At 36.1% G+C, this 57,500-nt stretch overlaps 2 protein-coding genes and 1 long non-coding RNA gene across 5 annotated transcripts; 1 reads left to right on the top strand and 2 right to left on the bottom strand.

Moving 5' to 3' along the window:
- Positions 1-3,944: 3,944 nt before the first annotated feature.
- LOC136842045 (uncharacterized) lies at positions 3,945-13,489 on the top strand. Of its 2 annotated transcripts, XR_010854153.1 has the most exons (4): positions 3,945-4,120; positions 9,346-9,460; positions 9,719-9,862; positions 12,877-13,489. It is a non-coding gene; the product is annotated as an uncharacterized lncRNA (long non-coding RNA). The 2 variants fall into 2 exon arrangements; XR_010854152.1 differs by lacking the exon at positions 12,877-13,489 and having other exon boundaries at positions 3,949-4,120; positions 9,719-11,003.
- Positions 13,490-26,913: 13,424 nt separating this feature from the next.
- On the bottom strand, positions 26,914-35,272 carry LOC136841460 (uncharacterized Golgi apparatus membrane protein-like protein CG5021). Of its 2 annotated transcripts, none has more exons than XM_067108407.1 (7): positions 35,066-35,272; positions 33,220-33,284; positions 32,065-32,219; positions 28,952-29,031; positions 28,635-28,760; positions 27,646-27,786; positions 26,914-27,143 (listed from the first exon to the last, which is right to left on the bottom strand). In XM_067108407.1, exons 1-7 carry the CDS (start codon positions 35,075-35,077, stop codon positions 27,087-27,089), a joined length of 636 nt encoding a protein of 211 aa, XP_066964508.1. In that variant the 5' UTR covers positions 35,078-35,272; the 3' UTR covers positions 26,914-27,086. The 2 variants fall into 2 exon arrangements, with proteins under 2 accessions (XP_066964508.1, XP_066964510.1); XM_067108409.1 differs by having other exon boundaries at positions 28,635-28,748; positions 35,066-35,255.
- Positions 35,273-37,211: 1,939 nt separating this feature from the next.
- LOC136841459 (helicase SRCAP-like) lies at positions 37,212-43,142 on the bottom strand. Its single transcript, XM_067108406.1, has 5 exons — positions 42,836-43,142; positions 41,364-41,684; positions 40,289-40,411; positions 38,410-38,505; positions 37,212-37,887 (listed from the first exon to the last, which is right to left on the bottom strand). The coding sequence occupies exons 1-5, from the start codon at positions 42,906-42,908 to the stop codon at positions 37,865-37,867; spliced, it is 636 nt and encodes a 211-aa protein (XP_066964507.1). The 5' UTR covers positions 42,909-43,142; the 3' UTR covers positions 37,212-37,864.
- Between the last annotated feature and the right edge of the window lie 14,358 nt (positions 43,143-57,500).

Genomic DNA, 57,500 nt, shown 5'->3' with positions numbered 1-57,500 from the left:
ATGGAAAAAAGTTAGAAATATATTGATAGAGATTTGGAAAGATACGAACAGTCAGTTGTATATAAACGTATCCTCTGTTTTTGTGAGCACTTAGATAAATACCCTTTGTTATTTTAACAAAATCCTTAATTTATTTTCTTTGCTAGCAGGAGGAGATTTGTATTTTTGCAAAATAAACAGTCGAATTGAACACGTCCGGCTCGTACTTTGCTACATTCAGCTACGGCGATTCCTTTGTATGATTTTAATCTCTCTCTCTCTCTCTCTCTCTCTCTCTCTCTCTCTCTCTCTCTCTCTCTCTCTCTCTCTCTCTCTCATTTTGCACTGCATTTCTGACCTCTCATTTCTTTCTGGTCATGATACGACAGAATTGGGTAAGCCCTTATATAACTGAGGCCATTCTTTTTGATTCATTAAACAGAATGGTTGTGTAACTGTTGTGTGTATAACTGTGACAATAATTTTAGAGAGTGATGAAAAGTTGGTTGTTAGTGAGAGAGAGAGAGAGAGAGAGAGAGAGAGAGAGAGAGAGAGAGAGAGCTTCTATAAATCACCCTCTGTAGCCTACATGATACTGAAGTTATTTAGTGTGTGAAAATTGTCTCCATCGGCGAGAATGGTTAATCTCACTTATCCCTGACTTTCAACACCATCATTATGCTCTACATCGATTCTCTGGGCTTTTATTTTAAAGGATAGTCATATAAATAAATTCATCATCATTAAAGTACAAATGAAAGTAACTATATGCGTTCCGGGCGATATATCATACCTAGGGCCCGTTAACGACATCAGCTTGCAAGCTTTTTCTTTCAGGTTCTCTGAAATTGAATTATTATCTAAAGCACAAAAGTACCTTCTGACGCCATCTATTGGTAAATTAAAGAAACATTACAGACTGCCATGCTAGGAGTAACTGGCAACTCTAAGTGAAGATAAAGGGTACCTGGCAACTTAATTAAAAGTTTATGTTAGCAAAAAACCTATTGTCTTAAGAATTTAATTATACAATATGAAATATTTTGAATAAGTAAATGGTCAATCTTTAATTTTTAATTACTAAAATAAGTGTCAAATGCTTAAAATTATCTAAATTAGTCTTGAAAAAATGTTCTTAAAGGAAATCATCAAGGAAGATCTGGTAAACTTTAAACGCATCAGCAAATGGCGGACGAACGAACAAGGCGTACCATCATAGCAGACGATTATACGGGTATTAACACTGGCAAGTAAAATATTACGAAGAGCTCAAACTTACAACAGTAAGATTTAAAAAAATTTTAAAAATATTCTCAGTTAAGTTTAATTCCCTCGAGGCATTTCTTACGTTTGGTTCTTCTTCCACGAAAACACTGTGGTTGGCTGCCCTGATTAGGAAACGACAGCTAACTTTAAATATTGCGGCGGCTACCTAAATTTAGCCATTCTTTCAGATTTTTATCATATTTTACCGAATCACAAGGATTTTAGAAGTCATGCCATATCTTTTCTTTACTTTTCACAGAAAATGCGCTGTAGCTACACATAGGACGAAATTCTGTGAATAATGTAACCTAATTCTTGTTAAACTCTGAAGTAATAGGCTACTATACTATTGGATCAGCTTTTCCATTACAATACATTGAGACATGCAGAGAGAGAGAGAGAGAGAGAGAGAGAGAGAGAGAGAGAGAGAGAGAGAGAGAGTAGAGGAAAGAGTGAGGAATAACCACACACAGCAGAGTAGCCATGCCACTGAACTTCCTTGAACTGTAAATTTGTCTTCACCAAGTTGAATAACAATGATTTTGAGTAAAAAGAATATGCAAAATGGAATTTGTCATTAAATTTCAAATCAAGCGAAGTAAAATATTTCATATTGATTTTACAGAGTGCCTGTATGTCACTTTTCAGAAATAAAATTGTTTTATTACAAAACCTTTGCTTGCAAATATTCCTTTAAGAACTCTCATGCACTCGTTCATCATGAAGGGATTCTCTGGTCTCCTTATCGCGTGAAAACAAAGTAACTGGCAACTCTTTCGGTATTTTACTTCATATGGAACTAATGTTTTCCTTCCCAAGAAATGACCAATAAATTTTCTTCATGTCACGTGCAATTTACTTAAAGTATTTAATTTTAAAAGATAAAAAGATGATAAGTTAACGTGAAGTAATTTTACAGTAATGTAGGACTACATAAGGAGTTAAATTCACCGGTTTCTGGCAATACATAAAATGGTCCAGCAAATGGCGGAGGGTGGAACCAGGAATACCAATCTAAGCAACAATTATACAGTTTTCAACAAGGTAAATTGAGTACAAAAAAATCAACTATAACTTAACTGATATCATTTTAGTTCTAAATGGCTCTTTTAAACGAATAACATAGGCACTGTCTTATGATTTGCGCTCTCATTCTTTAAGTCAGTATGACGTAGGGTTGGCTGTTTTGAATGAAAAGAAGGCGCCTAGTTTGACTTCTATGTAAAAATCCACTAACATCCCAAGATTAATGTAACCTTAATGTTAGGACAAACAAACATCATACGCTTTTCGTCCGCTTGTATCTAATAACGTATAACGTTATCAGATACGTTTTTAGCATAAAAAACATTTGATTGAAGCAACTGTGAAATCTTAAACTAAAGCCATTCTTCTCTCTGAGCATACTGTTAGTTTATTCTATTTATGCTCTAGTGAGAAAGTGCGTCTCAAGAGGTTTAAGTGAGAGAGAGAGAGAGAGAGTGGAGGTTTCAGTAAATGAGTTCATTACTTGGTTTAGCTAAAGTGAATTATATTAGTTATGTCTAGTTTAGTTTAGTTAAGTGCAACCTTCATGGCCCTTATGTGTTTTATTAGCGTCAGATTGTCCAGCATCCTTGTTGCCAGGAGGGCTGGGATTGGAAAATCACGAATAGTTCAGTCATTTTGGGGGTTAAATATTTTATAGAAAAGCAGTACATTACTATCCAGTAACCGGAGTCAAAATATGTGAATTTTAACATTTAAAAGTACCCGTGATTAATAACAATGGTTTAAATATCTGACTAAATTAAGGAAACAAAAAAAAAAGCAACGAAATAAAAAAAAAATCCGTCACCTTATCTTAATACGAGCCACGAAAAAACGATTATTAATAAGATATTTTTGTAAGCAAATACCTGAATGAAGCATATGAATACCTTTAACAGGTCGAAAAATGATTCAGATATGTATGATACCTGAGTCAAAACATTTTACATGTCATAGTTTTTTTATTTGTCTTTCATTTGTCTATCAGGGTTAAAAACAGTCCTAGCAAGGACAACATAGTGTAGCAATGGCCATTGATATCATAAAATACGTTTTACATATCATTCGTTTTATTCGAGGAATCCAGGTTAATAAAAAAAAAAGCTATAATTTCGCTGATAAAATCTCATAGATACTCAGCATGTATGATCTTACATTTTACAGAACAAAACGTGAGCACCAGATCCTTATGGTGGGCATAATGATTACTTTCGTGATATGAAAGGATTGCAGTCTTGTTTAGTAAGAGCGTCTAAAACTCATAAGTCTGTCACTAAACTATTACTGAACTAAATATTTCCAAGGTGCTTGCTTTGGGTAGTGATTTTATTTTCGGAATATGTACCCCAAATACTTGAAGCATTTATCAAAAATCAGCAAAGTTATTGTCAGCATTAAATCTGAGACTGTTCCACTCTATCTTAATGCGTAAAAAATAATTGTAATTAATCTTGATGCGAAAGTCAGCATTGTAATTGAGTGTCATTATTAATGCCTCAAAAACCACAAAATTTTCTGGTATTCCTTCATTGTAATAAATTTCAAAAGCATACATTTTCATAGCTTTTTAGTCTCTAGAAACTTTAGTCCATGTACCAACAGATGTCAGTGTCGTTTGTGTTCCTAAAGATTCCTTGCTCTTGTCTCGACCAGTCAGAAGACGTCTTCCCTTCCTCTGTTGGAAAGGAATGACACGGACGTCTCTGATTGGTCGAAGAGAATTTATCCGGCGGCAGGAGGCTGAAAAGTGAAAAGTTCATTTTACGGGCAAGGATTTATTGTCTTCGTTTTGGCTCTTTATACCAGTGATAGTGAACAGTGAGAGGATCTTCTTCGTTATACCGTGGTAAGTAGGAGATGAGTTTCCTGTACTTCATAAGTTTATATTAGCAAGATTAGGAAGCATTAGATTTAAGATACGTTTTTAGTGAGGAATTTTATGCAGGGCGACATGTTTTTTTAGAGTTCATGTCCGGTAAAGGCAGGGTGGTGTCATTCATTTTGGATTTGGTTTAGACAATTCGAACCTTTTAATTAAAACTCGAACAATTTCCCCGATATATTTGAAGTCTCATTAGTGGTCTTAGTAGTAGCGTTATATATCGGGAAATTACGTTGGGATTTTTGATAATTGAGGGGATCCCAGGTAAGCCACTAAAATGAGCCTAAATGAGACTAGAATCGTTGGCGAGGAATGCCGATAAGCCTCGGCAGTGAAAATGCTTAGGAGCTGTGTGATTTACGAAGTGCATTCCTAACTCGGTCCTACACTGAAACACGTTCAGGGAAGAATGTTAAGGACTTATGGTGATAGGTAGGTTTTGAAACTTAATTTCTAGGCGTTTAGTGATTAACTTGGATAATGTTCATTTCCGGTCCGATAATCCCCACTAGTTTCTTTCGAATCTTCATAATGAAAAAATTCTATATGCATAATTCTTGCAAACTAATATTTATCACAAAATAGTGTAAATGATTTTTTAAAATGTAAATGAGGATTTTTTCTGAGTTTCAATTTTGCGAAATGCTCTTAGGGACATTTGAAGGGACATTTGGCACCGCAGGGGCTAGTACTGAACGCGGCGAAATACATTTGAACCCCCAGGGGCCAGTACTAACACGGCGAAAGTGTAGATTAATCAGTTTCGCCGTGTTTAGTACTAGCTCTCATGTGGAATTGGAGTTCGGACCGGAAACTAACTTTTACCATTAACTTTCTAAGGAACAACTTTCTAATGATCTTGACCATCATAAAGGACTTGACACGAACATATGTAAAGTAATGGTTCGTGGTTCAAACGTCCCATTCCCCAAAACTGACCCATTCATATGCTCGTGATTTAGTAATTTGCAGTGTTAAGGGAAATTAAGTTTAGGGACTGCAGCTACATAAGGCTGATATTTGAGTGTTACTTAGGTTGAGTATATATGTTGTGAAACCTTAGGTGTCAGCCAAAAATAACAAAGTTGAAGACTTTTTAAACCAGTGTACGGTTTAAATAAATTTTGAATACTGTCATTATTAGGTAACTTTAAAATCCCTGTAATTGATATTAAAATGACCAATTTTTGTCATTTTGAATGTTTGCAAACCTCTGCGTACTAGTAGCATTTCTTGGGATATTATACTAGTTCTCATGATTTACTCGTATTACCTTGAATTTTTTTATTCTTTATCACTCCAGTTATGATGGAGTAATTCATGGCGCTGTTGAACAGCTGTATAACTTTAGGAGAGTTTGAACTTTTATCTGTGTAATACTGCTTCTGAATTTCTTACATGGGAACGAAAATCCAAAAATTTCAGGTCATGCAGGGACTATTTCCTTATCCATTTTTCCCCTTGATGGCGCTGAACAGCCTGTGGTTGAGGCTTTGGTGTACTTATTTCACAGCCATTATTGGGTCGCGAGAGCGGTTTCTTCAAAGGCTGGTTAGTAGGTAGTATTGCCTTACAAGAACAATGCTTGGTAAAGTCTTAATATCTAAGTGAATGAAAATGTAGTAACGGGTTAATGATGTGCATAGTGATCCAGAGGTTTAAATTCTCATGTTTTCAATATGAATCAAATTAAGGTTTTAAGGGGTATGGTTAAGAGGTATAACGCAGGCGATGTGGGTATGTGACCATGTGGATAGATATAACGGTGAAATGGCAAACATAATAAAAGCCGTGAAATGAAAATCCCTTTCCGCTTGCCACCACTACCGTAGTGTTATAAAATAATTTTGAGTGTTATACTTTAGAATAGTGGTTAAATTTAAATCTGAAATGACCTTGAACCCGTTAGTGATGCATGAGGTAATCGAAGGAGGCAGGATATTAAATATTTCCAATAGAGGCGTTGCTTATCCTTTTACCAAATCGTTGGCTAGACAAATTTCAGGAGACTGTAAACTGTAAAAGTTAACGTGGCTTTTACAATATCAAACTGATTTTGGGACCCGGGTTGGTTTCCCGCCACCAGACATATCTTCATATTTCTTGCACATGGATCTTAAGGTTTTGTAGTGACAAGCGTATCCAAAAAAGCCCGATGAATTCGAGAAGTTAAGAGGGCATTGTGGCTATGACAAATGTATCTGGTAAAAAGTGACCAGTAGATTCTACATATATTTTTCAGGATTACGTTTTGTTCGGCTACAGAAAGCACTGTTGTTAAATGACAAAGGGTTTCATAGTTATGGGTACAAGTTCCTTGGGCAATGCATCAGTCGAGGTCACTGGCAAAAAAAAAAAAAAAATGTATGAAAACCAGTTTTCCTGCACAACCATCTGACGTAAAAATTGAACTAAGCTGCTGTTTTTACGCAAAACATTACAGCCTTTTTGTTGGTTTTTCAATTAAATATCCCCCTGAAACCAAGTAAAAAAGCTCGCTGACGTAAAAATTGAACTAAGCTGCTGTTAACTTTGCTGTAGACGTATCACAGGCAAGGTAGGTTAGTGTTATGACACTTAGATTGCATTAAATTTCAAAACTATTAAAAGTATGCTGCAGACGTATTACAGCCAAGGTTAGTGGAATACCACTTAAAGTGTTTGCATTAAATTCCAAAACTATGAAAAATAAGTTTAGGTTCATTTTTAGTATAAATAAGTTTACCAATATATTAGGTTACTTGTACAGGGAATGGGTTTATTAGCCTATATGGCTGTGTACTGTATAATGGTGTCTGGATAGTCTTGGCAGAATTATGCAAGAGTTAGGACATCGCCTGGCAATTTTTGAGGTAATTTTTCGGAAGTCTCCAGCCAGCCATTTTGGTATGAAAAACCATTTTGGATTCATGCCAAAAATGGCTAGGAAATGATAGGTCATTAAAAGAACATAAAAATACCAACCGAACGTATCCTAGGATGTGTTTACTGGTTACAATTTTGCCGTACTAGATATGGAGGCGGCTGGGGGGCCGGTATTTATAAGTTGTAATTTTGAGTTTTTTTTATTAAGCTTTTGCGAAGTTATGTATTAAGAAATATTTTGTTTGGTGTGTTTTACCCAAGAAAAATTGTGGGAGGTGGCTGGAGTCTTCCGAAAAGTAACGATTTTTGATTCCGTAAAGGGCTCGTCTGACCTTAGATCACGCATTGCAAAGTAGTTCTTATAAGAGGGAAATCTTTGTGCCTGAGAAATTGCTACGCTTTACGATTTCTTATTCGTTAACCAATTCGTCTGCAACAATAATGACCGTACTGTAATGTATACGGAAGATAGTAACTGGCTGCTGTATAATTGTCCCTGTTTCAGAGCCAACTGGCTTTGCTGTAGATTCCACAGAAGTCGTGCTTTAAGATAGTATGCAGGATTTATCAAGGATTTTAAATGTTAAACTTAACTATACAGAATGCAAGTAGTATAGAGCGTAAGATTGTCCACAGATTTTTCAAAAGGTACTTGAAACATTTTTCGTTGTAATAGTGCATGAATTAAAAGCATGGGAGTTTATCATTTAGTTTTTCAGCATATGACACCTTGAATAAAGACGTTGCCTACCAATTACTGAAACTTTGGCGATACGAATTTTAACCGCAAGCATTGGAATGATAGTTATCATGAGTGACTTAATGATCAACGTAATGCATGGCTAGAGTTAATTTTAAAACTATATGAAAATAACTTGTTGGCAAATTTGGCCTAAATGGTCAAGCTTCAGTCAAGTAAAGATCTAGTGTATAACGTGTTGCTGGAAATAAAAAAAACCTGTAAACGTAAGTCCATGTAATAGTTCTGTATGTTGAGCTGAAATTAATCTTCAGTATTTAAAACCGTAGTATGTGGCACCCCGTACTAGATGTATTTATTTTATAAAAGTTCTCACTTCCTTTTGAATTTAGTAAATTCCTTGTAAAATGAGGAAAACACACAATGATAGAACCTGGGCTGTTGCTAGAAGCTAGAGTAAGTGTCTATTTGGCAGAGACCTTAAATTCATATTTGAAGACCTAAAATTTAAATTTAGGAAGCAAGAGTGACTAACGACCTATATCATTTCTTTAAAATTTTACCTCATCTCTGTAATATAAAATTCCTGTTGCTTTTGAAGGGACCAAAGTCTTTTGAAGAAAAGAAACTGCTTGAACCTTATTATTATGAGCAATGTGGCCTGTTAGTATTTTAAAGGGTTAAAAGTTAGTCAACGGTAAGGAATACGTTAAAATTGTGAGGTTGCTCTCAAATATTTGTCTGAAGTATAAATAATTTCTCGTATTGTATGTATTACCGGTCACGGAAGAGTAGTAGAAATTAGAAATGCATGAATACCTAGCAACCAGGGTCAATAATAATTGCCTACAAGTCGTCATGGATGCCTTCGACCGTGAACTGATCAGAGATAAAAGCTAGTGTCTCCATTGATTTTGAGTTTGAAAATGTTCGAAAACTTGTCTAAGAACTCGCTAGATTAACTCTGAACTGGCAACAAGAATTAGAAGCATTGCTGAAAAGTACACTCGAATATATCAATCCCACTCTTTTATTGTTCATTACAACAAAAATGAGCTCAAAATGAGTAGATTTCTTACGAAACGAGCATTACTGCTCTTAAATATGCATGTAAATACCTGAAGGAACGAGCCTTACTGTCGCTCAAAAGTAAAGTGGTAATACATAAATTATGCAATGAAACGAAGGGTCATGTCATAGAACTAGAGTAGGTCTGAAAGAAATGAAACCAAATAATTTTAATGCGAAGGTTTAATGCTTAATTTTCCATAAGCCGCAAATCATACAAAACCAATAAAAATAAAATCAGTGCCGCACTCGAAAGCAAGGGAACTGCTCTTAACTCAATTTTGAGGGATGCTGTTAAGTAGGGCAGTCATGACTTTAAGCAAACAAAATATAGCAGCCAAAACCGACCAGTGACAGTACAGATGCTCTGTTTAGTTTTAGATAAACTGAAAGGTTGCGCCCATCGATTGCTCTCAGCCAGGTATGCTGAACTACAGGCAATTTGAAATGTTTCGTCCCACAGTTTTCTTTGCAGTTGAACGTGTAAACTCATTGCTTAATGGAAGACTTCGAAAGTTTCATTTTTATAGTGGTTGTCTTTTTTTCTCTTCTCCAGATAAGAGACTGGAATTGTCCAGGGTGGATTGAAGTAGTCTCGATCATAGTGAAGTCTCAGCCAGAATTACTCTTCTTCATTTTGAACAGTTCAAGTGGAAACCCTTCATACCACGGTGAGTACAATTGAATTATCATAAGCTACAGATGTTTTAAGTGGCAAGCCACTTAAGTTTCGGGTCCTGGGCCATATGGTACAGATTCATGCATCAAAAGTTTCAAAATGAAGTAAGATTCTGTGCTTCGTAAATATCTTGATAGGTTAACATTAAGATTATACAAATACCTAAGTTAACATTAAGATTATACAAATACCAATGATTATGACCAATGCAATGACTTAGCAGAAAACTAGAGTAAGTTTCTTTTTACAGGAGTGGAAGTCGTTTGGCAGGACCAAAGCACTACTGCAGCGTAGACCCAGGCTGTCCTTCGGCGTCGTCCACTTGAAGAGCTACTGCAGAGAAATGAGGATGTTTGAAGTCCTGGACGAACAGGAAAATAATCAGTTTTCGAATGTAAGCCTTATGAAGAAGTCAATAGTTGTGCGTTTCTTAAGTCACAAAATAATTTAACACTAGAGATAATAAATTAAGAGCAAAAGCACTTTGAAACCACTGAGCAAACAAGTTATCTACTTAATTCCAGAATTTATTTGAGGTTGAATCTTAAATCAAAATTAAACTTGACTGCGTTCGCTTAATGCTAACGACGGAATCTCTCCTGCTTCGAAGTTCTAACACTGTAAATGAACTTGTTTTCTTGCCCCATAACCTGTTTAGCTGTAGTTTATAAAAATCTAGACGTAACTTCGGCATAATGTGTCTGAATTGAGTGGTTGCTTGATTTTTGTAACTCCTAGTCACTCCTTTCACATCTTAGTTTGGCATCAGTTCTGTCCTTTTGGTGAACCGAGTTCGTGAATACCATAACTAGGAAAGTTTTCTGCCAAGTTTTTATCTTTAAAGGTTAAGACAGTCTATATTAACTGGATTCTCTTTAATTTTAGGGAGGTTTGCTAGTATAAGTAGGGCTTCCCAAAACCGTTTTCCTAGATCTGCTGGATTTTTTAAGTCTTGTTATCATTACTGATAGCTGAATGGGTATATGGGGGTGTGAAAGGAATGACTTGAGCATTTATATTGATTTTTCGATGTATAAAAATTCATCTTTGACTAAGTGTCATTTTCGTTTGATACATAAAAATTACAGTTGGTCTATCTTTTGTCACTTGCTCAGCTTCAAGGAACTGGATTTAGATTGGCGCTGCATGGCCCATGCATAAAAAAAACTCTGCAAAGCGTTGTCACTAGCCATTAATTACGTCAAATGGACCATTCGATGTGGCAAAATAAACGGCCTCAGAATTTTCAAGTTTTTAAGCACTGAAAATTCACTAGGCACTCAAACGTTGCTGTTAGTGCACTTCCAATTCAAGATGCACTCTTGTTTGACTGATGTAAAATTATTTAAAGATTTTGCAATGAAGTCCAAGGCACATAGAGCAGCTTTAGAAAATATTTCTGTGAATGTCATATGACATTATCTAGAGCTGTTAATATAATCATTATAATTTCTCAGTAGCGATAGCAGCATAAATACTGCCAAATTCTAATTTGTTGGTAATTTCATATAGTTAAATACTAATATGACAGTCAAGTTGCTAGCTTATTCACTAGTGATTTTCTCTTAACATGTAAAAATTTTTCTAGAAGTACTGGGAATTATCATCTTGAATGGAATAGGGTATTTTAAACAACTAGTTGTGAAAGCATGTAAAATGAAAATAGCAACTGACATTGCACGTTTTGCAAGGACTAAGACCTCACTACTTTCAACTTCGGTGATTTGTTTCAAGGTAGTGTCATTGACAATTATTCTGCAGTTCAGGGGTTGAGGTTGGTGTACAGGAGTTGGTCTCAATGCTCACCATAATCTTAAGTCCTTTTTTCTTTATTTCAATATTTAACCCTAATGTACCCTTTCTTTTAACCTAAATTTTCCATATTTTTTTTTAAAGTGGACAAACGACTTTTTTTCATGAGCTTTGTGATAATTTGCACTTGGCACTGGAATAGACTTGCAGTTCTGCAGACTTCCTAAGCTAAGGCCACCTCTGAATTTCGTCTTGTTCACATGGGCACTTTGGCCTAATTTTTTTTTTCTACAGTAGGTGTGGAAGGCTGCTAGAAACCTTCACACTAACTTTATTGGTTGACTGATTTGTGAAAATTAGGCAATAAAGACAGGTATTAAAACACTCGTCCATACAGCGCTTAACTGACCTTATTGGTCTAGAGAGTTTTTGTCTTAATGGGGATATAGTTGTGGAGTTCCTACAGTGGTCCCTTCTGCTAGACGGAGGCTACTCCGTATTAACCCAGCTGAGGCCATTATGCTGATCTGGTGGAAGGTGTGTCAGAGCAAAGAAAAATTGCCTTTAAATATATAACAAGCAACTGAACCACTAATTTAGCTGAAATGGAAGATAATGTTTATCTAAACATTAACAAATGTACTGCTGAATTCTCTGGCAAAGTCCCAGTAGAAAGGTGAAATGCGACATTATTGACAAAAGCCTGGGCTGCCGTGAGAGCAACTGCATTGCCATGACACAGGTAGAACGAAGGAACCAAATTTATGAAATAAATTACTATGGGCTAGAGCTAATGGTTAAGGTACTAGATTTCCAGTGAATCAGGACGGCTCAAAATTGCATAAGGTTATCGGCGACATTTTTTAGGGTTTGAAAGCTTCGTTTGTTGATATAGATATTGTGCCGGAACATGTGGTTCAGCAGAGTTTTTAATGCAATGTGAGTGGAGAGAGCATAGGCATCTGTCTTGTTTGGTGGTCTGGGTTTATTTGCTTTTCCTGAAAGTTGGGTTGCCTCAATAGCTAATTTAATTTATTTTTGGTATCCTGATTAATTAAAAGCCTGTCAAAATTCAAAGCTTAGAAATTTTTCAGTTACCTTCATACTGGTTTTATGGATGGCATGTATTTTTCTAGTCATGTTTAACATGAATTTTTTCTTAAGTGAATTTTATAGTAACAATTAAACCAGTATATTTTAGAATTAAGCATATTGAATTTTGAGTTTTTATTCGCTGTTTTGTATAGCATTGAATTTTGGTAGTTACATTTCCCTTTTATATGTATAAAACGGGTATAGGGATAATCCTTTTTGCAGCTTTAACATAAAAAGTGACATAATGGAGATAAAATATATCAGACTAGTTTAATATTTGCTTAATATTCGGTTGTCTCTAAGCCGCTCTGCATAGCTGTCATATGCAGGGGATACCACATCAGAACCTCTTAAAATAGTTAGTACTACTGATTATTCAGTAAGCTCTTATGAATTTGATGTTAAAACATGTGTGGTAATGGTTGGCAGCTAAGAATAAATTCAACAAATGGGAAATAATATACGGTATTGGATATTGAATATATTTGTTACATTACTCAGGTAAATTGCGTTTTTACTTATCAATCTAAGCGACTTTTACATAGCAATTTTTTCTTGCAGAAAAATGTAAGTATGCGCCTGAGCCCACTGCAGACAAAGCAACGCAGAGTGTCAGCTATGACGTAGCTAAATTCCCTCTTCTGTGGCAAGGCATGCTTCAGAGTCTGAGCCCACTACAGCTACAAAAACGCGATGTGTCAAAGGCGAATTCTCTCTTCTATGGCAAGTCACGTTCCAGCGTTTAAGTCGACTGCGGATACAGGAATGTAGTGTCTAAAAGATGACGAAGCAGAATTTGATAGGTGAAAATCGACTGCGGATACAGGAATGTAGTGTCTAAAAGATGACGAAGCAGAATTTGATAGGTGAAAAAGTTGACATCTGGAAGTATCCGCCTGAGTCCACTGCCATACCCGATGAAGCTGAATTCTTCCTTTCCAAACTGCAACGGAAAGATTTTAACTTACTCAAAGTGGCACGAAGTTGAAAGGGATGTCATACGACCGACTAAAAACTTAAAGGACCGTTCGATAAGCAATGCTATAGAGGAGGAAAGAAATATTGCGAGTACTAATGAAGAGAGAAAGCTGGAATATAACTTTGTTGGGAGAGTGGTTCAAGTTTTAAAGCATAAATATAAATATGCAACAGATTGAGTTTTGTATTTTCAACAAATATATTCATACGACGTACATGTATTTTAGTCCTTCCCTTTTAAATAATTGTTACTTGCTCTCATCCTGCAGGGTTTAAACTTTAAATGTTAGAGGTATTTCTCTTCTTTGACACGGTCTTTCCAGGTATATACCATTTTCTCAATGGAAAAGCAACTGATATCAGTCCTTCATGCGGGGAATGACAAATAACTGTCCAAAGTCTAAACTTTTCCCAAAAGTTATTTTCCAATGAGGTCCTTAATAAACCCCCCAAGCTTTATAGCAACAGCAGAGGATTTTAGGTTCAAGGACGGCCTTGCAAAGTAACTTCCGGGAAAAACGAACACTTCGGACAGCTATTATACTTTTCCCCACAAGAAGGAACTGCTGGTGCTAGTTGCTCTTCCGCCGAGCTATTGCAGGAAGCTGGGTTATTGCAGTCCGCATCTAAACTGAAAAACGAAAAAGTGTGTTTTACTCTTTACGTTATTACAAAAACATAGGTTATGTAAAATGAAAGAATACGTTATCAAGAATTTAAGAGCCTCCCTAAGTTCTTAACATTTCGGGTTTTACAGTATTCTTTACGTTAAATCAAAATTACTCGTTCCTCAAAAGCTTTGTCAAAACCTGAATAAGTGTGTCTTTACGTTTAGAAGACTACCATACATACTGTTAAGGTGACTATAAAAATATCTCAACCTGAAAACTGCAGCAACAGGACAATGTAAAACCTAAATAAAAATATCTCAACCTGAAAACTGCAGCAACAGGACAATGTAAAACCTAAAAACTGCAGCACAGTGACTGTCATATGCCAATGTATAATATATAGCAATTTAATAAAATTTATGTTCAAAAGCAATTATGACTTTTGCACAACACACAATGAAACTTGAAATAAAATAAAACCCAGTTTCCTAAGCTTGAGGGACAGGACAGGACAGCACAGCACAGTATTTAGCTACAGAAAGAGGCCTTTTCACCTCTTCAATAAGCTGACGCACCTTAGCTGGAGAGAATTCTCGATCTCCTCCAAACACTGCTCGTCGAATGATAAAAGGAACGGCATTTTTTTTCCTTGTTGCGCTGAAACCTAAGTATGCTCAAGCCTGACAACTTTGGTCACATTTGCCATGTACGTATAAGCACTAGTGCGTGTCAATGATACAGCCCACCAAAAAACCCACCTGACAAATCTTGTAATGAAACAAAAGGCTTAACTCTCAAATATTGGATTATAGAAAATGTTAAGGTCCCTTAACGCCTCCCTTTTCATTCTCAATAGCTTATCGAGGAATAATTATACTATCAAAAGGTTTTGAATAAAAAAAATTTCAACACTAAATTACTTTGTGCTAGGAACATTTAAATTGAAAGCACTCTTTACATTATGACAGAACACAGTAAGCTCTCAAAAGCAGTGTCACAAATGACAAAGTCACCCTTCAATTTACTACCATTTTCTATCAAAATCAAAGTTACACTTCATTATATTACTATTTATGAAAAACTTCCACAGTACCCGCAGCCCATCAAATTAACTGCAAGGTTTTACTTGCGAGTCACCTAATTCTATATAATACGACCCTTCAGAAAACCATTCAGCGAGACGTTCTCCACCATTAAACTTCCCTCAAATTAATGACACCGAAAAAGTTAAAGCTAAAAGCCTTACTTCATTTAAATGGATTAAAAGAATCGTCCAACTTCATTTTGCTGTCCCAACCGAACACTACAGATTTTTCTTACGAGTGACTACTGACATTTACAATTATTTCCTCAACAACAGACCAATAAGTGTTTCTCTGTTAGCAAACGAAGGACTAAGGACCAGGTTGTCCTGTTGCGAACAGACCATTGACAACTACAAAGACCTTGGTAACGACCAACAAATCTGTAATACAGTAGTTTCCTTTCAACATACGGGCCAATAGGTCAATTAAGACCACACGTTTCAATCTCCTCAATACCAGTGACAATATAAAACCTCTATCGTTATCACTGCATTATAAACCAACATCTGCACAACCTCCCAAGCTTCCAGACAACCTTCCAGACCTTCCAAGTTTCCAGAGAAAAATTATAGTATCTTTAAAAAATGAGTACCTGAACTCAGGTCTAAACTCGAAGATTAGCTATCTACTCCTACTCCTTACCATCCCAACTTGCTCCCCAGAATTCCACTTCTGATAGTTTTGGAAGGAAGAGAAACTGAATCGTAATAATTAGTAAAGTAGCAAGCAATAAAATTTAAGGCTTTGTTTGAGAGCTGGTTTTGGGAGATTGTCCATCGTGGTCCCTATAGGCAAGAATTTTAGATACCAAGAGTCAAAACTGCCATCTCTTACCTCATTTACACTTTCCCTGCGAGGACAAATCTAGAAAGGACTGATCACCTCGGGACCTCCTGTAGTGTCCTTTTACTAAGCTACTTTCTAACTTCCAAATCCAGTCCCTAAAAAATAATAGCTGTTAACCTTTCCTATTCATGGACCTAAGCTCGAAGGTATACATCCTCCAGGTATTTTGATTTATAGACCTTGGGTCAAGTTCATTGCCCTTAACAGTTTTCCCTCAATCCGCCTGTATTATGTCTGGCAATTTTCAAGAGCTTAAAACAGATAAGTTGACAGCTATAGCTACTAGTCATTTTAATGTTACTTTGATTAGATTAGACTTTATAGGTGTTCATTTTCACTTTCAGAACAAGGTAATTTTCAGTTTAATTTCCAATGGCAAGGACTTATGGCAATTTGTAGTCCTCCGGTCAAATCTTTCAAATTATTCGTCGTAAGAATGCCTTAATGTCGTTTCAGGATATTGAAAACCTCTGTACCACTTTCTCAGTATAGGAGGCTATGCTAGTTAAATTTGAGAATTTTGATTTCATAATGGAAAAACAATACCTTCTAATGAATCTAAAATGGTTGACAAAAATTTTCAATCTTTATTACAATTTTTATTGCTACATGGTCAGTTACAAAGTATAATGAAGACTTCATACTAAGTAGCTCTAGCTTTGAAGCAATTTATAGCTTTGAAGCAATTTACTCTTTACAGGCCTTCCTAGTACGGATACTTGAATACTCCAGTTATTCGATGTTGCAAATTTATGCACAGCCATTAACAAATCCAGCAACATAAACTTTACAAAAATCCTGCAAATCAACTAAGAACCATATACATAAGCGGACAGAACCAATCAGATTCCTGCACATTCAAAATGCCTACACAAACTAAACCAATAAGTCAACTACATCGATTCTTGCACACCTACCAATTTTTGGCCAAGTAAAATTCAAGACTGACTAGAACACAGTACAACAAAATACAATATTGGGTATCTCTGACCCTTTATTCCAGGAACAAGAAAATCAAATAACAGCAGAGTTAAGCCTTTCAGAACCTTGCAGGTCCCTCTTAGGAGGTCAGGTGCCAATGAAATTAAGCGTAGAAATTCAAGACACCTTGGGAAACCCTCAATCTCAAAAACTATCCTTTAGGAAGGGCTATGCATTTAAAGTCCCAGCCTAAAGAGGAAAATACGCACTGCTTACGTACACAGCTCATGGCAATTGAGAATGTCATTGAAGTAATTAAGGTATATACTCATACAAACCATACATTTAGCATTAGTTATATACAACGCAAATTTTGAATAAATTAGATCAACCACCATTTAACCCATTTTATACGAACCAATTATACTATAGGTGCTCAAATCAAGATCTGAAACTAAATTCTAACTTCAGGATATTATGTAAAAATACGTCTAACTAAAAGTCAGAAAAAATATGGTACTGTATATAAACCAATGAACAGAACGCCAAATTTGTAGAAAAGTAACCCCTCCCTAGTGAACTGAAAACTGGCCTATACTGTAAATCAGTAACCATAGAATTACTTTAGATGCAAAATCTTCCTTCTCAATTCTTTTGCAAAGAAAAAAATGTTTGAATCAGTAACCATAGAATTACTTTAGATGCAAAATCTTCCTTCTCAATTCTTTTGCAAAGAAAAAAATGTTTGACTAATACATGGACACCTAAACCTTTTCTCTAAGACCAAAATCCAGCAACAGAAACTTTACAAAAATCCTGCAAATCAACTAAGAACCATATACATAAGCGGACAGAACCAATCAGATTCCTGCACATTCAAAATGCCTACACAAACTAAACCAATAAGTCAACTACACGATTCTCGCACACCTACCAATTTTTGGCCAAGTAAAATTCAAGACTGACTAGAACCCACAGTACAACAAAATACAATATTGGGTATCTCTGACCCTTTATTCCAGGAACAAGAAAATCAAATAACAGCAGAGTTAAGCCTTTCAGAACCTTGCAGGTCCCTCTTGTGGGAGGTCAGGTGCCAATGAATTAGAAAGCGTAGAAATTCAAGACACCTTGGGAAACCCCTCAATCTCAAAACTATCCTTTAGGAAGGGCTATGCATTTAAAATCCCACCTAAAGAAAATACGCACTGCTTAAGTACACAGCTCATGGCAATTGAGAACGTCATTGAAATAAGGTATATACTCATACAAACCATACTAACGCCTTCACATTTAGCATTAGTTACATATAACGCAAAATTTTGAGTAAATTAGATTAACCACCATTTAACCCATTTTATACCAACCAATACTATAGGTGCTCAAATCAAGATCTGAAACAAAATTCTAACTTCAGGATATTTTGTAAAAATACGTCTAACTAAAGTCAGAAAATATGGTACTGTATATAAACCAATGAACAGAACGCCAAATTTGTAGAAAAAGTAACCCTTACCTCCCAAGTGAACTGAAAACTGGCCTATACTGTAAATCAGTAACCATAGAATTACTTTAGATGCAAAATCTTCCTTCTCAATTCTTTTGCAAAGAAAAAATGTTTGACTAATACATGGACACCTAAACCTTTTCTCTAAGACCAAAATAGATGGTAAATCTAAAACTTCCTTAGATCACCTATCCATCACAGCTATTTAATCCCCTCCCAAGCCAAAAATAAACTGCCTGCACGATTAAACAAAATCGTATACTCAAAGATTCCTTGTTTACTCGTCTAGCTATCACAGTTCCTAACCAATAATTCCGGAACTACGTAAGTTACCAGCAGAAAAATGCTTTCCCAACTGTTATGTATAAAGGAAATTAACAGTGACAAGCATAAGCTTACACATTTAACAAAAACTGTTGCCTAACAGCTGGAAAACGTTACTATTCAAGAGCTACGATACACTGTACTGCTAGCTGAATCAGTCCCGAGTTTTTGTATCAAGACATTTCATGTGCAACCCTACATTACTTTTAAAGGCAACAGTTACCTTAAGCTGAATGAGCCATATAAACCATTCTGCACTCAATATTTAAAATCAGTTTTAAGAACTGTAGTAGTAAATCAATCCACGTACCATTCGGTATACAAGCAGGACAGGAATAGTACAAGCTGAGTTACATTCAGACTTAAAACTAAATGTGCCAAAATCAGGAAGTGCATCCTCACTTCTTGAACTGTTTTCATCACTGAATGATGATGTTGAAACTTGTGTTGACGCTATAGATCACATGCCTCTTGTTAAGTGGATTTGAAGGTTTATGAAGTTTGAATCCTCGTGGTAATTACGCTGGTGCAGATCAATAAATCTTTCAAGCTGAACCGATGTTCGCATCCACCTGCAAGCGAAAAATTGTAGACTTAGATTTCACCCAGTGGGAATATCAGTATCTACTTAATTGACCTGTAGTCTAAAACTAATTCACCCAGTGGGGATATAAGTATCTACTGAATTAACCTGTAATTACCTAAATTATGCTTTAAAAATATACCGAAGCGCCAAATAGTTAAAATAAAAGTTGCCACTACCTACAGTAGTGTCCATAGTTACGTTACTTCACTAACATACCAATTTGAAATCATGTACTTATAACTTTAGTACAAAAAATTCAGCCAAATTAAAGCATTAAAGACCTAAATAAGCTAAACTAGATCTAGACGCAAAAATACTGAAGTGCCATTAATATTAAATAGGGAGTCTAAAATCAATAGTTTTCTACAACTGAAACCCACTCGAGATAATTGCCTTACAAGTCTAACTCACCCACCCAATCGTCACTTTCAACTATAGTTGTTGTTGGTGCAAGTGAACTCCGTTTAATTTAAAAGTTGTCCATAGTCAATCTTGACTAATTAGGTGCAAGATAAAGCTTCACTAAACGTAAACTAAGATTTATCAAAGTAACTTCACTCATTTAGTCTAACCTGCGTGATTTAAATTGCAATCACGTAGTATCCAGTGCAGCATTGTCCACTCACCATTTTGTCCTTCGTGACTCCAGCAGAGAAATCTCACAGGAATACGTTTAAGCCTCTAATCTGATTGCTTCAACTCAATTTAATTGCAGTCATGATTTCAAAGAAACCCATTCTTAATGAAAGCCTTCACTCCGTTATCGTCAGCCATGATATCTGCAGCTTCAGACAGCATTAGACTTGAGTGTGCCAGAGGTAGAAGGGTCCATTTTCTATTTTACAAGTGTCCTGAAGACTTCATCTCCTAACCAGGGCTTCACAAAAGGAGGTTCGCCAACCTGTAGAAATAAAATTTTATCTTTACTTGGTTGCATCTACTAATAAACCTGGAACTTCATAAAAACTACCATTTTTGTTTACATTCAAGAATTCAATACGTCTATGAAAAGTATTTTATGGATTTATAATTTAGTGCACTAAGCATTAACATACCAATGAATATTTTACGAAAAAGTATCATGAAAAGGATCTCTAGCCATATCAATCAGTTATTTATGCAGTGGAAGACACTACCCAATCTACGTGTTACTTCTGAATCGTCAAATCCTTTATTCCATTTACAGTACACTTTCTATTTAGCTATCTTTTACTGTGCCTATTCTGATGACTCATGTTAACTAGTACATTGATTCAGATCAACAATTTACACGAAAATTTTTATTTATGCCATACCATCTTACGTTTATGGCAAGCTACTGCAAAATCAGCAAAAATTCGAAGTCAATTAACCAAACCAACACGCCAAATATAGACGTACAATAGAAAAAGCTCCAAGAATTAATCCTTAAAACTTTAAATCCTACGTTACGTCATTTGGCGGCACTTTCTACTCTGCAATTAAGCACGATATTATACCTTTATCCTGTGTACCGAATAATGGATTATCAAGACACGTCTAAGCATGGAATATCGTTGCAAATAGAGTATTCGTGAACATCTTTTTAAGCCTTGAATCCTAAGAAATTTTTGCGCTACAATACAAATTAACTTTCATGGTTAATGCCGCCAAAATCTTACCTCCCAACAGAGCTTGAAATACTGATGAACTACTTTCACTTGCGGCTCAAGCTACTTTTAAACAAATCTTCATACAAAAAACCGGCAGACAAGTTTAGTAACAATTTCGTTGGGGCAGTGGATTCAGTTTACTTCACCCGTTGCTAAGTTTGTCTGCTAAGTTTGTCTACCAATTTCACATTCATATCTGTTGACATTTTCACCTTGCTAAGACGTAACCGCTAAGACGTCAAATAGACAAAAAATTAAAACTAATTTAAAAACGATGCCACGTGGAGAATACGACCAGATACACTAAATAGACATTCAACAAATTTTCAGACAAACTAAAGTACCTAGTTTTCAATCTGATAAAAGATGTGCATTTAAAAGGAATATGGAATACAGGAATGCCCCTGGGTGCCATACTACTAGAAATGCTAATTTATCAAAAAGCTCTTGCTAAAGCCAAAGTCAAGCTGATATGAAAGCTAGTTTATCACCAGGCTTTTGTTAAGCCTAATTTACCATCACCAGGCTTTTGTTAAGCCTAATTTACCGTCACCAGGCTTTTGTTAAGCCTAATTTACCGTCACCAGGCTTTTGTTAAGCCTAATTTACCGTCACCAGGCTTTTGTTAAGCCTAATTTACCATCACCAGGCTTTTGTTAAGCCTAATTTACCATCACCAGGCTTTTGTTCAGCCTAATTTACCATCACCAGGCTTTTGTTAAGCCTTATTTACCATCACCAGGCTTTTGTTAAGCCTTATTTACCATCACCAGGCTTTTGTTAAGCCTTATTTACCATCACCAGGCTTTTGTTAAGCCTTATTTACCATCACCAGGCTTTGTTGCCTTATTTACCATCACCAGGCTTTTGTTAAGCCTTATTTACCATCACCAGGCTTTTGTTAAGCCTAATTTACCATCACCAGGCTTTTGTTAAGCCTAATTTACCATCACCAGGCTTTTGTTAAGCCTAATTTACCATCACCAGGCTTTTGTCTAGCCTAATTTATCACCGCCAGGCTTTTGTCAAGCCTAATTTATCACCGCCAGGCTTTTGTCAAGCCTAATTTATCACCGCCAGGCTTTTGTCAAGCCTAATTTATCACCACCAGGCTTTTGTCAAGCCTAATTTACCATCACCAGGCTTTTGTTAAGCCTAATTTACCATCACCAGGCTTTTGTTAAGCCTAATTTACCATCACCAGGCTTTTGTTAAGCCTAATTTACCATCACCAGGCTTTTGTTAAGCCTAATTTATCATCACCGGGCTTTTGTTAAGCCTAATTTATCATCACCGGGCTTTTGTTAAGCCTAATTTATCATCACCGGGCTTTTAAGCCTAATTTATCATCACCAGGCTTTGTTAAGCCTAATTTATCAAGCTTTTGTTAAGCCTAAGGATTCTCGGCAGTAAAATTTTAGAAACCCATAGTATTATCTACAATTTCATTCTGAGCAAAGTCGCATAGAATTTACTCATTCAATTAGGAAATATTTGATATATCCTTAACACCTACAATAGTTTACACATTACCGTAGGTTTCACGTACATATAGAAACTCATCTAAGCGTTATTTGCAGGGAAAAAGGTTGAAGTTCAAGAAGGCTTTCCATATATTCCATTAACAGACTCCCATGGTCGAGCTAAACTGACGCCTTTAGAGCGAGGGTTTTCTTAACGAGTCTTCCCCGTATACTCGTTTCAAACGAACTCCATTCAGCATAAAACCTTCAAGGCTATTAAAAACTTTAGCCAGTGAACTAGCTTTCACTGAAAGGGTAATGTACCAACACTACGCAGGGACAACTTTTCCACGGTTAGGTTCAAGTTCCAATACCGCTAGGGTACCAATAAAATTTTTCCATGCACTCAAACGAGCTTACAATGCTTTTAAAAATTCAAAGTAACAACGTTAAGCCATTTAAAATATATCACTAAATGAAACCAGTATCTAATTTGCTTCATTACGATCCAACGATACATCAAAGAGCAGGTAATTTAAAAAGCCAGTGCCCCAGTTCGAATTGAAAAAAAAAAATGTAGTTTCCCTGTTCTTAACTCATGATTTTTGCCCCAAATTAAACTCAATTATGATCTTAAAAGTTCGCTCACGAGCGCAATTAAATCTTTGTACTACAGTTCCCACGCCCAAATTCAGCAGTCATGCACTAAAGTATAACCCAAATATAAGTATAAAGTTACACAAAAAGGCATAAATAAGGGGGCTTCTATAAAATTTTATTGGCAAAACCATTTCCAAGTACATACTGCCTAAAATCTTAATGTTCACATGGAATACCAAATTTTATTTAACCATCTTCCGAGTATAATTTAACCTACCACTATCCTTTAACATTAGCCAAACATCTGCCGCAGCCAAACAGCAGAAAATAGTAAAACCCCTTGACTTGAGACTGCCATCTTACATCGAAGTTCAAGCCTGACATCCTAACACGATAGAAAAACTACATTGGATAAATTCCACAGGAAAGTTTATTCAATAAACCCACTAGCACTAGTGACAGTCCCAATGGATGAATACTGCACAACTTATGGACTTCATAACCAACAAAAAGGAAAATTTCTTCAAGTATAGAAATTACAAAACCTTAAAAACCGAAAACAGGAACTTACTTCCGATTCCTCGTCTTCAAAACACATCACAGTCAGAAAGTCATCAACAAATAACCCCGTCCTCAGTGACTGAGGCCCACATCACTTACGGAAGACAAACAAGGACGCATGAACGAGGAAGTCAAACATTTCAGTCCTTGAATTTCTTTGTTTGGCGTCCTTGTGAGACAAGTGGCGCCATCTACAGTATATTTTGTTTTGGTGGTCATCACCTATTGGGTAAAAATCTTGGATTTTCACTCGTTTATTCCATTTGCCTAAACATTTTCACCTGTAAAATCCTTGAAATTCCTTAAAAATAAACCTGTACAAAGTATTTCATACAATTAAAATGTTAACCTTCCCCTCAGGCCCTTATTTTGACATGACCTGCTAAAAAATTCAAAAAAAAAAAAAAAGTAAAAATTGGGACTGCAAATTCAAACCTATAAAAATCATAGTCTTTTATATGTTTACTGTAGGTGAAATGCATCTTTTCCATGATAAATACTGTATGTAGTTTGTTTTACGTATGTGTCGACAAGACGGAAAATTAAATAATTTCAAGACCCCCAGAGAAAAAAAATTAGAACTTTTTGAAGACAGCGTATTTCTAGTGACAGCTGCGTTTCGGTGTTCTGTCAGATGAATAACTTTTGTTTCATGTTTAATTTTCAATTTATCTTAAATATGCCACTTTATTACTTCCTGATTCATATTCATAATTTCACAAAACCACGAAATATGAGTTTTGTATTTTTTTTTATGATGGCAGATCCCGAAAACGAGACAAAACAAAAATACAATCAATTTAAAAAAAAAAAAAGTACGAACTTGGGAACCATTAGGATTTTGAAGCACTTTAAAAAGGATTAAATAGTATTTGTTATTTTATCACGATTTGCTGCAGAGCAAAGAGAATATTTAAAGTCTGATGAGAGCCATCCTTAATGAAAGCAAAGAGCATACCTCTAGATTCGAAACGCTGGTTTAGTATACTATGGTGCATAGTACATCACTAAGACTATATAACTAGACTTGTTATGGTACTGAAATGAGATATGGAAAAGTCTACTGAATGAGAGTTGTTACAAAACTAAGCACCACAAGTCACTTTAAATGGAGATTAAGGCCTTCTACTAAAACATTTGTTTATACATGAATAAATATACTCTTGAATTAGACTTACTTGTTTGGGGCTTCCTATACTTACACTGTGTTTATGTACTCTACATTCTTTAAAGGTGGAAGCCACTCAACACACTGTATGCTGTCAGAGAAATTCTTCTGCCAAAGATAGTCCAAGAACTTACATTCACTTCCCCTTTATGTAATCCTCGAGTCTCCAGGCTCAGAGTGATACCAAATTAACTGATTTCTACGCTCTTAAGTTTTAATAATTAAATACCAAGCACCTAGTCAGACATCATTAGTATAAATGTGTTATCAACCACACCTCACAGACCCCAAACTTGTTTCATAAGGACAGTTTTCAATGAAAACCATAATGTTTTCTTCCTTAAATGCACCATTGTGGGATATAAGGAGTGGCTTCCCGCTGCGATGAATATCATCACTTACTTATCAAGGCCTTTTCCCTCTTCAAAATTGATTTGCCTTAGTACGTTTCTCATGGTTCTTGCTGCTACCAGTCCTCACAATTTTTTCAGTGAAATTAAAACTGTTCATTCTAACAGCTAGTTATACCTGTCTAAAACTCGTTTACTTACCTTTCTCCAAATTGAATGCCATCATTAGTTTCCACAATTATACATGTCCATATTAATGTCCTTATACGATTATTCCACACACATATTTGTATTTTAAATAATACACATATGTGTAATTATACTGTAAATATAATGTATCCTTTAATATGATTTGCTCATTTTTAGACTCACAGTTACTGTTGTTACTCACTGCTATCAATAAATTAATAGTTTCCTTTATATTTAATTTTTCTCCGGTATTCACAAAATTTATTGGGCACCGTACTTCAGTACAAATTAAAAGTTGATAAACAACCACCTATGGCATTGCACTGTGACTGACTTTGGCCAGTGGCCAGAAACTGGAACTGGTAGTCACTCAGCGCTATCAGTCAAATGAATGTTTGATGTAACTTGCAGTGAACTGAAAATTTTACTATATAGGCTTATCATTCAAGGTAACAGATGGAGTAGATTTATTTACTCACAACAGAAGGCAAAATTCATGCTTGTGCTTTGCCAACAGTCATAGTGAGACTACGCACACAATCTCTATTTCTCACTGCTAACAAGTTTAGTGTATAAATATTCCTCTATATATTAGATTTATTTGTACAAGGATGTATATATGATAAGCAACTGTTTTAAGGCAGGAATGTTCGATCAAGATTATTATCACCATTATTATAAGGTGACTTCGCGAGACCACAAAGTTACCCTGTTAAACTCTCATAGGCTTACCTGAAGTATGTTCCTAAATGATAGCTGAAATTCGAACATGGTGAACTTAATGCAGGTTGACTGAAAAGATACCCAGGGGAACATATGAGGAGCAAATGGCAAAAAGGAATGAACTTGGGATTGAGGAGATGCTGTAAACATTCATGCCATGTACAGTCAGATAGGCAAGTCACATTGTAATGGTACCTTCCTCCAAGGTTTGGAAGATGGTAATCACTGGTTTTCGATTTGTCTTCTATCCTGTCCATAACTTGGTTCTTTAGGTCAAGGACCAACAATACAGTACTCTTCAGGAGTAAGGCACAGTTTCTTTATGCAAAAAGCTAATGGACTGTTCATGGGAAAGCTTGATGAAAACAGAGCATCCAGCTCTCACCAGACCAACAATGTATGAACTGTTTGTATTTCTCTGTGACATTGTTTGAATGATAAGTTTTCTGCTTATTGATCTTAAATTTTACAGTTGGTTTTGTCAAAATTTATAACAAGTAATCAAACAGTATACAAAAATTTCGAACTAGAATCCATTTCGTTCAAAAGTTACAAAACATCGCAATAGAATACAGTATCTTTTCTTCCCATATTTCTAAACAGTTTGACACATCATCTATAGAATCACAACAGAAAATAATCCTAAACCAAAGTGTTTTTTGTCAATATTATGATTTGTATAAAACATCTTCATACACCTGTGCCATATCGTGGCAATGAAATTGCAACGAAAATAACAACACGACGTCATTCATATGAAAAGAAGTTTTGTGAAAAATTCATGTCATGTGCATTACCTGATAAGTCCTACATTTAATAACACAATGCCTTGAAGTAAGCATCATACCCATGACAGACTAGTTAGAAAATAACAACAGATAAACGTGACATCACAATTCAAAACCTGCCCATAGACCCCATTACTGTATTGCATGGGTTCATATGAAAAAACAAGAGGAATTGGTAGAGGAATAATCAAAGGAGCTTTTTTTGTACTCACCAACCATTAAGTTCAGATGTTTCTGGTCTGCTCTTCAAAAAGAAAAGACTGCATGCAAAGTTTACATTATTTATTAATGATGCTTAAAATTAGGTATCCATAAACATTCAATGAAGCGTACATCATAACCACACATTCCATCAATAGTGTATTGTATCACATATCAAATAAAAGCAATATACTGATAACACATCTTTAAAAGAGCATCTAAGAATTCTCCCTTAAACATCACACTGTGCTGCTTGGGTTTGTTGCTGGTGGAGCACGTGTAAACATGTTGGCAACCTGAAACATCAACAAAGTGCCATTAGTGACAGTGGAATCCAGTAATAAATATAAGCAAGTCAAGAGGATTATGACCATATGAATATTAAAATAATGTTCTCTGCAAACGTAGACACTCCTACGAACAGGAGTACAGTAATATGCAGTACTGATTTCATCTAGGGTTAGATAATGAGTTCATCTATGTTAGATATGAGTTCAACTAGGGTTGGATAACATGAGATGAAAGGCAAGGCACACCAAAAGTTTATAAGAGTTATATGATAACTAGACAGTGCATGATGGTGTCTCCTTGTACTGGACAGATATCACAGAGTCAATGACTGAACTTAGTATGCTCCATATTATGTATACTGAATAGTTAACATAAAATAACAGAGGACTGTACATGATAGGGACACCTCCCCTTTGCAGGAGCTATGGCTCCCTAACCTGATACTCTGAATTAAAAGTTCATGCATTACCTAATTTGTATCAAAGCAAGAGGATATCCTGTACTTACATTGCTCATCATCTGCTTTTGCACAATTCCACTAGCCATGTTCTTAATAGATTGTGTAATGCTATCTGATTTGCCTAATTTACAGCGGACATATCCGTACAAGTTGCTGCCACTAAGTGTTAAGGCAATTAACACCACCATCTGAAAAATGAACAAGAGTATCAGTTACCAGTGAATGATGTTTACCATATAATGATAAAGATAAAACTAGCTCATCACTACTATAAATAACAATGGATGACAGTACTATACTGGAAAATACCAGGATGTCAGGCTACACAGTACATTGCAAAACTATGAAACTGCAAGAAACGAAATGCAAACAAAAACAGTCTCATTACTATATATTGTGTTCATAGCAAAAGGATGATCCATCATTGATGAAATTCCAAGCTTTCACCATCAAATAAAGAGTACAGAATATGAATATAAATTCATTCACTTTCATATGATATGGAAAAGCTAGAGCGAGCTGACATGAACTGATATAAAACAATTGTTAGTTGCATGAGAAAAATGCTCAGCTAGGCATTTATATTCCCAGTGGTGAAATTAACTTAAAAACAGATAAACTAATAAACTAATGTATATGAAAAAATGTAAGTCATGGTAATAACAATAATAATAATTGTCTCATGAGACAATATGTAAAGGATAGTGATTTATTTTCTATATATAAGGGAATATTGGAAGCATATAAATACATTAGAAAAAATAAGGGAATATTGGAAGCATATAAATACATTAGAAAAAATCTGTATCTAAACACACACACTCAAGAAAGAATATAACTAAAAATCCAGTACTGTATATAATTTTGTACAAAGTCTTCTATATTCCCTTGAGAATTCCTTACTTACAAGCATCGCACTTGCCATGCACACAATGGCAAAATTTGAAGCCTCCATTATGACTGTAGCTACCTATTCTACAGGAAAAATTTACTATCTATAAATCATAGGTTAGTAAAAAAAAACTTAAATACTTACAGCCCATTTCAAGTTGAAGGAAAACAATGCAATTAGGAAGAGTATCGCCCATATGATAGGGAAAGCCACCAAGGACGCCCAGAAGACACGCACCTCCGTCTGCGACACACGACCCTGAAGACCACCCTAGCATCAGGCAAAGTCATGTTATGGATATTGTATCGCACTAAACAAACCTCGCGGCTTTAAAGCCAAATACTGTAAGGATATACCGTGCGTACTTAAGAGAAGTGACATCACTAAAACTAAAAAAAATTACATCAAGACATCACATTCACATTAGCCTAGGGTTACAAACAATTTTAAGTGGGTCTCACCTTCCGAGCTTCAAAAACCCAGTGACTCTGCCCTTCGTCATCTATGTAATTCCACCATCGAAGTCCCACCATTAGGCGGCCTGAGGAAAAACATGGTAAAATGAATGGTAGAAATTTACAGTGCTTCTAGACATGAGTATCATTATATAATAAAAAGTTACCTGCCTTCTACCAGTCAATCATAAATGATAAAATTAAATACTGTACTAATAATTTACGATTCAATCAGCTTTTCAGTTTCCTGAGACACTGTGCAGTCAGCTAGCATAACAATAACATCTGAAGGCAAAATATTTCATGATGGTCAAAATTTCTGTGTTCAATGTGAAACTCAACTTTAAGAAAATCAACATCTCATCATAAACATTTTATGTCAGCTTTTCCCTTCGTGTGGTTAAGAAATTAAATGAGTTCTCCCACTCGATCTTGTGTATTTTGCGAGTCGGTAGAGCTGTGGACTAGCACTCGCTAGGCCCGAGTTCGAGTCTCCGGCCGGCTGATGAAGTGTTAGAGGAATTTATTTCTGGTGATAGAAATTCATTTCTCGCTATAATGTGGTTCGGATTCCACAATAAGCTGTAAGTCCCGTCGCTAAGTAACCAATTGGTTCTTAGCCACATAAAATAAGTCTAATCCTTCAGGCCAGCCCTAGAGAGCTGTTAATCAGCTCAGTGGTCTGGTAAACTAAGGTATACTTAACTTGAAAAAAGTGTGACCATAGGATGCAAAGATTCATGGCCAGAAAGCTAAAGGAAGATCATATGAAGAGATGTTGTGTTCAGCAAGTCAAAAATACTGATCTCAGAGGCTGAGATAGTTTGGACTTGTAACAGGAAGAGATAAGGAAGAGCTGGTAAAAAAAAAAAAAAACTGTAGATATTGAAGTAAAGGACAAAGACCTATATTACAGTGGTTTTCAACCTGTGGGCCATGGACAGTTCTGAGGGGGGGGCCCATGCCATGGACATCTTCAAAATAGTATTTAAAAAATGAAAAATCAGTTACAGTAAATGCAGGCCAGTGCTTTCTTTCATAAATGAAAATGTATAACTAATAAAGTGTTCCGAAAAATAATTCCATAAATAAAAATGGAAAACTAATAAAGTGTTCTGAAAATGTTTTATAATAATTCTACTATCATCATTACACAATTCTGAAGGGCAGTGGGCCATGAGTATTTAGGGATGCTAAAAATGGGCCATGGGCACAAAAAGGTTGAAAACTACTGACCTATAAGAAAGCCAAGGGAAATCACAGACAAATGACTCACACTTAATCAAGAGGCAGCAAGCTATCAGTTCATCCCTCCTTCGAAAGAGATGTCTTAACCCATTCTTCCACACATGCAAACTCCTTCAATAAACAAGAGGGATTATTCTCCTTCCCCTGAGATTAAGGAAGCACCTGTTACACCTGATGCAAAGATGCTATCATGTCCTGATCTTACAATTAACTATTCCTGCAAACCCAGCCAAGATTACAATTTTAGATCAAGACTTAAAGCAGGTGCACCTTGTAAAAACATCAAGAATTATGATTTCCCTGAAGCTGGTTTAGCAGGAAGATGTCTTTTTTCACAAATTCCTGGGCTGAACCTGTCAAACTTTCACTCTTGGGTTTACATCAGAACCAAAGGTCAGGGGTAAGGTGGAGGACAAGTTCCAGTGGACACTATCTGATGCCTAAGACTGAATGCTAGGTGAACTAGCAAAGATTATGAAAAATCAATTATATCACTGAAGTTGGACCTGAACTGATTATGAGGGCACAATACCTGGGTAAAGAAATACAACAATATGAGATACATATATTTCCTGAGAGAATAAAGTTTATTCCCAGGTCAGCTGAAAAGCCTCCTAGTTGGGATATGGCTCTGTTGTAAAGTTTGAAAGGCCTGACAACCTTTTAGTTTTAACACTACAACAATTTTTCTCCTGGCCCAGTCTTCATCAGTTCATAACAGTGAACTCCATGCCCTATGTGATGATATCTAATACTTCTGTCACTGGTCATTAACTAGCTTTTCATTCACCTTAAAATATAATGGCCAAAATTCAGTTGTTGTATGACAGTATATGAGATCAGGGTTTATGTTCACAGTACCTCAGCAGTCTGTACTTTTTTTTTGTCTCATCTCCTCCTAATCATGGGTCTTCATATGTCTCAGGCCTCAAGGAATATTACTGTATTTCCTTTTTGCTCCATCAGGTTTCTCTTGATCTTACAAGATGAGGCTCCTTCCTGATTTCATCCCTCGTGTTCCTGGCACACTAAAGGTGTGGCTTTCCTGGGGTATCTGCATTTGGGTCTTGTGTTACTGCTGACCGTTCAACCTTGTCATTTTTTTTCATGGAGTACATGGAGTACAAACTGCTGTTTTACCCTTACAGCCAGATTCCTCTGCCCGAAGATCGTCACTTGAGCTTACCTGGATACCCTTTTTCCTTAGGGTAACTTGCCTTCTGCCTTCTCTACTTAGGGCATCTCTGACCTGCCTCATATTATCCTCTCTCCTAAACTGTGACTCAGGCAATATATGACTAATTGGTTTTTCATAAAAAGACATCAGACATTTCAAGTGGCCTACTCTCCTCTCCACAGTCTTTCCTGAAACCTAATGAGCAGGAAAGAATGAGGGAGTTGTTGACATCATACAGGTCTGGGCATGCACAGTATAGGCTTCCTGCTGGGATTCCTAGCATGGAAGTTGAGGCAATATATGATTAATGAGTTAGTGTGAAAAATGTATGTAATAAAAACATTGTTCTGAAATTGTAGCATAATTCTTTGCCTATCACCTATTGACATGTACTTGTACTTTTAAAAAACATGTTAAATATTAAAGCAAAGATGGTCTTTGTCTATATTTCTAAGACAAAACAGTGCAGTATAAGTATCTTCACAAATAAAATAAATTTACCTTATAAAACAAAAACTCTGATCTTCTGATCACATAATAAATGTTCCAAAGTAAATTGAAGAAAACACAATGAAATACATCTTTGCTATTCATGAAATGAATAATGGATTTAATATTTATCTCCAGATTAATCTGAGAGAATTTCTAGGAAAGATCTTTACAGAATCCTCCTCAGAGTATATAAACTACCAACCTGTTATATTCTTGATTGTCCAAAAGTCCATAGACAACAGTACAACGATGACAATGAAAGAACCAATGAAGCCACTGGAGAAAAACCCACATAATTCATAAGCTAAAAGTGCTGTTACTCGGAAAAGCAAATGAAACATCGTCACAAGTGGGTGTCTGCAATAGAAAAATATATAAAATAAACATAACATAAAGACTGTTCAAAGGTTAAAACCCAACAATACAGTAGTATACACAAATTGGTTATAAGAGGAATTTAAAACTGCCTCTGGGAAAATAACTTTCTCTTGTAAAAGTTTATTATCAAGCTTCTTGTGCAAATGAGCAAGATAAATTCACATGACATGGGGATTCCATATTCTTAATGTTTGCCACCTATCAACTAATTCAATAGGCCAACGAGATATCATCATGTACAACAGTTTACTGTATATCTAAGTAGTCTGGAAAATATTGTTGGCTGAACTTAATTTTGTTACATAAAAAATGACAAAACATTTTCCAAATACCATACAACCAATAAAAATTCAATGTGTACATTTTGCTGCCAGGAAAAATAATTAAAAGGTTTTTTATGTAACTTTTTTTACATGATAGCACAAGGCATTAATTATTAAAGCATACTTCTAGAGTAATTGCAAGTCCAACCAACTACCAATTCATTCAGTTTGAAGCTTTGATCATGAAACTGTACAATACATGTTCACCAAACTGGAGGGGAGCGAGGAAGGAGTGTTAAGGTTCTGAAAAATTCCTATGTATATGTAAATGGTACAAAGAATAGCATCTATGCACAAAGGAAAGTGACTGAGTTAGAAATGAAATCTCCAATGGTAATGCCTCACCATTACCACTAGCTGAAGGAAGGCCGTCTACTTGGAGGAAAACCCAAAAATCTGAATGGAGGTTCTTTAGAGATGCTTAGGTGGTGCATGAAAGAGATGTATGTTAGACAGCACAAGTAATGCAAGATAAAGCCACAGTATTAATAGCAGTAGTATAGAATACAGGTGTCTTGTGTAATCAATGACTTGGTTATGAAATCATATTTTACATTGGAATAACACAAATACCTTAAGAAATTTCCAAACTGAGGATGTTTTTCCCGTTACACTATAAGCTAATGTAATCAGAGTTTGTAAAAGATAATACTTACTTGAGCTTTCCTTTTGGTTCATCTTCTTCCCCAAATCCGAGGGGTTCATTTTCTAAAAGTGGAGTCTGCAAAAAAAAAAGTGATCATCAATTTTAGAAAGTTGTGGTTAAAAGATTTTACTAGAAGCTAACCCTCAATTCTTTGAACAATTCATTACAAGCCATTTGTAGAGTATATCAGAAGGATGAACTGAACAATGGATTCATCTGTTCAGTTGGTAACATTACAGTAATGGATAAGGAGTAAGTTTTTCAATTCATGTGAAGTTAGCTGTCACAGTAACTATCTGGGCTACTCCTGTGAATGATATGCACACCATACAGTATTTGTTAAAAGCAATTTAAGCTTTTCCTTAACCCTGATATTCTAAATGAAGATCAATTACTCCTTCAATCAACCAGGGAGTTATATTGTATTAAAGAAATACTATATATCTTTCACATTTGTTACTTTCACAAAGGTGATCAGCAAAATTAGTTATCCTACGGAGCTACCTCATTTGAACATAATATAAACATGAATCAGTAAATTTTACAGTGAAAGTACATACCATTTTCACATGTTTGCCAATGAAAAGATTAATGCTGATGAAAATGCCTATCATATTGAATACAAGACCTGTGAATGGTAGAGCAAACCCTAAGAAGCAACTTCCTTCTAAAATAGTCACCACTTTACAAATGTATAAATATTCCATCAGCTTCCACTCAAATTGATCTAAGTAGCCTTGACCAGCCAACACATATTCCTTAAGTGCAACATATAGTTATTTTTATCACCAACTATCTGACAATAATTTTGCTTGTGAACTTTAAATTACATTTTAACAAAATGACTTACATAATCTTAAAAGAGTTAATAACTTTCATCACTTCAAACAGAAAATCCTCTTTGCGAATTATTTTCATCCGCATACGTGTATCACAAACTACTGCTAGTAATGCCTTCATTCCGTATCTTAATTTTCAGCAAAAATAAGTAAGGGGACAGGGCTACTGTAGGCCTAGTAGGTATTTCTGTAGTAGGCATGATCGGCAAGAACTCTACCTGAGCCAGTCAAACAATGGTATAAAGTAACCTACCCTATGACATCCTATTAAGCTTTTCCTGAGAACTGGGTAGGCTGAAGTCTGCCTAGCCAGTGGTGGTAAAACTGAAGACTACTATTGCGGCCTGGTTCCTACCAGTCACTGACCAGGATATCTACCTCCTTTGGTTTAGCCTTTGTTTTGTTTATGCTTATGATAGTTACTGTCTTTTGTTTATGTTTTTACATTCACTTCCTTGGAGGTTGTATTAAACATGGCTCCCATTTTGCACGTAAACTGGTATCTACCGAACCTAGAGGGGGGTGATAAGTGTTCTTGAGTTATTACCCCCACTACTACCCTACTGGATAAAACTTAAGACTACTACCGCAGCCTGATTTCTGCCAGTTCCCGACCCGAATATTTACCGCCTCTTTGTTTATGATTTCATTTATGCTTACATCTTTTACTTATGTTTATGATATTCACCGTCTTTTATGTTTCTACGTTAACCCCCAAGGGGCTTGTTGTTGCAAATATGGCTCCCAAGTAAACTGGTAGTTACCGACCCTAGATGGGCGCGGTAGTACTCTTCAGTTTTACCCCTTACCGTAACCAAAGCTGGCAAATTATCCTTCTCTTTGACCTGTAGCCTACACACCTTGAAGTAGCTTAGCCTACTGGCCTAAGCTTTCAATATAGTTCTAAAATATTCATAACACTAAGGTTACCCTCAGTTTAAAATGGCCTACACACCTGCGGTACGCTAATCTGGCCTAGCCTACAGTAGGCCAGACAAGATGCTTACGTATACTTACACCAGTTTCCATGATCAATGTCTCTTCGTAGAACCCATACACAGACCGGGGAATATATTAATTTTTCTGACTTTCGAGCCTCTTTTTCGCAGGACCTCTTACCACGTACACATACGACTGTTAACCCTGACGACAAACGTCAACAGAGACAAGTGTTGTTGTTGTTATCTGGATCTGTCTGTGATGTGGCAAACGCGGTTGCGTTCTATTCGACGTAAGTATATTCACGAGACCGTTTTCTATGAGAAACATTTAATCAAAACAGGGATATTTGATTGTATTCAGATATTTGTGGATTTAAAACTCGTTCTTATACAAGTAATCTTTCATTTTTTTCTTTATTTATATCAATATTAACAATATATTGTTCTTTAGTCATGTTCGTCACACGAAACGCATTCCTATTTACGAGCGAGAAGCACCTTACAAGCTGAAACGTCAAAATGTTGAATGATAGAAAACGTAAATTTTGCTTTTCTCGGGAGACTACGTCTTTTCTATTTTTTTCCTTCGTAATTATATCCAAATGATTCTTACTTGGTCGCATGTATCACCTTTTGGAAATATAGACGTCAGTACAGTAATAAGGCTGAATTTAATGTTTTCCGAAACTGATGCGTTACTAACATTATTAACGGAAAATCTAGATCGACATTGTTATTTATTCAAGCGGTTAGTTATCACAAGACTAAAATGCTAGATTTTAGTAAGATCAATCATAGTGCTCAAGCAGTTCTTTTACTGTGATAATATTCTGAATCATGCATTGATATCCTTTACCATTATTTCTAATAACATTAGACGTGAAATAACTTCAGTATATGTCGCGGGAAGAGCTGAATCACGGTCATTCGCCTGATTGTTTATGAAAATATTCGCTATATTTTGCTAAGCAAACAGACTTTTAAGACAAGTTGCTGCTTAACTCCGTTATCCTTCAGGCATATTGAATACCACTCAAAGCCAAAGATGGGCCTACTCACTCCTCCTTCTTCCTGTGGTTTTATATAGTCCTGATATGGGAACGGATTCCTGAAATCCTGGTAGGAATTAACGAGAGAGGGGTGTGTATAAGCAGACAGGGAAATTACTACTATCCATTTCAAATCCACGTTATATAGTCACAAGACTCAAAATGCTTTTCTTCAGCTTTACCTTGCCTTACATCCATTTGTTTTCTGTCCTCTATTTGTAATGTTTTGCACACGAAGACTTTGCCTGGTGAAGGAGCGCAAGCTAGGGTCGCCTTGGCGGACCTGCAGGGGCCCTGCTCAATCATGCGAATGTGTCTTTACTATAAGCAGGGATCTTGACCTATGTCTCATTTGCTGACCAGGTATTTGTGACAAAAGCTTGAAGGAACATATGCAATCATTACTTACCATCATGTTAACACCTCTGTTCCTAAATGCTTTGTTATTCTAACTTCATAGGAGGTCTTGAATCTTTAAAACTACCCTTTCAAGTCAAATGAACAATTTACTGTTGCAAAGCATCAATATTTTTAGCATAATTTTCCTCTCAACTTTTAAGGAAAGGTTACATAATTACTTAATTCATTTACAGTACTTATCTACTTTCAACCAGCAATGTTTGCTGTTTCTTTTCGTTTTACTACAAATCAAATGCTTTGCTGTAGCTGAAGTGTGATTTGTATTTATTTATTAATTTGTGCTCTTTTGGCTGTTCCACTTGCAACGCATATTAGATTTTTCAAAGATATAAGAGGCCAGGCTGGTAATAGAATAGAATTAGGGAACTTACAACCTTTGTTAGCGAAGTACGTCCCGAGATACTGTTACTGTTATACTCTATCACCTAGAAGTAGCCCCATTATGAAGTTTACTATCGCCTTCATCCATAAGATTTGCGCGTTTAATAGGCATACCAATATTTCTGCAAGTACTTTTTCAAGTGGAGGTTTTTCTTGCTGTATTTTTAATGCCTGGTGTTCTTACTTATTTTCTGTTATGTAAAACACTGTTCACAATCAGCCTCACTATATACTAGATAAGCTTTAATTTCATAACTAACATATGGAAAAAGAACAACTACGATAGTTTTTGTGTTTCAGTTCAGATGCTACAGCAGACCATGTAAACCATGTATGTACAATTTTCAGCAGGAAACTCAAAATAAAACATACTTTGCCAATTGTTATTTTTATTCAACCTAATACCAATTAACAATACATTACAAGCCAAATTAAATTTACAATAAAAAATTCATTGCAGTAAAATCAGTGTGGTTTGCCTTTGCCCAAAGGAAAACAGAGAATATATGGAAGTTGAATCTGTTACATTTAAAAGAAAATACACGGATTCTCCATTCGTGAAAGTAGTGTATTACTGTAGGCTATATCATCAATACAGTAAAGAATATTCCGACATCAATTACTGACACTTCTCATCAAGTTTTTTCAGTGTCACCATTTTCAGGATAAACTGTAAAGCTTTCATTTGACTTACACTGATTAACAATGTGTTAAAACTTTCCAAAAAGCACAAAACTCAAACTCAGTTTATTTATAAGTATTGTATTAAATCCTGATTGAAAAAATTTTCAGTAACATCACTGAAATACTGACAAGAACAATTTTATTTAAGCAAATTCCTCACTTTTCTAGGCAGTTAAGTAAGCACTTGTTTTATTTGGATGCGGTTCAAAATTAATTTTGACACAAGATATCTCCAACAACAGTGGGTATATTACATATCGATGTTGACATCTGTCTTTTTCAAATTACACTAATTTAGTTTTGGCAGAAGCCCTTTACTCCAATCAAAATTTTCTGAGGCTTTATCCCCCAAGTGTAGTTGTACCTGAAAAGAAGTAACATTCAAATTACTGCTTGAATAAATGGCCTAGATACAGATTACTGTTGTTCAGAGTTTTAAAGACTGACTAATAAATTGTTAAATTTTAATATGGTATTTCAAAATGGATGACCCTGATGCAATATTCACTCATGAAAACAATTTTGATATTTTTAAAAGAATGGCTGCAGCGGAGCTTATCTATTTTAAAATAAAAATATGATATGAATAAAATTATTTAATCTATAATATCAATCAATATTTTTTCTGAACTTTTCAATTTATCTTGTTGTTACTCTTAAAATCTCTTCATAAATTTGTCAGCTCATCTATCACTAATGTATCAATGAATGTGTCTTCTCGATCTGACTTTACGATGAGGGTACTTTATTCAGTGCTACTGTGTATTTTATATACAGCAGCATGTTCTATGAATATGAATTAATTTTAACTTTCAATCCAGCCATCTGGATCTTTTCCCAAGAAGTACTTAAATAAAGCAAACAGTATAATCAACATTTGACTGACCTTGCAAAATCCAATCGCCATTTGTGCAGAGGTTAAGAACACCACTGATGTTAACTGAGCAACCGTGCGCATACCGCCACCCATCCAAGCAACAGCCTTTTTGTATACAGATGACAAAATACAAATAAGTCCTCTTCACGTGGGAAGAAAGTAGTCATGTGTGATTCCATTTCTTATTTTAGGACCAATCAGCTTGATCAAGTATGACAAAAGGAATTCATAACACCTTTACATTTTTTTTACTGTGTTAGTAGCAAGAGCCTGGTCAAATACAATTCCACCTTAATCTAACAACATTAAATTCGCACAAAATTTCTATTCTTTTGTCATTAGGATATTGTAAGAAATCAAGTAAGCTTGACACTGGAATTAATGTTTTTCATCGCAGGAATCACTGAAAACGGAAAAGATTTGCAAATAGTGATGAATGCAACAGCTCTAGTGAACTTTGATATAAAGGGAACTGAAAATACCATAATTAAGATGCAATACATTCTCCACAGCTAACGACTGAACAAAATTTTAAAAGAAAATCAGAACCTCATAGTCTTCACAGCACTGCTATAACAATTTATACTCAATGCTGATGACTGTTGCAATCAAGGTAAAATTTTGATAATTATTTCTACCTCATTATGCATGCTATTGATGACGTTTTATGTTAACACACTTCCAGTTACTCCAAGGATGAAAAGCATATTTTTTAGCGTTCAGTTTCCATGATTTCCTTCAATATCTTAATTCCAAAAGGGGGCCACAGTCTAGATTTATAATGTTGGGTTAAGATTCCTGGTTACTAAAGCACAGCATGAAAATGATTATGCTGAGGGTGTGAAAGTTTCAAGCCGCAAATCGATGGATGACAAGACTGGGTTTCCATCAATAGGCTACAACCCATATACCTAGATGTCAATGAAGGCCCCTTGTCACCTTGTCCAAATCTATCAAGTCTGTAACCAAAAATATTTTTGTAAATACAGTAGTAACCTGGTATCTTATCAGCATTCTGAAAGGCACCAATCCAGTATGAATGTGGAAAGGCTGCATACTTTATCATAATCCATACCACAGTACCTTTAAGCTGTATACAGTATGTTGTTTGTAATTTTATAGTGTTAGGGTTTTTAGTCTCTGCTGACTGGGGAAGCTCTGTACAACATCAAAGCTTTGCTGCAAAATCCAGGTTTAGCCTCCGGATTCAGCAGCCAATCATGATGCAACCTCATGGTCACATGGCTTGTATGTCACACACTAAATTCCTGTACACATGCCCTGTCAATTACTTGTCACTAAGTTTCTGTCTGCAAGCAGAGACAAAACAGATCAACTGCAGAGAATGAAGTTGATATTAACCCAAACTCCTGGGCGTCCCTATCTTCCAACGTCAGAAGGAATTGGGGAATAGAGAGGAAATAATTAAAAATAAGCTCCCGAGCAAGAGGTGTCATTGACAGGATACTCATTATGCATATCTAAGCCTTTATCAAAAGACAAATTCCCAATGTTACTATGCACTAATGTACTACCACTGCAAAAATATCACGAATTGGTTGCTTGAGTAAGGGGTAAATTGAAACTTTCCTTCACACAAGAAGAGACCAACATGAAAATCCTCGGGAATTAAACTAGAATAATAAACTGAAATAGACAAGAAGAGTTATATGTTTGTTAAGAAGCCTACAAGCAATTTTAAGTCTTCACTCTTCCATACTGAATTATTCACTAGCTGATGTGTCTTCATAATTCCTCATAAAAAAGGTGACCAAAATAAGGACTTCGCAAAACAGAGACCTAGATCAGGAAAAGACGTACTAGCAATAAAAATCCTTTATAATGTTAATCCCATGTCATTGCAATAAAGCTGTTTGTAACATCATACCTGAAACGTTACGGTTCTCGGGGCCGAGGGCAGTTAGGACTGGTGGACTGTCGAGTGCTCCAGGTGGGACTGGGCCACCAGGTACTATAGCTCCCAGGCCCTGAAAACCCAGTGAGATTGTACCTGAAAGAAATAAGACGTTAGTCAGGAGAAATGATAAGGAATATTTTTATACATACAAGGATATGAAAATATTTAACTGCATTAACATGACAATCAGCATTAGACATTTTTACATGACTTGTGCTATGATATTTCATTAACCTTCACTCCCTTAAATAAATAGAGTATATCGATTTCTATTTGATTAGGATAAATGGTCGAAAGATTTACTGCTACTCTATGTCTTTTGGTCCATCTTACTAATTAATGTTACGGATATGACTGCCACCGCTTACTAATATATCTGAAAGTGCTTCTTGACTATATATATATATATATATATATATATATATATATATATATATATATATATATATATATATATATATATATATGTATGTATATTATATAAAATGAGTTTTGCACTTTTATAAAGAGCCTAAACTATTCCTTTTTTCTTTTTATTCCGAGTAATTCACTTTGAGACAGCTCGTCATCAGTCCTCAGAAATAAGCTGTCCAGAATGAGATTTAAGCCAGAGAGGAACCTCAGACAGGGATAAATGAACTCATTAGCAATAACAGTGACTTCATATTGTTAAACCAGTACCGTTGCAGGTAATACTATGTCTACCGGTATCGTTGCTGGTAATACTATGTCTACCAGTAACGTTGCAGGTAATACTATGTCTACCAGTATCATTGCAGGTAATACTATGTCTACCAGTATCGTTGCAGGTAATACTATGTCTACCAGTATCGTTGCAGGTAATACTATGTCTACTGGTATCGTTGCAGGTAATACTATGTCTACCAGTATCGTTGCAGGTAATACTATGTCTACCAGTATCGTTGCAGGTAATACTATGTCTACCAGTATCGTTGCAGGTAATACTATGTCTACCAGTATCATTGCAGGTAATACTATGTCTACCAGTATCGTTGCAGGTAATACTGCGTCTGCAACATCTCACCTTCGGAGAAAGGGATTCCAGTTGTAGCTGGGCCTATAGTGGTTGAATCTGCCGAAGCTGGGCCTTTAGTGGTTGAGTCAGCATTAACTGGGCCTATAGTAGCTGAATCTGCAGAAGCTGGGCCTTTAGTGGTTGAGTCTGCATTAACTGGGCCTATAGTGGCTGAATCTGCAGAAGCTGGACCTTTAGTGGTTGAGTCTGCATTAACTGGGCCTATAGTGGCTGAATCTGCAGAAGCTGGACCTTTAGTGGTTGAGTCTGCAAAAGTCTGGACAGTGGTGGCTGGGAAATTATTGGCACTTGCAGTTCCTGAGTCTGTACCTGAGAGAAGAATTTCATTAGTCAGAAGGAATGACAGAGAATTTTTTTTTTTTTTTACATTTAAGGATGACTATCTGATAATCTCTTCTTTCTGTATTTCCTATTACCCTCTGGTACTTCTTTTATATGAACGCCATATTCTTTTGAATCTTGAATTTCAAGTCAGTGGCCCCTTGGGGGCTTGCTAAATAAGAACACGGTTCATCTTCTGATAATAATAATAATAATAATAATAATAATAATAATAATAATAATAACATAATAATAATAATAATAATAATAATAATAATAATAATAATACTCGGTATAGGCCCTCTTTTCAAACATGTTTTGTTGAATATGATGAGCCTTGGTTGCATTAATCTTTGTATATGATCTGTTCAACTGTTCTAATTAGCCTTTTCTCTTCTTCAGTAACAGAATTAAGTAAAATGCCAAAGTTCATTGCAGGGGCTTTATCTATAAAAATATCAAAGTCGAAGAATAATCTACATAATTAATGCAACCAAGGCTGCCATCATATTCAACAAAAAACAAAATAATAATAATAATAATAATAATAATAATAATAATAATAATAATAATAATATGATCAACGCCATTAAGACAACACTGACATTTTTATACAATTTGTTCTATGAAATTTAAATGTTTATTCCTTTCTACCTTAGGCAGATATGTTGACTTCTTGTTCAAAAGAATAAAAAAATTAAAGATTGACTGTTATATTTACCTATATTATATACTATACTATATATATATATATATATATATATATATATATATATATATATATATATATATATAGTATAAAAATTTTATCTCAATCGAATACACAACTATTTTAATAATTAACTCCTCAATATCAAATGGATGGGCGCGAACACTAACAAAAGAGAAACACTTATCGGAAACTGATGTAGTTATTACCATCGTTTCGTCTTGCTATCTCTCTTATTTCTTTTGTTCTTACCTTTATCTCCTGTTGACGAAGCTCATTAAAAAATCACGCGGCCAGACTGCACAAACTAGGTTACTCTTTTTATTTTTTTTTGTTACAAGATTGACAACTGCTTCGTTTCTGTCACTGGCCAAGAAGAATCAGGTATTATATATATATAAATTCGTAAAAGAAATGGACTGTGTTTCACCTTGTTGTTTAGATGCACCGACCAGTATCAAACAGACCAGGAGAGTTGGCGGGAATCGCCTGAGGTAAGCCATGTTGACAATCCTGAGCAAGGCCTTCACCAGATCACAGTTTCTCGCCAACTGGCCCACGAAATTTCTTTCCCGGCTCGGCTGACTTAATTTTCGAGCCACGACACATTACTACTGCCGACGAACGAAACTACATTCCGTAATTCTACCAAGTCACGTACACACTGACGGAGGCGGAAGGGACACTTGTTGAGGCTTGTGACATTCTTGGGTTGTGTAGCTTTTTAGAAATCATTCCCTTTTGATTTTAATTCGTCTCAGTGGGATAAATGGGAATTTTCAGAACCGTAACGCCAAACTAATATATATATATATATATATATATATATATATATATATATATATATATATATATATATATATATATATATATATATATACCAATAATAATGATACTTATTAATATATTACAGGACATACAGGAATAAGATTCATTGTTGTTATTACACTTGTTACAGCAATGGCGTGTTCAAGTTATGCACGCTTACACGGATTGTATTACAGAGTACGTGATTCTTTATGGAAGGAGAGAGAGAGAGAGAGAGAGAGAGAGAGAGAGAGAGAGAGAGAGAGAGAGAGAGAGAGAGAATGAATGGTTTACGGACGGTTTCACCCCGCGGGGTGAGGATTATCTCGTCGAGGCCTTCTTCACGGTTGTAATTATGATGTGATGGTATAAATTTTGGAGTACTTATTACAAGCAATATTTCTCTCTCTATCTCTCTCTCTCCAATTCCGCGAGACTTTGATGAGACTTCTCAGTGCTCTCTCTCTCTCTCTCTCTCTCCAATTCCGTGAGACTTTGATGAGAGATTCCTCAATTCTCTCTCTCTCTCTCTCTCTCTCTCTTCCAATTCTGTGAGACTTTGATGAGAGACTCCACAATTCTCTCTCTCTCTCTCTCTCTCTCCAATTCTGTGAGACTTAGGTAAAAGTAGATATAAAATAATAGTTCGCGTGTATAACCACGAATGCAATTTTTGCATACTCACATGTACATCAGGTTATACAAATCTATGAGTCTCGAATCGCTATTTTCGCACACACCTCAAAATCCTCAAAATGGAGAAATGTACAACAGAGCAGACACAAGAGGAGAAAAAGGATTAATGAACGAGAACCCACCTGTGACTTGGATAAGAACACATGAAACTGTTTTCTTTATCGACGTACACCACGAATACAGGTTTCCGAAGATATCAGCTCGACTCGAATTTCATCGAGGTGATTTGAAGAGCGTTTAACTTTTATTGTGGATGGACACGGAGAGGTGGTGTAATCGATTACCTCAAGGCTGGACGACTGAAAGCAGAAATTGCGATACAGCCCTTCTTAAAGGCTGGACGACTGAAAGTCCGAAATTGGGATACAGTCCTTCTTAGAGCATGGGCGACTGAAAGTCCGAAATTGGGATACAGCTCTTCTTAAAGGCTGGACGACTGAAAGTCCGAAATTGCGATACAGCCCTTCTTAAAGGCTGGACGACTGAAAGTCCGAAATTGGGATACAGCCCTTCTTAGAGCCTGGGCGACTGAAAGTCCGAAATTGGGATACAGCTCTTCTTAAAGGCTGGACGACTGAAAGTCCGAAATTGCGATACAGCCCTTCTTAAAGGCTGGACGACTGAAAGCAGAAATTGCGATACAGATCCTCCTAAAAGCTGGACGACTGAAAGCAGAAATTGCGATACAGCCCTTCTTAAAGGCTGGACGACTGAAAGCAGAAATTGCGATACAGCCCTTCTTAAAGGCTGGACGACTGAAAGCAGAAATTGCGATACAGCCCTTCTTAAAGGCTGAACTGAAAGCAGCTGGACGCCCTTCTAAAGGCTGGACGACTGGAAAGCAGAAATTGCGATACAGCCCTTCTTAAAGGCTGGACGACTGAAAGTCCGAAATTGGGCGAGCACAGCCCTTCTTAAAGGCTGGACGACTGAAAGTCCGAATTGATACAGCCCTTCTTAAAGGCTGACGACTGAAAGTCCGGAAATTGCGATACAGCTCTTCTTAAAGGCTGGACGACTGGAAAGTCCGAAATTGCGATACAGCCCTTCTTAAAGGCTGACGACTGAAAGCAGAAATTGCGATACAGATCCTCCTAAAAGCTGGACGACTGAAAGCAGAAATTGCGATACAGCCCTTCTTAAAGGCTGGACGACTGAAAGCAGAAATTGCGATACAGCCCTTCTTAAAGGCTGGACGACTGAAAGTCCGAAATTGGGATACAGCCCTTCTTAGAGCATGGGCGACTTAGTCGAAATTGCGATACAGCCCTTCTTAAAGGCTGGACGACTGAAAGTCCGAAATTGCGATACAGCCCTTCTTAAAGGCTGGAACACTGAAAGCAGAAATTGCGATACAGATCCTCCTAAAAGCTGGACGACTGAAAGCAGAAATTGCGATACAGCCCTTGTTAAAGGCTGGACGACTGAAAGTCCGAAATTGCGATACAGCCCTTCTTAAAGGCTGGACGACTGAAAGTCCGAAATTGCGATACAGACCCTCCTAAATGCTGGACGACTGAAAGTCCGAAATGCGACACAACCCTTCTTAAAGGCTGGACGACTGAAAGCAGAAATTGCGATACAGCCCTTCTTAAAGGCTGGACGACTGAAAGTCCGAAATTACGATACAGACCTCCTTAAAGGCTGGACGACTGTATGTCTGAAACTACCGAAAAAGGGAAATAAATTCCTAACTGGAAACAGGAGAAAATCGTTGAACCTTCCATTGCGTGAACGATCTACGAATGTCTGCAGAATAAACTATAAGAACTCTAATCCAAACAAGTGTTCAGATAACATTATACATACACACACACACACACACACACACACACACACACACACACACATATATATATATATATATATATATATATATATATATATATATATATATATATATATATATATATATATTATACATCACTGCAAGTCCAGTATCGCTGTGTCTGTATAATATATATACCCTTTATCGACTGGGTCGTATTGGGTTTACGCTTGACCAGTGGTTTTAGTGGTTGCCGTGCGCAGGAGTAGTAGTAGCAGGAGTAGCAGGAGCAGGAGTAGCAGGAGCAGTTGTATCTGGAGCAGAAGTAGCAGGGGCAGGGGATGGCATAGGGCCACTCGTGAGCTGGGCATTCACTGTGTATTTGGAAGAAGAATGACATCAGTCAGGAAAGGTGACAGGGAATGTCTGTTTGCCTACAGAGAATAAGTAATTGCACTGATGTGACCATCAACATTAAGAGAATACAGACTTTCTTTAAACATATTTGTACCGTAAATGTTGAATATTCTGTCTTTATAGCGTGAAGCATAGAAACTAACTTCATTAGAATGAAAGGCTGAAAGGTTAATGATATATTTACCGTCCAATCCGTTAACTGATATAAGAGATATAAACGCCACCATTCTGAACAATAATAATAATAATAATAATAATAATAATAATAATAATAATAATAATAATAATAATAATAATAATAATAATAATAATAATAATAATAATAATAATAATTTAGTTATACTGAAAATGCTCCTTACACCAAAGAATAAAAATCTATGAGGGGAAAATTAGTCAAAATATCCAAGGTTCCATTCAGCTCTTTCACACCTTGGATGATGTTCAAGTCCTGTGAGCTGGTTTATTCAAAATATCCTCCACTGGAACAGCTTTCAAATTTCTTTCAAAATTGGTTGCTCGCCTTTTCTCCTCTCAAGGCAGCAAGACTTTGTCTCATTAATGACACACCTGGGTAGATAATTTACCTCAAAACAGTATAACCGGGATGCATTTTCCCGAGATGTAACTGAGTAACGGGACCTTTCTCTTAAAAAAGCGGGTCGCCATATCTTAAAAAACTAATCTCATTATGTTTCCCACACCCAAATTACTCTCAAAGTACCAATCTTATGTAACCTAACCTAACCTACCCTACCTAACCTAACTTAACTTAGGGGAACGGCAAAAACCGGGGGTGGTGCAATGCTAGCATACATCTCTGGAATTTGAAACCCGATGGATTCGTGTTGAATACACTCTTCCTCACATATCACAGGGAAAGGAGTGGACACAAAAGAAGAGACTTAATACTTAATGGAAACTACTGACATAAAAACCCCTTGTTGTCGTTATCATCATCATCATCATTGCTTTTACCACTATCTTTATCACCCGTTAACATAGCTCTAGGAAAACTGTGTTCGAGCTGTATAGTCTAAATTACTGTTTTTTATTCCAAGACTGAAATCTACTTTGCTTCTCTCATTCCACAAAAGTCATGCAAAGACTTCTAAGTGCTGTTTCTGAAAACTGTAGTCTGACAGTGAAATTAATAATACAAGAAATAAAAAATATATTTCTTTTCTTGTAGCATTTTCTTCCATGCTTGGCGGCCACTCTTTTTTTTTTGTAGACATGATTAATTGTAAGAAAATCCTGGTGTGTCTCAAAAAATTTATTTTTCACTTTTTAGTGCATTTTAATAAAAGCTTTAAAAAAAATTATCTATTTAGTAACTGATCAGATTTACTAAGCTGCTCAATGCTTCCAGTTTATGTGTACACTTTCTCCCGTCCTCCCTAATTTATCCTCTTTGATACGTCAACATGATCATCTATTTTGTTCTGCAACTGCACTGCAATCAACCTCTTTTCTAAAAACCTACCCTGGCCCGAAGAAAACCGCTTTCTTTTTACAACAAACTCATTCAGAAAAGTACCCTCTGCTTACTCAGTAGCCCACCTTAGCATCTGCAAATATCTCATATACTCGTTCAACACACGTCTCGTTTACCCCAGCCCTTTATGAAAAGCAATGAGGATAGCATATAATGTGAAGTTATTATATTGCTATCATCATTTCTTTTTCGTATCAGAATTCTTAGTTTATATTTATAGGCCAATTTCGAACCCTTCTTCCCAGGGTTAAAATGCTGTCTGTATGATTTTTTTCTAGACTAGGTAACAAAACACACATTAATATATATATATATATATATATATATATATATATATATATATATATATATATATATATATATATATATATATATATATATATATATAACAGACAAACAGTGCTTCACCTTGAGTCCAGGCAACGCTGAGCAGAATTAAGCAAACACAGCGGGTTGGTAGTAATCGCCTGAGGTACGCCATGTTGAGAAGAGGAGTTATAGAGAAGAAAGGGGTCTTCACCAAATCGTAGTTTCTTCCTGACTGACAGTTATAATTTTAATCTAGGCTCAGGTAAATGACACTTCGAGAGCATTGGTCTCATTGCCCAGCACCGCTCCCATTTTATTACTGCCTCACGTCACGAAAAGCGGAGGAGGAACACTCGTTTACATTGACGAAAACGACATGTCCTGGACTGCGTGATACCTTGAAACCGACAGCGTTGCTGCAGAGGAGAGAGAGAGAGAGAGAGAGAGAGAGAGAGAGAGAGAGAGAGAGAGAGAGAGAGAGAGAGAGAGAGAGAGAATTTTAATGTACCAGAGAATGAAGAACTTGACGGTTTGTGGGTTTACGTATCATGGTGTAACTTCTCTTGGTCAGAGAATTTCCTCTGTTCCTTGTACACAGCGCTAATATGATTAATATGATCACCAATCTATTTTTTCTCTTTTCATTAAACTTACCTTTTATTTCTTACTTGAGTACGTAAATCTCTTGAGCAAAGCTAAACAAATATAAACAAAACTTGAAACAATTCAATTGGCACATTTTGCCATGTAAGAGAGCCTGACCGCCCTATCGACTGGCACTTAGCTAAAGCAGATAAATAATCAGCACAGAATGGAGTGGAGAAACAAGTCCACATTTATGTATGGGTACATATATTATTTAATATTAAATTTATGAGATCTATTATTAAATATATGTACCGACACATAAATGAAATTCGGCGATAGTCTTTTTAAGATGAACAAATACTGAAAACTTTTAATCTTATAGATATAAAAGTTAAAGAAGCTGTTAAATATTTTACAAACTGCAAATTTTTGCAATATCCACCAGTTACGTTTTGCTTAGAAGAATGTTTTATGCATGCTAAAGAAGTTTGTTAACTTGTTTTCACTTTTACCTGTGACCTGGTATTGCTTGCATTCTAATATCTGTTCAGTACCCTGAAGATGACTTCATAAGAAGAATCTGAAGTCTTTGCTTGACCTTTTTAATTTTACGTGAGGATTTCTTACACTTTTCATTCACGGAAACATTATAAAACTGCAAGATTAGGCCAGGAAGTTGAATAAAATAATAAAAATTGTGTTTAAGTAAAACCATTTTTTCACTTTTGTGGAGAAGAACTAAGATTGAGTGTACATAATAAAAAATGTGCCCAGCGGGAAAAAAATATAATAGACTTGTCCTCCTGCGTAATGCAGGCCTTTTGAAATAAAATAAGATCGCAAGTCTAAAGGAACCCAAAGGAAGGCATGAGATCCAGAGTTGGGAGGCTTCATTTCAAATTTTACAGGTAATGTGGCAGGAAGCACACGGAACCACGACCACCATTTAGTGGAATCGTCCTCTCGGAACAATTTTTCCATCGGAGCAATAATCGACTGACATTCGAATTCACAACTTCGGAATTTTATTAATTTTTGCAGCTATTCTGCTATGAGACAAAAGAGTAACCAATGCTCTCCATTAGATTCGAACTTGATCGAGAGAGAGAGAGAGAGAGAGAGAGAGAATTATGCCTTTCGTATGGATGGTTTCACCCTACGGGATGACAATTACCTCGAAGAGGCCTTCCCTGTTCTGTGAAGTGACTGTATGCATTTTGATGGAGTACTAATAAGCAATCTCTCTCTCTCTCTCTCTCTCTCTCTCTCTCTCTCTCTCTCTCTCTCCATTTCCGTGAGAGTCGAGCCAATTTTGTGACTAGGAGAGACTCTCCAATTCTGTGAGACTAACAGGAGAGAAAGTTAATGTAATGGGCAACATGTATAAGCACAAATGCATTGTCTGCATACTCATACATAACATAAGAATATCCATATTTATGAATCAAATCCCTCGTTATTGTACACAACACCTCAAAATGAACAGACACAAAACCGCGCAAGTGCAAGGGAGAAGTTAATCAATTGACGAGACGACACCTGAGAACTGGATGAATATATATGAAACCTTTATCTTTATCGAAGACTACCACGCACTCCTTTACTCGACACCTGTTCGTACTGTTTCTTGAAAAATTGTCTAGGCTGAAATTTATGTTAGTGAACTGATAAAGGTCATCTGTCACTGTGAAAGACGTCAGATACTAAAATAAATATATAATCAATCACTGGAGTTATTGTTGTCACTAATTTTCAAGAGGACGACATGACGGTCTGACGAAGGAACTTGCATAGACTGAGGTAAGGTTCAACCCAAAGGACTGATTCATCGGCTGTGAGTTATCTGGCGTCACTTGAAGCCCTAAATGAAACGATACACCCCAAAGTAATTCCAAAGTCTGGCAGAAGAGGGAAATAAACAGTCGTTGAAGCGTGAGTTACGAGAATTATCTTTGATTGTCGACAGAGCAAACTATATGAAGAGGAAGCCTGACGGGTGCTCTATATGTCGCCTAAAACGAGGACTCTCCGGGATTGAGTAATAATCTGATTCAAAATTCCCAAAACGGAAATTCAGTCATTAACTATTTTTGGACAAAAGCCCTACAGAAATAAGCTTTTCATGATCGCGAATGTCTTGTTTTACGTACGTTCATGAGTAGTCTTGGAGTTAGATCATAAGATTTAGGCCAGAGGCCAAGCACTGGGACCTATGAGGTCATTCAGCGTTGGAAGGGAAACTGAGAATAAAAAGGTTCGAAAGGTGTAGCAGGAGGAAAACCTCGCAGTTGCACTGTGAAAGTAAGATGGAGGAAAGAGAATATGAACGGAGGCACAGTAAAAGGAATGAAAGAGGTTGCGGCTAGGGGCCGAAGGGATGCTATAAAAAACCATATGTAATGCCTACAGTGCACCGCGTGAGTGCACTGACGGCATTACCCCCTATGGGGATGAATAGTCTTGCAGTCTTGAAGGAGGTAGGAAAAACCAATTTCTTGAGCGCCAGGCTATGACATTTGTCTTGGGGGCCAATGAACGTTACATAAAGCAAGATTCTCGGAAAAACGAAGCGATAGGCATTATAACCATGCTTCTTTGGCGGCTGAGGAAAACCACTTCTTATTTACAATTAATTTTCCAATAAAGAAAACTATTTAAGCCTGATAAGTGAAATTAACAGGTGAATTTTCTTTGTAAAGGTGCGTGTAATTTAGAAAGCCATAAAGTATTTTATCTAATTAATAACTGATAACTAGCAAACGGTTAGATGGAATTTTCTGTACCTGTTAGTGACACGCGTCAGGTTATCACGGAATGTTGAAAAAATACGTAGGAGTACAATTCCTTTCTATCTTAATTACTTTACTTGTGTAACTGGCCTAGACGGCGTGTACTAAAGTGTTGTACATGTGCTTTGAACGTAGTATTGACTAACTTTTTGTGGTGTAGATGACGTCTACTTAAAAGATTTTAAGACTGCCGTGAGAGATTTCTTCGCCTTCTTGTGGAGGGAGAAGGTGATGAGGAGTAGAAGCAAAAAGACAAAGATGATGATGATGATGTGGACGAAGAGGACAATGACGCTTTTATGTAATTACGGCTTCCACCTGATGTTTCAATATAAGTAAACTGGAAAGATTTACCTGGGATACCCAAGTCAGGCCACAAGTTCAACAACAAGTCCTTTGTTGCTGTTGTTCAAGTTGGGGGCAGAGGGTGTTAGTAAAAGAAAAGCAGGAACCCCCTCCTTCAATCACATAAAACACTCTGCTTGGTCCTCTAAAAGCTGTCTTTCCCATTGCTGTGGACGTGATGGGAATATACTACCACATCTGGCGGGATAGAGTTTCGAGGTGGCATGGAAACTGAAAGAGGAACTGAAGATACAGAAGACAATGATTATATCCTCTTCACTTTCCCCCCTTCTCGAAACAGATCTCCAACCCTGGGAAGGAGACCAAGAAATACGCACCAAACAAGTCAGACGCTCCAAACACTCTTGGCCTCTGCCCCCTTAACATTAAGAGCAAGGCTAAGAGGCAGACACTGACATGAAATGTGCACACACATTCAATCATGTCCATGGCATCTGCATTGGTCATCCTTATGAGGAGACCCAGAATTCTCTTGCACCATCATGCCTAACAAACACCATACACAAAAAGGGCAGACAAGCCCCACACAATAGCCATTCAAGTATAAAAGCACTAGAAACCAAACCCATCAGTGCTCGAGTAATATGTCTACAGGTAGCACCAGTTAATTTTTAAACAATGTGGGAATGTGGTTACCCACAACCCTGGCACAAGTGAGTGCTGATTTTGATACCTTGCTCCCAAGCTTCAACTTGGAAACAAGCTGCAACACTAGTACACTTCTATAAAGACAAGGATTTGTACCCTGTTAAGAACAATTTTGATTTTACATAAGCCATATGAAGCAGCAAATATGCAAAGAACCATTAATAACCTACAAAGATTGTTATATCAGCTGCATATCTGGTCTATCTTTAAGAATTGCTCATGCTGTCAAAATATTTGTAAAGTTTACAATGACTGTATATAAAACTTGGAAAATTCCTTAACCTTAGCATCATAAATCTAGTCACACCTAACCTGCCTCCCCTACAGTAACCTATCCAAACTTACCTACCTTGCTGTATAGTGTGCTACAAATGTTGACCAAATTTATATAACATAGGTGAGGTATAAGGGTAGGCATCATTTTTGGGAGCATGGCATACCACTTTTCTCCAAAATTTATGTTAACCTGATTAAAAAATTTAATAAAAAGGTGGCAGGAGCTTATGTGACACACTAAACGGTTGAAACTTCAAATCAAATTAGTAACAAATAATGATAAACTTACCTTAAAACCAACAAATCCCAAGGTTGAATGTCATGACCTAACCAAGGGGGCTTTGATAACCCCCAAACACGAAAGAATTTACCTTAAATGTGCTACAAAACCTACTGGGTTAAGGAAGGGCTGGCTTGAAGGGGGAGGGGTGAAGTATCCTCAGGCAGGTTAGGATTAAGTTCGCTTAGGAAATTAAACATACAGTGTACCTGTTAAATTATGGTTTTTCTACTGAATGGCATTTACAATAATTCCTAAGTCTTACAGCTGATTTATCAAATTAGCCTAGCCTAACTTTAATTAGTAATAGCCAAACCAATAAATGCTTGTTGGCCTGCCATGCTTCCCAACTTTGACAACTGAAGCTTGTCTAGCTGGCGAGGATTGCATCACTAAGGGTACGTGTCTTAAAATGTTTGCTAAAGGTCGCGACCAAGTAGGATGATAATGGGGGTAAAGGATGTATGAGCAAGTGAATGAAACGAAGTCTAAGTTTCTGGGCCTCTGGCAACTAAGCAAGTCTGACTGAATAATTGTGCATGATTACACTGCCAACAGAAGTTGAATTTGCTCATAAACCACATACTATATCTAGACGGAAAAGAGGTGTTGGACCCAGGCAGGAACTGTTGCTCTGACTTGCCCAATGCTGGTATCCTATAGGGTAACCTAACCAATGGCATCCTAGTATTTTAGAGGATCACAAAATGATGATGAGGCCTGTTTATATTATCATGACCAAACCTTGCCAAAATTAACCAAACCAATTATCCTTCCTCTTGCCATCTAGGCTGCATACCCTAAAGTAACAACCAGTACTGGCATAAGCATACTGTATCCTAGAACTCTTCTAATATCATCCAAATACCCTTCTAGCCAGGCTAGGCTGGTCATCACCAAGGCTACCTTCAGTTTAACATGGGCTAGACACCTCCGGCATGATAATCTATCCTAGCCTGGAAGGTATTATTTTATAAGTTGACAATACACGATATGACATTGTAACCTACATTTTCGACAAGAGCTCTTCATCAAATACCTCCCTCCCACCCTCCATAGCTAACATGGCAAAACTGTAAACAGTAAACACTCGTAGGTTACGACGTATTATTTTATAATGGCAACTTTTGAAATTTTACCGACTGGACTACTACAACAAATTGGATGGGAATAAGCAACTTACACCTGCTTCCATAGTCACTGTTCCCCTGTGGAACCCATAAAGACACGGAAACTGCATTAATTTACCGCATCTTGCTCCTCCTTTTAACATAACTTCTTTATCACGTGCACACACACACTTCTAAACTTCAGGATAAACGTTAGCAACAGCTGACGTTTTGACACTTGTTGTCATCTGGGTCGGGAAGTAAACACGGGCGCATTCTATTGACGACAAAAACCTGTTGGTGATCGAGAAATGTTTGCTTATATACAATAGTTTATGCATTAAAAAGTATTTAATACATATTTTATTACAATAAATGTCATTATTTATACAAATATTAATAAAAGATTCTTTTTAATCATGTTTGTTATGAGAAACGGGTCTCTATTTACGAGCGAAACCCACCGAACGGACTGAAGCAAAAGAGTCACGGCTGAAACGTCTAAAGTTGAATCATAGAAAACGTACATTTATTTTTCATGGGTAACTATATGTGTATTCCGAATTCCTTCTTTCATATGATACTCGACTGATTCTCGCTTTGTCGCATCTAGCATCATTTTGTGGTTATAAATCTCAGTACAGTGATAAGGCTGAATTTATTGGTTTTAATGATATTGTTATGTTACTAACATTATAAACATAAAATCTATATAAGCAATGTTATTTCACAAAATTCTGCAATGCTCTTTTACTGAGATCGTGGAAAATTTCAGTGAGATTAAGCATAGTGCTCAAGCGGTTTTTTTTTTGCTTGTGAGGATAATATGAATTTTATGCTATTTACCGTCATTCCTACTAACTTTGAAGTGAAATGTTTTAAATTTATGTTACAGGAAAAGATTGACTGAGATTGGGAACTGTTATTATCCTCATTGTTAAAAAATAAACATTTGCTAGATTAGGCCTAGTTAATCATTCTGGCTAATCAACAGACTTTCAAGATCAATTAATTCATAGCTCTGTTACCTTTTGGGTACAACGAACACCTACCAAGGCAAATGATTACTCGCTCTTACCGGTTCATATCGCATGGAAGAATCCATTAACAATATCTTTGTTCGTCTCTTTATATTTATGTTTGTTTTTCCTGTGTCAATGTGTATGCATACAAATCTGAGAACTAGTGTGTATTTCGTTAAGCTGGTAAAGCCAGGAAAGTGGATTAAGTTATCCTGCTGCAAGAAAAGGTTTTGACAGTTTACCTGCAATTCTAATACATATGTCGAGTAGAGATTTACCCTCAGCAGACAGAGAAAAAGATACATTGTATGTAACCACACATAAGACACACATTATATATATATATATATATATATATATATATATATATATATATATATATATATATATATATATATATATATATGTGTGTGTGTATATATATATATGTATGTATATATATATATATATATATATATATATATATATATATATATATATATATATATATATATATATATATATATATATATATATATATATATAATGTGTGTATGTGTGCATTCTCATCTTAACGTGTCAAAGAAAATTTCATGACACCACTAAGTCAAGCAACCAATGCTGGCTATTTTTTGCCCCGATAATACATTATTGCAGAGAAACATTGGGATTTTGCCTTTTAGAAAGACCTAGAATTTGGTCCCTTTTTGTATTTAAGGCTCTGAGGAAAATGAAACGAGCTTAACGCTAGAAATCATGCATTTTGTTCTTGGAGTTCTTGAGAGAGCCAAAGACATAACGGTTCCAGGAGAATGCAGAACACAATATAACTTAAACGCGTAAGGTGGAAAAATTATCGTTATTTCTATTTTGATATTCAACGTTATCAGTATTGAGCATAGTAGACCGTGTACGTTATAGTGAGCGAACCTGTGAAAATTTATGGCTCAGATTTTCTTTTAAAATTTTGTCAATATGAATTAATCGGTCGTTAGAAAGAATGCTGTACGGTATGAACTGCATGCCAGTTAAAGTAGATTTCAGTCTATTTTAAATCAGAATTCACTAGGGCAGTTGCACTTATTACTAATATGCGCCCATATGTTTGCTGGGTGCAATGTTTCCTGCAATGAAATGTAGGATTTCCAGTGTAAAGCGTGCTAGTTTATTGCAGTATCTTAATAAGAAGAGAAAATTCTAGTTTTTAATTTTGTTAGATTGATATGGAATTGTACAGGCACAGTTAACTTGTGGCATAGACAAGTGAATTTATTATGCTTGTTGCATAAGATGCACTGAACTCTTCTCGACCTGACTTAGCTGTTTTCTAGCATCAGGTTTAATACTACTCAGTTTGTTGGGAGCTTTATCTTGGCCGTAAATAAAATGTGGAATAATTTGCCCAGTACAGTTGTGGAGTCTTCTAATCTCCAAGTTAATCGAGGAACAAATTCATTCCTGCTCTCTGCTGCTGCTGCTGACGTCTCCTGAATTTCAGGTGTATCAGTTTATTTTCTATTCCCTCAAATTTATTTATTCTATCTCTCTCTCTCTCTCTCTCTCTCTCTCTCTCTCTCTCTCTCTCTCTGCAGGTAGATTTCCCTTTGAAGCCCTCTTGGGTTTATAGACTGTTGACTCTGTCCATAAGGGTTTTGAGATAAAGATTTAAAGAAAGGCAAAAAAAGAAAGAAAGGCTAAAACTATTCAACGAGAGAGAAAAACTGTCACTTCATATGCGAAGGTCTCACGAATGCCATGCGTCGTATCTGATAAAGTTGATTGCTTTCTCCCCACGTTGAAAAGACTGATTCATTCAGGGGCGTCATTTAGGGGGCTGGGGGTCAACTGCCCCCCCAGCCTCAAATTGCCCCCCCTCACCCTACCAAGCTCCAAGAAGTAACAGCAGCTGGTTTTCTATTATTCCTACCGAAATTCAAATATGTTATCACATTAAGTTATATCTATCTATCTATCTGTGTGTCTATCTATCTATCTATCTTGACCAGTGATGATGAGATAAATAAACAGTAGTGGGAGTATATAATTTTTGCTGAAATACCTTGCTGATGTGGCTTCAAAAGGCCATAAAATAGCTCAAAATCAAAAACCCTGAAGCTGATTAGGGGCTTGCTTTGCCTGCCAAAACTGTCTTGCTCTCCCCAACAAAAATCTGAAATGACGCTCCCTGAACTCATTCATTATCATTTATCTGTAAGAGGGTGTTACGATGGTGTATGGATTCTGAGAGGTCAGGCAGGGCTCATCTTTTTTTGTTATACGTTTTGGTATATCTAAATATATTGGAGTGACAGCCAGAGATTTGTAATAAAACTTCTTGAAAAGATTGATTACAAGAAAATTTATCTAATGCATTCAAACACGCATACACACACACGTATGTATATTATATATATATATATATATATATATATATATATATATATATATATATATATATATATATATATATATATATATATGTATATATAAATAGATAAATAAATAAATATACATACAGTATATATATATTGAAATAATCAACACAC

This window comes from Macrobrachium rosenbergii, chromosome 9 (assembly GCF_040412425.1).
Source record: "Macrobrachium rosenbergii isolate ZJJX-2024 chromosome 9, ASM4041242v1, whole genome shotgun sequence".
In the NCBI taxonomy this organism is placed as follows: domain Eukaryota; kingdom Metazoa; phylum Arthropoda; class Malacostraca; order Decapoda; family Palaemonidae; genus Macrobrachium; species Macrobrachium rosenbergii.
This window is presented reverse-complemented; position numbering and strand designations above follow the sequence as displayed.

Excerpts from the sequence above, each read along its gene's own strand:
- LOC136841460 (XM_067108407.1), bottom strand. Across the intron at positions 32,220-33,219 it reads GAACCAAAAGGAAAGCTCAA|ACACCCACTTGTGACGATGT; the intron begins GTAAGTATTATC and ends TTTCTATTGCAG. Across the intron at positions 28,761-28,951 it reads GGGTTTTTGAAGCTCGGAAG|GGTGGTCTTCAGGGTCGTGT; the intron begins GTGAGACCCACT and ends GCCTGATGCTAG.
- LOC136841459 (XM_067108406.1), bottom strand. The coding sequence starts at position 42,908 with ATGGCTTACCTCAGGCGATTCCCGCCAACTCTCCTGGTCTGTTTGATA. Across the intron at positions 38,506-40,288 it reads CGAGAACCGTAACGTTTCAG|GCTGTTGCTTGGATGGGTGG; the intron begins GTATGATGTTAC and ends GTATACAAAAAG. Across the intron at positions 37,888-38,409 it reads TGGCGATTGGATTTTGCAAG|GTACAACTACACTTGGGGGA; the intron begins GTCAGTCAAATG and ends ACTTCTTTTCAG.